The sequence below is a fragment of the Marmota flaviventris genome, chromosome 4 (genome assembly GCF_047511675.1).
Source record: "Marmota flaviventris isolate mMarFla1 chromosome 4, mMarFla1.hap1, whole genome shotgun sequence".
NCBI lineage: Eukaryota > Metazoa > Chordata > Mammalia > Rodentia > Sciuridae > Marmota > Marmota flaviventris.
This window is the reverse complement of record NC_092501.1, coordinates 97,888,103-97,951,324: the sequence shown is the minus strand read 5'-3', so window position 1 is coordinate 97,951,324 and position 63,222 is coordinate 97,888,103. Positions and strand designations below refer to the sequence as shown.

General features: G+C 35.5%; 1 protein-coding gene across 1 annotated transcript; it reads right to left on the bottom strand.

The window, feature by feature from the left end:
- Nucleotides 1–9,527: 9,527 nt before the first annotated feature.
- LOC139705507 (actin-binding protein WASF3-like) lies at nucleotides 9,528–32,526 on the bottom strand. Its single transcript, XM_071611736.1, has 9 exons — nucleotides 32,451–32,526; nucleotides 30,235–30,279; nucleotides 28,397–28,531; nucleotides 25,696–25,849; nucleotides 21,686–21,803; nucleotides 16,503–16,678; nucleotides 11,802–12,068; nucleotides 10,133–10,500; nucleotides 9,528–9,685 (listed from the first exon to the last, which is right to left on the bottom strand). The coding sequence occupies exons 1-9, from the start codon at nucleotides 32,524–32,526 to the stop codon at nucleotides 9,528–9,530; spliced, it is 1,497 nt and encodes a 498-aa protein (XP_071467837.1).
- Nucleotides 32,527–63,222: the final 30,696 nt, after the last annotated feature.

Here is a 63,222-nt window from a genome sequence, read left to right as displayed (position 1 = left end):
CGGGGGGAGTGGGGATGCTGGACCAGCCCCAAGTGCATGTGGCACCATCAGTCATCTGACCCACATCTCAGGTCACCACTGGTGGCACCCTTGGGCTCCTATTATTGAACAGCAGAGTCTCTTGAACTTCAGAGCACCTAATAAGTATCACTCTGGGGTACTGGACACAATGTGACTGCCAGGGTCCCATGTGCAAGGTTTTGACTAATAATTTTGAGATGGGGCTCAGAATTCTGCATTTTAACCCATATCCCAGGTAATTTTGATGTAGGGGTTGTGGAAACCAGCCTTGGAGAAAACTAAAGTTTCAGCTTAGCATCAAAGAGGACCTGGCTCCTTCCCTGGTATTCAGCAGCATCTCAGCTCAAACACAACATTATAACCACTTCAGGGAAGGTTTGGTCCTTTAGCTATTTTCTATAGTTTTTGTACCCCCAAAGTTGCACCAGAATAGAAATAGAAGGCTTGGGAGGAGAGAATATGGAGCCACACGCTGATAACTCAGGAGAGTTGAAGGATGGCAGGAGCCATGGTGATGTGCAGAGACCATAAGGACCACTGGCCAGAGTGAGGATGGAGCCTGCATAATGAGCGATGTGCAGGTGGAGGGAGGCTTATAGAGTGACATGGTGAGCCATTCAGAAATGGGGAAAAGAAGGACACAGGGTTGCTAGAGCTGTGACCTCATTCAAATGCAACACAGTGAACTGCATTGATACAGAATGGTTGCCAACAACATGGGTGCCCCCAGATGGGGAACAATCCAAGGGCCCTTGATGGCAAATTGTCTAGGGTGATTCACTGTGCTACTTTCTGACCTAGACCTGGCACACATCTCACTAAAACTAAATTGCACCAAATCAATGCCCAAGTCTTTGAAATGAGCTGAGGGTGAATGATCAAGATCCTCTTATATGGATTTTCAAAGGGTTGAAGGTGCATTTTGAGCCACTGTCACATACATCACAAATGGCACTGTCTTGTAATGCCAAAGGCATTCACACTTTTAGGACATGTATGCAACATATGCTTAAACTGTTTGGCTTCTATTTGAATTGGTTTTAGGCCAGCACAGCTGAAGCACATATTAGAATATTAAATACTTTAAATGTCACTTTGTGGTAAGTACCACTCTCAACCGGTGTATTTTCTTAATTTTTCCTCAGGGTAAATCATCTATCAACCTACCACCCCTAGCTAATCATAGTGCTATATTTGAAGCTAATTATCCAAATCCCAGGTGCACAGGGTAAATGCAGTGGGGAACTTAAAAGGCTACATATGCAAATATTCACAGGACAGCCCTATTGTGTTTGGCAAATATATGTTACAAGTGTCAGCTATGGGGCAGGGGGAGTGGGAGAAGAGTATGCTTTGAAGGAAAATCTCTTTAGCACTGAAGTCCCTATTGGGATCCCTCTACAAGTTACCCATACACTCCAAATTAAATATAGCATCTCAAGCTTTGACACACCTGTTAGCACTCTTTTCAGAATACAAAGTTATATAGTATGAGGTGCTGTAACCATGTGAATTCTTTCTATTCTAAAGCTAAAAGAATCATGTAGCAAGGACATCACATAGTGCTTTTCAAGCTTTTAGGTAGTGGAACCCTTTTTGCAAATTAACCCTAATAAGAAAATTTAAGTATTTTAGGGGTGAGAGTAGTGTAGCTCAGTGTTACAGCACCTACCTAACATGCATGGTTCTGAGTTCCATCCCCTAACAGTTTCGAAAGAAAAGAAAAAGAAAAAAAGGGAAGTATTTTATTTGTATAACTTATGTTCCTGAATCTAAATTTATAGCACTCAGTGAAAATATTAATGATTATTCGGTGAACATAAAAATTGAGACTGGAGTTAAAGCAGACACTTTTAAAAAATGTCTCAACTCTCTAATTATTAACATACATGGTTTTACTTGCATGTATCAGAAAACATTCTGATTCACAGAAATAAGGAGATACAAACAGCAAGTGTTTCACAGTACACCATGCTACCCTTGGATACCATTTAATAAAGATCTTATAAGCTTTATTTGGGGTCCTTGCAGAAACAAGATCACCTGGCAGAAAAATTAAACTGCTAGTTATCTTTTATGATTTGTATTCAATACCAACCTGCATTTTAAAATTTACATTTAAAAGTAAACATTGCATACAGTATATATGAAATGAGCTTTCTGGGACTGAGGTCTAATCTATTCCAAACCAACTCTCTACAGTTATAAACTGAACAAAATATACTTCATAACTATTGGTGGTATTAAATAGAAGTAAAAATAGACACTAGAAGGGAGTTGATGCTTGGAAGAAGGAAAATCTTTGGGTGTGTTTCCAGATTTGGGTTGCTTTTTGACTGAAGGCAAATCTCATTCTGCCAAGCAAGATGGCTAAGCTTGAATAGAAAATCTTCAGTCTTTCTGGCTTAATCCACATTTTGCTGGCTTAAACACTAACAACAAAACAAACAACCAAAAATAAACAAGACCAAGTTTGGAGGGATTAGAGCAGATATAAAGTGATAGAGGACCTCAGAAAAGAGAACCATATGGGGGGATCCAAAAGTTCTGTGTACAACTCTTCCAAGGCCAAATCCTAGCAGCTTAAGACTAAAAGTACTTGAAAACTTTCTGCTGCTATCCCTATCAGAGTGTATAAGGACAAAGAGGTCAGTGCTTAATTCTGGCCATGTTAACTGACTTCCTTAAAGAAAAATGAGCATGTTTCAAAGGAATATAACAGAATCCAGAGTCTCAAAAATGCATCTAAATTCTAAATATAGCCCCAAACTACTAGGCATGCACTTAAGAGAAGAACCAATAAACATATTGAACCTAAAAATGACCAAATGTTGGAATTATCAGGCAATAATTTTAAAAGAGCTAGCCTGTGCTGAAAGATGTAAAGGAAAATAAGTTTATAATAAATGAACAAGTAGGAAATCTCAGCAGAGAACTATTAAAAAAAAGAATAACCAATAAGAAATCCTAGAGTAGAAAAAGAACAATGTTTGAAATAACAAATTTACTAGATGTGCTTAAGATCAAATTGTAGGGCTAGAGATATAGTTCAGTTGGTGGAGAGCTTGCCCTGCATGCACAAGGCCCTGGGTTCAATCCCCAGCACCATTAAAAAAAAGGACTAAATTGTAGATAATAGTCAGTGAGCCTAAAGAAATATTAATAAAAATTACCCAATCTGCAGAACAGAGAGAAAACAATTAAATTGAAAGTGCCTCAAGTACTTGAGCCAATATCAAAAGGTTTAACAAACATGAAACAGGAATATAAGGAGAGGACAGAAAGAATGGGACACAAATTTGAATTAAAAATGTCCAAATATTTCCTAAATTTTATCTAAGACACACTAATTTACAGATTACAGTTCAGTGAACCTCAAGCAGACCCGCCCCCCTCCCCCCAAACACACAAACCACATTTATAGATGTGGAGCAACACTGCTAGTATATAGCAGGGGAAAAAAATCTAGTCGTTATAAAACTCAACATAACACCCAACACAACAAGCAATTTCACTGTTAGTACTGTATTTCACATCATAATCATTACCACTGCATTAACATGTATTTATAAGTATTCTTTGTATCCTAATCTTGCACCAAAAATTGTGAAGTAATAAATCATTTTAAAGTAATTCTAGCACAATTTTTTTTTGAAAGCTTCACATAATGGTCACATTTCACTTTTTTGGGAAAAAAGTGACAATTACATGGTATAATATATTTATCCAAGATATATGATGGGGAGGTCCAGAAAAGACTTATATAAATCTTACCCAAGAGAACAGATAAACCCATTGTGTTCCTACACTAGAACATGACTAAGTGATAAAAATTATAACTATTTATACAAGTAAAACATGAATATCAAAACATTATCATTCAAAGCATCCAAATGCAAAAGAGTACATGCCACTTTTTCCTCTATATGAAAATCTAAAGCAGGCTAAATTAATCTACAGTAAAAAACTTCAGTCGGTTGTCCTGACACCGGAGATGGAGAACCAGCTTCAAAAGGGTATGAAGGAGTTTGCTGAGGCCACAGTAATACTGTGCATCTCAATTTGCATTATGTAACTATGCACTGCTAACATTCACTGAATGGTATATATGAAGATGTGTTCATTTTACTCTGAAGTATGTTTTACTAAAACATATTAAATAAAAACATTAAACCCTAATATAATGATATGTACACTGAAGTGTTCAGGAGCAAACTGTAAGTTACCTTGAAATGCATAAAAAATGAGATGAATAGGGCTGGGGATATAGCTCAGTTGGTAGAGTGCTTGCCTCACATGCACAAGGTCCTGAGTTCAATCCCAAGCACCCCCCCCCCCAAAAAAATGAGATGAATAGATATGAACAGATGGAAGTTTATTGAACATCTTTCTAGTAGGTTTCAATTTTTGCACAATAAAATGTTGGATAAAGAAGAATGTTAAGTAATTCTTGAAGGCCCACTGTGAAACAGGAGGACCAGTTTGAAAATATAAGAGTTAAGAGACTGAAGAGCTTTGAGCAACTAGCAACGCAAGCAATGGCCTTTTCCCATCTTTAATATGAGGCAGCCGGACTAGCACTAAGATGTCTTCTAAATATATGAACACAATATACCTAAGGTCCTTTCTATATATGAGTATTGTCTAAAGCATCAAGATATTGAGATTAATGAAAAGTCAACAGGCTATAAATAGATTTTCTATACATTTCAGTTATGGTAGACATATTATTGTGGCAGCATTCATTGGCTTATCTAAGGGGCAGGAGAGGTTCCCACCATCTCATTTCTGTCCCTCTTGTGGTACCTTCTTCCTCTGGGTCCTTCCATCTCACTCATATTTTAATATTTTTGCATGATCACCATACATTGTCCTTTCCTCCTTAAGGAAAGTAAATGCCATCCCTCTATTGAGAAACTCCTTTCCCTTCTCTTTGCCCCTAACTTCTGCTCATTCTTAAATCTTAGCTTCCATTGGTCCACAGACTCGACTTCGTCCATTTTCTACCTCACTCCCAATTAGAGTACATGTAAAGTGATCTACATTATTTATTTGGCAATATGGAATGTCCTTATGATATACTTCAACTTAAGATTTTTTTATTTAACCTTATGTTGGTGCAAAATCAATCCTCATTAAGTAGAAATCATCGTTCAAAATTTGTATTTGGATTTTTTCCCAGGCTAGTAATATGTAGTCCAATTCCCTCTCTTGATGCTGGCCATGGCAGTGACTGCAGCTTCTGGGCTGCCTTGCAATCACAGCAGGCAAGAACTGATAGCCTATAGTATGCTGTGTTGCTAAACTGGGATGTGCAGTAGTTTGGATGTATTAATGCATTTTCAACTTAAGACATTTTCAATTTATGACGGGTTTACCGGCATATAACCTCACTGTAAGTCAGGGAGCATTCACAATTTTGTGACTATGCTTCTCATGAGACAAGAAGCTCCACAAAGGCAGGGACTGGCCTGCTCACTCTTCCCCAGCAAGGGACCTGCAGATGATAGTAACAGCTCACATTCACTGAGTGTGCTAGATGTCAGGCACTCTTCTGAGTGCTTTTACAGATTCATGCATTTCAACTCCTATTAGTCCCTCAAATATTTGTTGAAGCCTTTGATTTTGTTCTAGAAATGACAATTACTCAAAAAAATATTTTGTTAATATTGAATGCCAGGCACTGCATGCAATAAACAGAACAGAGTAAATCGGAGTTCTCTGCCTTCTTCACCGAGCTCAGTCTGATGGGCCATACACCCAAATAAAGAGAAAGTCATGTCAAATAACAAGTCCCAATACAGAGAGGATATGCGAGGTATGTGGTAAAATTTGCACACAATTTACCTTTTGTTTAAAAAGTAACTTGGAAATCCATCCATTATCTTATCACTTAACTAGTTAACTGGGCACTGTGCTGGGGCTCTCAGATGCAAGACAAGTAAGGATGACACAAAGCACACAGTCTGGTGGGAGGTTACACAAAGAACTAACAATATCATGTGACGTGTGTTAGGGCAAACATATCTACTGCTTACATCAGCAGTACAAGGCAGTTGTTACAGAGTTAAGTTCCAGTCTGTCTTTCCTAACAAGACCAAACATACCTACCCAATCTGGATTCTCATTACTCCCAACATGAAATTCCTTCCCCAGGTTGAGTTTCATATCATGCATGGTCCCCTAGTTTTCGCATATGTGAAATAGAATGCCCATCTTAAAAGATTTTAAAGGGTAAGCAATGAATATTCACAAGCAATGGATACTACAGAGTACTAGTCATTATTATTATCAGACCAAATGTGGCCAAGACCCTCGTTGCCCCAGCCTTTAACTTCTGAACATGTTGCTTCTGTTCCCAGGATGGCTTCTCCTAACTATACTAGTGCTTCCTTGTGGCACTCACAGAATTCAATCTGGACTTACAGTCACACAAAAATTATGCAGAAATTTAAGTGGAATCATTGTAGAATCTTCTGTTATCTGATAATGAACATGCTATTTTATACAACTTCCAACTTCCTCCTAAGAGTCAAACATACAACAGAACCTTGTAGGGTTAAAAGTGTAATTTTATTTAGATGTTACTTGTACATAATCTATAGTAAGATATACAAACAGATAAAAATTGTTTGACAGGATCTTTTTAATACCACTTTAAATTCAATTTATAACAGCATTGGTAATACTGCAAGATGACAGATATTCTGCTTCATAAAACAAAAATGACTTGCTACTCTGGCTGATACATTCCCACTAGTCTGTAATGGATTAAAATGTATCATGTATTTTAGTTGCAAATCATTACAAAACTTTTACAACCTAGCCACTTGGTGCTCATAAAAGATTTCGATGTGCTAAAAATTTACTGAAATGAAAACATTAATTTTCTAATAGGATCCTATGTAAAGAAAATCATAAGTGTACCAAATCTTATGGTTTGGGGCTAACAATGCAAAAATCATTTGCCTGCTGTTCAGCCACATCATGCTTGTGCAGTGACATGTGGATTCGGGCATCTTTCCAGCCTGTCTGCCTGAGTCTGTGCCATGAGGAAAATGCTTATGAGATATTCAACTTAACACACATGGAGAAATACAACTGGGGAGAATTTAAAATAATCTTAAAATTATAACTATAATTTAAAATGTAAAATTTATAGAAATAAAATATACTGTTAAATGAATTTCTCCATTTGTTTTGGTAAATACTTTTTAAAAATGGAAATGGAAAATTCAAACTCTTCACTTTGTTCTTTGTAGGGAATACCATATTAGAAGATTTAAATTTAGACCAAACCAGATTTGTTGAAGATACTCTAAAATAATCTAGACTGGATTTTAGTCATTTTCCATTCTCTTATAGGTAATAGAACACAAGAGGGCAAAAGCTTTCTCACTAGTCATAAAAACAAATTAAAAATAACTTTTTTATTTAAACTACAGGAAGACAACTAGTAATTAATAGGCTCATGAATATTTATGAATAAAGTGCCATTAATTTTATTGTAGTAGGATATAAATAGAAGAAATTCTGAAGTGAATAGTAGCTGACAGTGCTCCCTCCATCCAGAGAAGAGAATGGCCAGAAAATAAAGAAGCATTGCTAAATCCAGGTTTCTGATTATACAGAATACTCCTAACCCAACAGTAACAATGAAGGCAAACTATTACAATAAAGACAGAATAAGACTAAAACTGGTAAAAGTACCAAGAGTAATGCCAACACAGTAGGTCTCTGCATTGGAAAAAAGAGAAATTTAGAAATTCACTAATAGTTACTAATATTAAAAAAAAATCACAGTGACAGCCAAGTAGGGCCTGCTCAGGAGGCACACACCAAGCAGCTGTGCAGCAGAGAGGACTTGAATGCACAGTCAAAGGAGGGCCTTGGAAAGTGGGTATAGACACGAGACTTTGAAGTTTCAAAATCTATGTGACCAAAACCCAATGTGCAGGCAGGCATCATACAACAGCTGCCCCAAGTTAAGAGGTATCCACACAGAGACACAGGGTGATGTAGGCAGCTGGCTGATTTCCCCAAAATTCATGAACAAAAATCATTTGTTACAACATTCTCCCATCAACTCACACATCTCAGCCGCAGCTCAAGATTCTTTCCTTTGTTGGAGCTGAGAGTTCCTAGCACCTGCAACCTATTGGAAGTACTGCAGATAGCCACAAACTCCAGAGCAAGTGAGGACCTTAGCATATTTTTCCTATCTACAACCCAAGCCTGGGACAATTATTTATTCTAAACAAACATTTGTCTTTATCTAGAATTACAAAGTAGAAGCTGTCATTCTTGAGTTTCCCCGGTAGAATGCCTGAGCCAGGTCTATGGGATCACCATGTGGAAAGGGGAATAGGGTGAGTGGAGGTGAAAGCAAGGTGCTTTGCCACCACTAGGGATCAAATCAAGGTAATCTTGTGAGGTACATTTTTTAAAATTTAATGTGCTAACAACAATATGAAAGAAGAGAACTGTGTGCTTCTAGAACAGGGCAAAGGCCCTGCATGAGGCTAACCCCCAATCTGCCACAGCACCTTGAGAAGTAAGTAAATAGCTGTCACTATTTTTCACTTAAATGTAAGCTTTTAAAATTCTGACCAAATGGAATGGGTTGCCTTTGCACGCAGGGCCACATGAGGTAGCTCTGTCTAGCTGGGGGCTATACTCCTAGATGGCTCACAGCTGTTCTGGCTGCCTGATGCCCAAGCCATCAGGGCTAGCCAATATTTTAAGTGTGAACCCAATGGTCCCCCAAAGGGAAAAGGACCTTGTGTTCATTTGCATTACTACTGAGCTGCTGAAACTTCATACAAAAATAACCAACAAGCATTTATTAAGTGAATATCCACAGGAAACCTGCCTGAAAAGGGCCCTTCCAATTTCACATTTGACAAGTGCATGAAAAGTCAATGAAATTATTCAGTAGAACATTTGAATTCACTCAGTAGCTACCAAATCAAGAAACTGAATGCAGAAACATTTAATTCTTCTGTTGTTAGACCTTTCCCTCTACAACCAACTTCTTCTGAAACACATAGTAAAAATTAAAAAAAAAAAAGGCAAAACAGTGTCACTTACTGATTGGAAGACATCACTCTTGACACAGTCATTAATCTTGCCAAGACCTAACACCAGGCAGCTCACAGACACACAGCAAGTCTACAGAATCTTAATGATCAATAAGGGTAAAGTAAATACTTTCATGGCTAAGAGGGAAGCAAGATGCTGTTTTCAGAACAATGCAATAGTTACAGCATATCTCCTTGTGTGCAGCACGATGTGCTATATTTAGTGGCACTTAAGTATTACACAGTAAATACTGAAAAAAAACAGAAATTTTGGATGTGCAGAAGCAATATCACATTATTAATACAAAAGATGCTAAGCTACAGGATTATAATACCACTATTCGGGTGCTGAAACCATCTGAAATCCCCAGTGAACTTCCACACACACTGTACTGGTGGTCCACCTGCCACCGTCCCTGTATGGCCTCAGTCAGACCAGTCGTTCTTGTCAAACTCAGAGTCGTCATCGGAGTCGCTGTACTCTACAGCAATGCATCTGGACAGGATTGTGGCCACGTCGTTTCCAACAGGCTCCCGCTTGGCCTCTTGCTCACGTTGCTCCTGCACCTTTTTCAGCTGAATTCCTAGAGACACGACATAGGGGTGAGAATTAAAATGTTCTGATTGCTCCAAAAGGAAAGAAGACTGAACAGGACTACTGTACTTGGTTTTTCTAAGTTTAAGGACAAAAGGTTTTAGAAATTTGAGGGGAGAAAAGAGTGTGCAAAGTCCATTTTAAGAAGATTAGTTGTGACTAAGGTGCACATGAACACCTCAATGGAAAGTTCTAGAGCCACACTGTTCCATATGCCTGCCACTAGTCTCTTCTCAATTCTTTATCATGATATGCATACCTGACAACTACAAAAAAACTCCTAATATTAAAAAAAATCAAACAAGCATCCTTTGACTCCAAAAAATCATTTAATGTGTAGAGCTATAATTTGAAGGCAGCAAGGTTGAAGTTTGCTAGAGACCTAAAGAAATCTCTCTATAAGGAAGGCTGTATATATGTGGGGTGCTCCACTTACCCATCCTGATGGCAGCAAGGAGGTCACTTCGAGCATCACTTATCGGGGGCTGTGCAGGCTCAGGACGTTTTGCCTCAGCTACAGGGGGGGCATGCATTGGGGAGGATGAAAGAGAAGAGCCAGGGCCAGGAGTGCCTGGTGGGGGAAGTGGTGGACCTGGAGGCGGTGGTGCTGTGATGAGGAGCCCAGCTGAGGGCGGATGAGGAGGAGCTGCATATGTGGAACCAGCTGATGCAGGAAAGGGGGGCTGCATGGGGATCTGGAGAGGGCTGACAAAAGCAGTTTGTGCTGAAGGAATCATGGGTGGAGGTGGAGGAGGAGGTGGTCCTGAAGGATTGTAATACTCAATTATCTGTGCCGGGAGCATCCTAATAAAGAGATGAAACAGAGTCACCAATGTAACAATAAAGGGCCATGTCCCCAAGTTCTAATATGCCTAATCAAAGAAGTTCCCCCAGACACAATGCCCCCTACCAGCCAGACTTCAGTCACTGCAGGATGCACATGCCCACTCTGTGGTTCTGTCATTTTACAGTCCTACATTATTCATTATGATGAATGCAAGACTTATTGAAACACACACACATACACACACAAACACACAATCATTGAAGAGGAAAGCACCTTCTGTTAATACTAAAATAATGTAGTTGCTGCAGAAGAGCAATAGCATCCTTCATCCTGGGCATCTCAAAGGGCTTAGAAACTTGTCTCCTGAGGGCTGCATGGCCAACCAGATGAGGAAAATCCTATATTCTCCAGCCCAGTTCCATGGAAGCCCTGGGACCACAGCACCCAGTAGCATGTCAAAGGCTTTGAAAAGTTCTAAGCCAAGAAATCAGCTGATTTCTGCTCAGTCAAGGGTTTTCCCAGTCAACTGGACCACAGGCCCTCTCTGTGCCTGAAAGCAGCACTCTGGGATTCCTGGTTCCACCAGGGCACAAAAAGAATAGCCAAGTCTGTGTGGTCTCCCCTTTGAGGTCTGAGAACGTACATTTAGAAAATGACACCAGTGCTCTGGGTAAAGAACACACATTACAGAAGCATATATTCAACTTCTCTGGGTATTGACCCAGAGGGTTAAGACAAAAACAGAGCTAAAGAAACCCTATTAAAGTCAAGGAGGGAGCTTGATTTGATGAACATGTGAAAAGGAAGGTCTTTTTAAAGAGGTATTAGCATTCTAACCCAGATAGAAAAAGAGAGGGCCTGGAGGAAGAACAATCTAAGGGCCCAGAGGTCAAGAAAGTTTATAGAGCCAAGTGTGAGAAGTGATGTTACAGGATTCAGTCATCTGTGATAAGCATTCTCTATGGTTCACCCAGGACGTGTAGAGAAATTTGAGAATTTGAACAGTTTCACAAAACAGCATGTCATCCTTTATCAATGCCTGATTTAAAGATCCTTTCAAACACTTGTAAGTATGTATGTAAAGAGAACACATATAGAGGAACACAGCTGTCAACCTGGAATTTAGCTGTAATAAGGTAGGGTAAGTAGCACACCTACTTTATTTAACATAGAGTAGGACACCACTGAAGTGTCTACATCCAATTAGTCTTGACTATATTCTGGTATCTAAGATATCGAGGTTAAACTTCTTCCACAATACATTAAGATTCAAATGCAAAAACAAGTAGCAACTAAAGTACAAGGAATACTGATTTACCCATAATCTGCTGGAGCCATTGGTGCAGAGGCCTGGGACCCCTCTGGGGTCTGGGGTGGTGGTGGTGGTGGCAGGTGCTGAGGTCTGTTTAGGGCCATGTGCCTCACTGAGGCAGAGGGGGGCCGGTACTCGTGTTCAGGGGCCTGGTTTGCAGCCCCATGTGGTGGTGCATCACCAGCAGTGTAGGAAGGGGTGACCGGCTGGGGATGCAGAGAATGGTTGGGTGTAGCCGGATAAGAGTAATCTGTAACATCTGATGCATGGGATCTGACATTGGAGAAAAAGGAATGAAAGAAATTTAAATTGTTTAAAAAATTTCCCTTATCAGGCAAAAGCATATATATGAATAACAACATTGCCAAGGCACAGAAATCAGAAATTTATTTCTTTAACTATCAACTAGGCCTAGTCCCATGAGAGCTTCCAAGCAAAACATAATTACTATCTTAGCGGCAAGCCCCAGTGTTGCATGGATTCATATTCACAGCTTTGAAGTGAATAAGTCAGACAGACCAGCAAGCAGGAACCAGCAGAGCCTCATTTTCACAGTATTTCATGTACTTCTTTTCTAAGAGACAAGACTACAAGATGAATCTCATTTCATTTAGAAACAGCATCTCAGACAGGATTTCGGTGGCAATGAAACTGACAGTATATAATTAGAAAATACAAAATGGCAGGTGAACTGGGTAAATATTAACAATAAGAACAGAAAGAGAAATGCAGAATGTATAACAGAGTGAACAATGTTTTTCATAACAGAAGCAATTATTTAACCCAAAGAGAAAGAAGCAATGTGGTACACTATGGAAAGGCCTTCTTGCTTTCTTTGAACACATAGTCAAGTGTAAAACTCTGAAAACGGAAATCACATATTAGTGAGAAGAGTTCAGAAAGGTGCCAGATGCTGGACGCTGGCTAAGCCCCAGAAGGAGAGGATGGACTTGCATGTATGGCAGCAGCTTGGCCACAGGCATTAGTAACAGTCACACACTCCTGGCCTGGGTTACTGGACACGTGTGAGTAGGGACTGCACATCCTCTCATGACACTGAAGCAGGGGGTGACCTGGAACTGGGAATCCAAAGAAAGAAAATGACAAACCCTCTGGGCTTCCTGTCCTCTTTCGTGCTCCCTGCCTATTCCAGTTTCCTTGCGTCACTCATAAATTCAATGCCCATTTTCCTTCTCTCCCACTCTTCTTTTCTTGTTCTGACTTTTCTCACATGTGTTTGCTGGTTCCTGTTAGGATTCAGCTTGTGTTTCTCTCTCTGAAGGAAACAGGCAAACACATTGGGAATGTGAAGGAAAAAGGGAAGACGATACAAGCTGAATTTCCATCTCTAGGATTTTAGACAGAAGCTTCTGCTAACTGGAATTCTGTGTGGCATAGAAAAGTTGCTAAATTAAAAAGTCTGCCCCAGCTTTCCTTCCCTAATTGTGGTATAATAATAACCAACAACTCATTTTCCTTCCTTAATTGCAGTATGAATTCTAGATTATGGTGTGCACGTGAGGATGTCTTCTGAACTCTGGAAACTTCAAGCAAATGCATTAAAATATTTTTAATGGGAGAGGAATCTGGCCTATATTTAGAAGACTTAGTACATTTAAAAAAAACATAAATACCAAAAATTCTGGGATCGTTGATGATTCATGCTAAGGAACTGTGTCAGTGACTATGTGCACCATTTTTTTTTTAAAGGAAATAGTCATCCAGAAAAAAAAAAATGGAGTGTGAGTGCTTCTTATGAGATGCATGGCAAGAAATTGTAAATGTTGTGGCATAATTGAAAGTGCTATTCTGGTAAAGTTGTTTTGCAATGTAGAGCCAAATGAAGACAAGAAAAAAGGGGTTTACCAGATGGACAGACATAAAAGCAGAAGAAACAATGTTTGAAGGAGAAATGAGAGCACAAGATTTCTACAGGGCAGGACTTCGGTGAAGAATGGCCACTGCAAGGACAGGATGAGAGGAACAGAAGGGATTGGTCAGCTGAAGAGTGAAAGATCAGGGAACAGGGAGATGACAGTAGCCTGGAGGAATAGGAGACTAACTCAGGTGGGAAGGTGGAAGTCAGCTAGGAGCTATGATGTCAATGTGGAGGTGAGTCGGGTGGTCCTGAAGCTCTCTGATCATCAGTAACCATCTGCTGCAGAAAAGAAAACAGATGGGTGAAGACAATAAAGAAACAGGAAGAAGTCAGTCCAGCATGGTGGGAAAATCCAATACATTTCCAGGGTTTTTAAGGTACACAGGGTCAGAGCACCAATAACAGGGCCCAGAATTGATGAGAGAAAACAAGGATGTTACACATGGAGGTGTAATGCTTCCTGAGTACACTGAAAGAAAGGAAAGAAAGCTGGTTATCAGGAGTGCAAGCATTTCATCAATGCTCAGATCTTAAATTTATACTTAGAAATAAAACATGTCTGACATTGTTCAGAGAGAGGGCAAAAACTTAAGATCAGCTTATGTGAACTAGGCTAAAGTATATTAGTTACATTAATGGCTCATACACATCATGAAACTTGATATTAAATTTTCTTCAATATCTTAAATACATTGATGAGGATACAACAATTAAAAAGTCATGTTTCTAAATAACACCTAAGACATAAAATATCATTTTTTAAAAGTTAAAAAATGGTGATTCCAATTTTGTAAAAGAAAAAAAAAAATGCACCAGGACAAAAGAAGACTAAGGAGAGACACACCAAAATGGAAACAGTGTTTTTTCTGGCTGATGGAATTATGGTTATTTATAATTTTAATATCTTTTCCATAATTTCCAGGTATAATTAGTGTATCTCATTTCATAATAAGGAAAAAGTTTAACACTCAGTAAAATAAAAATATAAAACTTTTAAAATTAATTTAAGAGATATATTCCAAGTTCAATGATGAATTATATAACTTATTTATCTCTTAGTAAATAATGTATACAAAAAGTGAGAGGCCATGGGAAACAGTATGAGCCAAAATGAAATTCTGAAGAAACAAAATGAACAATTCTATTTGCTTTTTGAAAAATAAGAGAAATGAAGACTTATCTAAGCAACACAAATACAAAGGCAGATACTAAATAATTCAAATAACCATCAGCTTTGTGCCCAACAAAGAATAATAATCTTTGGAATAATCTCATCTCAGATGCTAGAATGAGTATCAATCGTTCAACTGAGGATTTTAAAAAAGTTCATCAGTTTTCTATTTGCATCTGTTAAAAAAAGATTATATGTGGGAAAAAACAAAGTATTAATTCTTCATGAATAAATAATAACAACTGTATTATTTGGGAAAAGAAAAATGCAAACTGGCATCAATAGGAGATATTAAATTCACATATTCTTCCCTACCCCAAAGAACTAGAAGCAAGAACTATAGCATCATTTAACTTTTGACAGAAATAAACACATAAATATTTAAATATAGGGCTAGAAGTCAGTGAAAGCTCCAACAATTCTCTAATATTTAATAGATGTCAGCTGTAAAAGCTACATGCCTTTAATCCCCAAAGACTTAGGAAGCTGAGGCAGGAGCATCTCAAGTTCAAAGCCAGACTCAGCAACTTAGTGTGCGCTTAAGCAACTTCATGTCTCAAAATAAAATATATAAAAAAGGGCTCGTCTAAATGATTTGGTCCTGGGTTTAATTCCCAGGACCAAAAACAGGGGGGAGAGAGAGAGGGAGAGGGAGGGGGAGGGGGAGGGAAGGGGGGGACCTCAATCTTTCCTCACATCCTACCAATGAAACATAGATCTACTTCAGTAGGAATATTTACGCCACTCTATCTACCAAATAAATCTCGGCAGCAAATATTCAGTTAGCACCTTCTACATGTTAAAGTCTGCTAAGACAAGCCACAAAGGTAAAAAGAAGAAGAAAAAGGACACAGATAAAACACAATATCCAGGTCACTGCTGTTTTTGATATATTCTTGAATCACATAAGAATTCTCTATTCAAAACTTTAAATGTTGATGACTTTGCGAGTCTATGCAAATAGAAAACTACAACTTAACAAAACCAGAAGGAGGAAATTAAGTCAGAAGGCTAAAATTGGCTAATCAGTTTTTATCATCTCTTCCAATGTCTCCCTTTTGTGACAAATGTGACCTACTAATTCACACCTGAAAGAAACATTTGTTCTTAATCACTAAAATTTTAAAATAAACTCCACCAGAAATTTTCTCCTGAAATTAGAATATACAAAATTAGTTATCTAAAGTAAGAAATCATTTTTTCTTCATCATTCTTCCAGAGGATTATCAAAATGTTCAAGAAGGTATTCCTGAGTCACAGTAATTACCACTTGCTGATGAGTTTTAGATAACAAGTTACCAATGGAAATTCAAAACTCAAAGCCAAAAATAAAGGACTAAGTAATTATTAAAGTAAAATTGAAGTCATTGGCAGTTACTCCAAATTTTGAATTAATGTTAACTATCTCTAGATTAACTGAAGAGTAAGTTTAAATCAAAGAGATTTTTTTAAAAATCAGATAAAGCAACCCAATTTAAATTAATACTGCCTTAAGGTAATAATAATCAAAATATACATAAGTAAGTTTTAAGGAGAGTTTTGAAACATATTGTGGGTCACATAAACCCCAAACTGCTGATATATTTCCAATTGTAACAAAACCAGGTAGCATACAGTGGCCCCAAGCATGGGGTAGGGGGCTGTGACACACACACACCTAGTGTCTGGGGACAGAGATCCCTCGGAAGATGCTCCGTGGTGCACACTCTGAGACAACCTGTTGTCGGGTCTAAGCTCTTTGTCATATGCCATCATATTCCACTCCTGCCGCCTGTTTCTGGCTTTTCTAACCTTTTTCACCTCACGGGTTGTGCCCTCTATACGCTCTTGCTCCTGACGTCCAGGAAAAGAAAGAAAGCATGCCAAGACAGAAGGGAAAGGAAAACAGCAGGTTAAATGCAGTTACAATACATAGGAAACAAGCTTGGCACACACACAAAAGACATTCACATTTTGATTACCCTACTGTTAAGAAAATTCTAAAGCATCATACTTGTTCCCAACAGACTCAACAGAAAGTAACTGAGACTTAGTTTTTTAATCTAAATTAAAAAAAAATGTTACTGTGCTACAACTGCTAGAGTTGCTTACTATGATTTTTGGTAAAGAATGTGCACTTCACTAGGCTGGTAGCCTGTTTTAAATGTACCACACACATAAAATACTGGCAACACCCTTCAGAAAAATCACTTCCCACAACTAAACAAGTTCGCTTAGATTGTTAACATGCAATTATCTTTCAAAGAAAACAATTCAGAATTTTCTATTCCCAATTCCTAAAGGTTAATATAGAATATTTAACACTGAAACTAGCTTAACACAAAAACTTACCTGCCCATAGAGTCATTCTTGCTCAATCCCTACCTGACAGCAAAATGTACTGAATAAACACTTAAGTCCTATGCAGGTCCTTCTTTAAGTGGTGAGGACAGTTACTTCTATGTATATATGTATGAGTTCCTGCTGCTTCCCTCATAAGATTATATGATCTTTAAGGACAAGAACTATGTGCTCTTACCTCCTATGCTTCCCTCTTAGGGACCTCAACATATGAGTACACACTCAATAAATACTGGCTAAATGATCAAATCCATGCTTTAAGAATGAGCTTCTAGAGCTTACTGCATCCCAGGCACTGTGCCAGGCTCTACTGACACAAATGGCAAAGAAAGAAAGAACAATAAGGGTCTCTGCTCTCAAGGAGCTTGAAGTCCAGCAAGAAAGTCTACAAGATGACACAAATAAATGTATCATTATAAAATATGATAAAATATTAATGTATGTATATTTTTAAAATGTATTTTATATAAAATGCATATTATATATACATATTTTATATTTACATACTTATATTTTGATATATACAGGTATTTATATGTTTAAATATATGTACATATATCTCTAACACCTTCTAGTCTGAAAGACAGGAGGTGTCCTGCAGGGACTTAGGGATCAGATTTGCAGCATGAGTAGACATTAATTCTACAGACATCATGGGCCACTGCACAGCAAAAGAAGCCACTGAGGAGGAGCAAGAGCACTGCATTAGGAGAAAAAAAAAAGAAGCTAAACTGAAATCTCCAAAAAACGAGAAGGCAGGGGCTGACTTGAGGAGGCTTTTGAAAAGACCTCTATATTGTGGAGAACAGATTAAAAAGAAATACAGGAGCATGGGTTAGAAAGCTACTAAGGTGGCTGAAGTTAGATGATGGCAGGTGGCTCAAGTTAGATAACTGGGTTATTTTTAGTGTTATTCAAGGATCCTAAGTTCAAAGCCAGCCTCAGCAACTTAGTGAGATCCTGTCTCAAAACAAAAAGTAAAAAGGGCTAGAGGTGTGGCTCAGTGGTTGAGCACCCCTGAGTTCAATCCCTGGGAGGAGGTTGGGGGGGAACCAAAAAACTTTGGCAATGTAGTATCATAGTATATACACATGAATTTCACAGAAGATACAGAAATGTCAAATAAGAATATGAAAAGATGTATACTATAGGTGATAGGGAATGGGCGCTCATTCAACAAATAGTATTTGGGACTGGGGACCTATTAGTACAAACTAGTTCTTCTGTCTTTTAAGGGTCAGGGGCAATACAATAGCATCTTTCAAATCTCAAAACTAACATTCTTTTCATTAACATCAATTTGACTTCTACAAATTTAAAGAAATACCTGCACATGAATACTGGATTACTCACTGCAGTATTTTTAAATTAAAGCAACAATTTAGAAACTTTTTATATTTGTTAATATAGTAATGAGTCAATAACTGATAGAGCATTTATATTTCAGAATACTACACAACTATTGAGAATAAAGTACATTTTTAACAATGTCAGTGGTGTGTACAAATCATGTAGCACAATTTTATGTATACAGAATACTATTAAATGTGTATGCATGTATTTATATGTGCTTACAAGATTTGAAAAATGCACACCAAACAGTAAACAGTACTTATCTCCTCTCAGGGAAGGAAATGCCTTTATTTCCTTCAGTGCTAATTGAGTATTTTTTAGCCAGCATATATTGTCTACATATTAAAAAACAAGTATGTATGTTTGGGGGTTTCAATGTTATTCCAATGAGGAACCACTGTGTTAAAATACTTAATAACTATTACTCTTATTTTTTAAGAGATGTATGCTGAAATATTCAGGAATTAAGTGTGTTACTTTCTTCAAATGTCTTAAATTCTACCTAAGATGCATGCAAGATTGACACACACAAACATACACACACACACACACAAGAATCAACCACAAATATTAACAACACTGGCCTACAATAAAATCCTGTTCCCTACTCCAGGATACTCTTATTTCTGCCTAGCAGGTCCCTTGATTCTAAAATACACTGGCCTCATCTGCCCTCTGCCCCTCCATACTATCTATGCCTCACCCATACCCTTACTCTGCAAAGCTATCTATCCTTTAGACCTCAGCTTGAGTAACACTTCCTTACAAAGGTCTTCCTTGACACTCCTCTGCATATGTGCTGCCACCTTACTTGTCATCTCACCCACAAAACTCTGTACTTTATAATACTTGGCAGCAGTGTAACTATGTACAGATATGGTGGCCCATACTTGTAATCCCAGTAGCTCTGAAGCCTGAGGCAGGAGGATCCAAAATACAAAACCAGACTCAGCAACTTAGTGAGACCCTCTCTCAAAACAAAAAATAAAAAGGGCTGGGGATGTGGCTTGGTAGTTAAGCACCCCTGAGTTCAATCCCTGGTATAAACAAACAAACAAACAAACAAATAAAACAACTTCATATTTGGCCAGGAATGGTGGTGCATGCCTGTAATCCCAACAATCTGAGAGGCTGAGACAGGAGGATCACAAGTTAAAAGACAGCTTCAACAATTTAACAAGAATCTGTCTCAAAATAAAAAATTAAAACAAATTTAAAAAGGGGGCTGGGGGTGTATTAATGCCCCTCTGGGTTTAATCCCTGGTACCCTCAAAACAAAACAAAACAAAACACTTCATATTTATTTACAGAATTTTTTAGGATTTAGAAGTATCAAAAAATAGAGGAAACTTGAAATACAGAATAAATGGATTGTTTTATTCCCAAATTTTCTAAATTAGTTTCTTCCTTCAAGTTTGTCAAAAGAAAATAGAACATGACTTGGTGTCTAAAGTCCTTGGAAATGAAGGCTACCATGCTTCATTTTCTTTTTATTCCACTGTGAAGCACTTTGGCATTGACACTGTTGAACTTCTCTCTCTGTATGAGCTCCAGGCTCATGATAGCATAAGGCCAGGGATCCTCGCTGTGTTGTAAACCAGGTGTGTGACAGTCTTGTTTTCTCCATCACTGCTTACCCAGCATTTAACAAAAATTATTACATAAATGAATGAATCAGAAATTTTTATCAGAATTGTATGTGTTTGAGGAATATAAAATGAGAAAAAATAACTAATGAAATGACAAATGATTTTGAAGACACAATAATCATACATAAAAGATGATTTTCCCTTCAAAATAAAAAGGTCACAAAATTAAATATTCTTCCCCAAAGAATCATTGAGAAGGTAAACTGTCTTTTAAAAGGACAGAAAGTTTTAAAAGAAGGTACTCTCAAAAGTCCTAGGGTTTTGCCCAGTTACTGTCAAAAAGTATAGGGATTGAGATAAACATATACTTGTTTCTTTTCCATTTATTCTTTGGTTGAATACTTTGAAGAACTTTAGCAGTTCTTTCAAAATTCCAAATTAAATCTTTCTAAGCCATGAACAAAATTTACTGAAATTGAGTATTCAAATAATCCACAGCTTTTGAATCTTTTTCCAGAGTCCAGTTTCTTTCCTTTCCTCCTTTTCCCCCTGCTCTCTCCCTCTGTTCTTTTGTAGTACTGGGGCTGGTACCCAAGACCTCCACATGCTAGGCAAGCACTCTACCACTGAACTACATCCTCAGCAACATATCTTCTCTTTTTAAAATCCTGTTTTAAAACTTCAAATTCTTCTTTCTCCAACTGAACAAATATACCTAAATGTGCCAAAACCTAAAGGCCAATCCATAGAATGCTGAATGTTTCTCCTAAATAATGCACTGTAATATTTGTCAACAAAACTGGGTGGTCACTTTTTTTAATTGATTAAAAAAATAAATGACAGTGAAATGCTTTACAATTCTTATTATACATCACTTTTAAACACAGGTTACATATAAAAATATTAGCAAAATCTTGTCCTCAAAGAAGTACTCTTCTAGGTGGCTTAGTCTGAGTTCTGGGCCCCAGAGGGGTAATTTTCAAAGCAGAAGTTCCTTAACTTGAGCAAGCAGAATTATGCTTGCATGACTGCCTGTAAGGCAGGTGTTTCTCATCAGTCTGACTTGCAATTCTCTTGCCTATGGCTACCCACAAACAGAAGCTCATTTTCAGTAAATACCATCCCTGAACCCAGATTACACATGCTTCCCAATCCACTATGCACATTTCACCAAGGTGTCACATTTATGACACCAAAAAAGTTAAATAGACAGAAGTACATACTTGTATCTGATATGGAAGGCTGATCGCTTTATGAAAAACTGAGGGATCAGAAGGAGAGAAGCTATAAAACATGGTTACCAAGAAAACTGAAATTTTAGTCACTACTATTATTAAAGCAAAGCCAGTGCTGGAGAATAAATAGTATGACTAGTATGAAAAATAGTATGACTGTGTTACATTGAATTGTCAGGATCTTTTTTACCCTCTATAAAAACCTTGAGTACTAAATCAAACAACTCAACCATTTAAATAAAGCACTTAGTGATTTACTTACTTCTAAAAAAGAATCCCAAATCCACAGTGATATGCAGCATTCCCACAGTGGGATTACTTACCTTTTGACGCTGTTTCTCTTTCCTTTTGTCTTCTGTATCCTGTAGCATTTTTTCTTTCCATAGGCCAAAGAAATAGAAAGGATTAGTATAGAACTTCAGCCCATCCTTCTTATCATCTCTATGAATCAATGTATTATAAGTAAGGGGGAATAGATTGTTAGATACTTTCATATGCATGTTAATGTGAATTTAATTTTAACTCATGGCATTGTAACATTTGAAGAGGACATCTTAACTATCCTATACTTTATTAATTCTCTAAATTTCCTTTTGAAAAAATGTGGAAAAATGTACAAACAGCAACTTGTTCCAGAATAACGAAAGTATTCTTGCACACTCAGAATTAAGAATAGAAAATTGCTCTGTAAAAATCACAATGAAGCTCATGAATACTGAGTGTTTATATTTCAGGAAATATTTTGTTTATTCCAACAGGGAGGTATACACAGGGATGAATGGACTCTTATACAGATACATTTACTTCTACTCTGAGCTTCAATATTATTAGAATAAAAACTATAAAGTGCTGTCTCTTCTTCTCAACCAGGTTGCCCAATATCTGTAAATTCAATCACCAAAGAAAATTTTCATGGGATGTAATTGTAACTAGGAAAAAAAGCAATAAACTATATATTTTCAAAGCAAGATCATTCACTTGTGGTCATTTTAGTGTCAAGTACTTCTTCAAATACTGTGGTCTTAGGAATATTTCAAAGGCCTCATAAAAATTACTCACTTATCATGCAACCAAGAACAATGTAGCCAATATGAATCCAAAGTGTAATATAAATCAATAGGAATGTGCAAAAAAATCATGATGCAAAGTAAACTCTCTATAATACTAACGTTTTTAAAAAGCATGTGGCCTGTAGACTTCCCAAGAAGAAGCAGTACATTCATACTTCATACTAATATTTCAGCAAGTCATTTAAGGTACTGAGATGCAAAATCAGTTAAATGAGTATAGACAGGAAAGAGCTTATGCCCAAGAAAAGAAAACTTACACAGGAAGAAAAAAGGGAAAAAGGTCTATCCTTAAAGTTCCTGCTATGTCATCTCTTGCAGGCTTCTCACTATAAAATGCTATGGCCCATATTCCTACCATGGCTATTCTAGTCACTGTGTCTGAAGATCACTGACAAACCAGTGCAACTCTTTCTATATATACTTTAACCTTGGATTATTTAACATCCTTCCTTTCTTCTAGTTTCCCAATTTGTAAGCAGCTTGCATGATAGAGATTTTATTAGTAACATAATTGTGAAAAAGCAAATTTGGTTCCCTAAGACACTAAGGCCTTGAATATAGAATTATAGGAAAACTGAGGAACTTCCTGAAAAGTTAAAGATGTCTAAAATGCACATTCTTGCTTTTAAAAATGCAGTTAATACTCTAATGAAGATAGAAGCTCAATGAATTAAACAAATGCCAATCATGACTTAAGACTAAAAGCAGATATGTCTAATGTTTATCATCATCTAACCACTTTTCATCATGTCACAGTGACACATTTAAGTTCAAATGCATAATTTTATGTTTTATGTATCTCAATTATTGTTTTATGAATGAAAAGTAGATTTGGGCTGCCATTGCTAATCTTAAAACACATTATTAAAAAACCAAAGACATGCTTTATTTTCCAAAAGAATGAATATGTACACATTATATATATTATGTACATTATAATAATATATAAAATCATTTTATGCAATTAAAATTTAAATCACTACAAATATTTAATCATGATCTTGATTAGTCAAAATACATGTGGTTAATTGGATATTCTGGATTATTTCCTTTAACACAGAATTTTTAGTGAGCTTCCTTAATAATATCCAGTAGGAGAATTCTAATAAGCAAGCCCTCACATTACAGTGTTTATAGTGCAGCTGCCAGCGCTAAAAAAAACTGAAATTGTCCTCGAAAAACATTTATCAAATGAAAGCAGTCACAAGGGGCTGGGGTTATAGCTCAGTGGAAGAGAACTTGCCTAGCATGTGTGAGGCACTGGGTTTGATATTTAGCACCACATAAAAATAAACAAATAAAGGCATTCTGCCCATCTTAACTACAAAAAATAATTTAAAAAATGAAAGCAGTCACAAAAATACCAGGTGTGATGGTTTAGATATCAGGTGTCCCCCAAAAGCTCCTGTGTGAAACAATGAAAGAATGTTTAGGGTTATGGGAGACATAACCTAATCGTGGATTAATCCATTGGCATGGATTAACTAGGCAGTAACTGTAGGCAAGTAGGGTGTGACTGGAAGACATAGGTCACTGGGAGTGTACCTTTGGGGTTTATATTTTGTCCTTGGTGAGTACAGTTCTCTCTCTTTCCTGGTTTCCATGTCCCTCCACCATGCCATTATGCCATGATATTCTGCTTCATCTTGGGCCCAGAGCTATGCAGTTGGCTTACCATGGATTAAACCTCAGAAACCATGAGCCAAAGTAAACGTTTCCTCCACTTAAGTTTTTCCTGTCCAGTCTTTTGGTCACAGGAATGCAAAAATTGACCAATACAACAGGATTACCATGCTTTTATTCATGTGTATCATATATTTTTAAAATTTGTGCCCTATAACCTCCAGCAAGCATACTTGTTCCATTTTTATACAAACTTCTTAGGGGGGAATCCTGCTCATCTCCCATCAGTTTATAGGGAGCTCTTACATTTGTTTTGAGAGAATCTTTTCTGTCTATATAGGAAAAAAGGGACTCAGTTTCAACTGCCCTTTCCTGATAGAGTTGTGATAAAAGGTATCTCCAAGCCTTGTTGATCCCAGAAAGGATGGAAAATGAGACTGGGGAAACTCTAAGCTCTCCCTGAGGAGGGCCCTGCAGGCAGGAATGTCAAGGCAGTGACACATACAAAGAACACACAGTATTCACCAAGGCCCTTGTGGAAGCATCAGCTGGCAGCACTGACTCTAGGGCCACTGATTTCCACAATCTGTGCTGGGCAGAGGCGAAATAAGTGGCCTCCAAAGAGGAGAGTGTTGTAGTTTGAATCCAGAATGTCCCCCAGTGTCTTGTGTTTCCAATATAGCAGTATTCAGAGGTGGGGTTTTTGAGGAGTGACTGGATCATGAGGGGTCTGACCACATAGGTGGACTAATCCACTGATGGTTAAATGAACTTTTGGGAGGTGGTACCTAGCTGGGGGAAGCAGGTCATTGTGGGTGTGCCCTAAAAGGTTTTATCTTCCCCCCAGTCCCTTCCTTTCTCCCTTTGCTTCCTGATATCCATGAACTGAGCAGTATTCCTCTGCCATGCCCTTCCACCACAATCCTCTGCCTCACTTCAGGTCCAACGAAATGAAAGGCTGATCATGGGCTCAAACCTCTGAAACCATGAGCCGAAATAAATCTTTCCTCCTCTAACTTGTTCTTATCAAGTATTTTGGTCACTACAACAAAAATCTGACTAATACAGGGAAAAAAGATGGACAGAGGAAGAAGCCTTTAAAATTTTCTGTCCTTTTTCTTAGAAATTTGGTCCTTATAATGTATTTTACCATTTTAACAATAGCAGAAAGTTAATTTTGTGACTCTATTTTCACCCTTAAAAACCCTGTAGCATACATTTTTCTGAATTAATAATAAATGTCTCTGCAGTGCTAAAGAGCTAAGACAGATATTTTGCTGCATTATAAATAAACTGTGCTGCTCCTTTTGAACTGTCTTTGAACATAAGTAACAACAAGATAATCACACATAAAGCCATTATATAAAATGCCCACTTCCACTTAAAAGATCCAAGTCTAAGAGTTAAAATCAGAGTTCAAACTTCTCCTGGTAAGTGATATGTATCCTGAAATACCAGAACTTTAGTAAACCAGCGCCAGGGACTAATTTCAAGAGCATTATTGTTTTGAAAGTTTGAAAGAATTCTTTTAACCCAAAGGAGCTATCCAGGATACATCCAGTACATAAGTGTGTTTCCAACAGTGTCTAACTCTCCATCCACAATGACTAAAAACACTTTGAGGATGTGGGAAGCCATACCTGTAAGGTGTCAGGATGTTCAGAGGTGGAGGTTTATCACTCTGGTTGTAAATGTCAGCAACAGGATTAGGAATGCTGTTCTTTGAAACCACCTGCTGATCTTGAACTGTGGAACTTTTGAAAGCTTTTTTCATGTTGATGTCCTGTAGTGACACTGTTTAGAGAAAAGTCCCCCAAGTTAAATTATATACGAATATATATATATATATATATATATATATATATATATATATATAGATAGATAGATAGATAGATAGATATAGATAGATATAGAATTTTTAACCATTTAGGAATAAGTATCAATTGACCCACTATAGTAAACATCTCCTGTAATAACCAAATGATGTTTTTTTTAATTGTTCATTTAAAACCATGCTTAAAGAAAATGATCATCCCTCCTTGCTTAGAGATAACAGTTTTCTCTAAAATATAGTCAAATTATGGCTTTTCTTCCTCTGTAGAGATCAAAGTTTTCATTGGACCTAAGTAGTAGAGCTTCAGATTCTTTAAACAGTCCTTCTCAGAAACCACATGGGAATATAGTTATGAGTATAAAAGGCATGTAAATACATAGATTTCAGCATCCTAGAGGAAAACCTCAGTTAATAGTAGTTTAAATATTATACCTTATACTTGTGCAAAAATCGCACAAGTGTAAATAACACATTAAGCTTTTACAACACTGACATTAAGGAAAGACAACACAAGTTTCTTAACATAAAGTCCTAGAAATTGAGTAGCTTGACTTATGAAACAAAACTATACAAAGGAGCCAAAATATCAGTGCTAGATATATTTCTTTCTTGTGTCTGTACAGCATTTACATTTTATTTGTTCACTCAACTGACCTTCATATAAACTTTTTATGGAGAGTACACTGGTCCTATTAACCCACCAGCTTGGCCACTGAAACTAATACAGGTTGTTATGTGACACTTACAATATCTTCCAGCCTTCACCCCCCGAGGGGAAAAAAAAAAAAGGTGAGCTATATTTCAGTCAAATATTTCTTCCATTCTCATATCCATATCAAGGAAAATAATAAGGTAAAATCTTAATTGAAAAGGGATTGTAAAGACATTACACATACTATAAAATGTCATAAAATTTCATCTAGAGATTAACCTTTTCCAGCATAAAGTTTATCATGATCATTTCAATTCAAAAAGCCAACATAAAAACCTAGTAAAGTTGAATATGAAAAATCACCTGTGCTGGGCTAGAGCTCAGTGGTAGAATACTGCCTGGCATGTGTTAGGCCCTGGGTTCAATCCTCAGCACCACATAAAGATTAATAAATGAAATAAAGGTATTGTGTCTGTCTAAAGCTAATTTAAAAAAAAACAATAACCTGTGCTATCAATTTTAAAACTGAATAATAGATTTAAGATGTTATGAATTCCTTATCTCAACTGACAAAATTGCCATTTAAATTTTTATTTTTTTTTAAATATTTTTATTAGTTTTGATAGACCTTTATTTTATTTACTTATTTATATGTGGTGCTGAGAATTGAACCCAGTGCCTCACACATGCTAGGCAAGCACTCTCCCACTGAGCCATAACCGCAGCCCTAAATTTTTATTTTTAACTAGAAAATAAAATTCAAAAATCTGATTTAAAAGAGCATGTTTTTAGCTTCCTATTGTTGGAAAAGTCAGAACATTCATAATGGATATTGATACTAATTTAATTTTATCTTTGAGCACGAACAAATATACTTTTTAAAATAATGAGGGATAAATTTCACAAATAAACTCTGTTTTTTAACTTACAGCTTATTTTTATTGATACTACTATAAATAGGTATAATACAAAAATCAAATGCTGGGATCATTTTAAAACAATGAGAGAAATTCTAAAATAATTTAGAAATTCTAAAAATAATTCATAATTTGAATGTTTTTCTCAAAGCAAATATGAATGGTGTATCTTGCAATTTTTTAGCAAATTTATTCCAGTCTAATATCAGTCTTTCATTTAAAAAATACTGAAAAAGAAATTTTTAAAATGGAATTACTGATGGTCTAAATTTTATTGCAACTGCCACAATTTTAGGGAATATAATCAAAATGATTTTCACTTAACTTACATAGTGTTTAGTTAATGTTATTTTAAAACCTGAGCTTAAAGGCCTTTGGTAACTGCTATTTCTGAGATTAATAACAGTTTTTAAATTGGCAGAATCACCAAGATTATTCGTAAGCATGAACCCTAACAATTAGGCTAAAGGTTTTGCTCTTTGGCATGATACACCTATGACCCTCCCTCTTGGTTGGACTATCTCTTTGGATGGTTCTGTTTTAGGCAAGAGTGTATTTTCAAAATAACTACCATTAACCTATATTAGGACTTCTACTACTGAATATATTTGAAGAAGCCTTTAGAACAAATACTATGTTTATATGTAATTGCAGTATTTATATATAAATATATATAAATATATATATATATATATATATATATATATATATATATATATATATATCAAATACATTGTGTATGAGATAAACAAGATATGAATCTTTTCATCACTAATTAACCCAATGTTGTATAGGGTTTTCCTCACTATTCTTCTAGGAAACGATGAGATGAAATGTCAACATAATCCTCCAAGGAAAAAGTAGTAATTACACTGCAATTAATTACTACGGTCTTGTCAACATCACTTCTAGCTCACTGCTTTCATGCAATTACCTACCCTCTTCGACTGTGGAATCCAGCTGGGTAACTTTGACAGCAAGGTGATCAATTCTGTCTTGAAGAGAATTTGCTCTGATATAGAAGTTGTTAGCCTCATTAAACAACTCACCAAATATGTCTTCAGCATGTTTGCCTGTAGAGGAGAAGAAATGGAGAAAGCCATCTGCTAAGGAGCTGTTGAACTGCCCCCGCACAGCCACACCAGTGCTTATTAGTGTCAACACCCAGGGTCCTGTGCAAATGAGTGTAAAAATGAAGTATCACAGTCCACGGCCTTAGAACTTTTGGAATTTATTAGATATTTATATAACTGAAAAGTTGATGAAAAGTGGCAGAATTCTAAAATAGATAATACAGAATCTTCATCACTGCATGAGTGATCACTCAAGTTGTGTCCTGCTAAATGTGACTTCTTTAAGGAAGAAAAAAATTCTCATTTTGTATGTTTTAAGTATAAATACAATTTCAGGAACAAAACTTCCCTTTTACCCCTCAAAATAATTCAGTAAATCATATCTGACCTTAAATTTACCTCATTCATAATGAGAAACATTAGATATTTGGTCCTGTTGTTTTTTTTAAATATTTTTAGTTTTAGATGGACACAATGCCTTTATTTTATTTTTTATGTGGTACGTGCTGGGACCAAACTCAGTGACTCTCACATGCTAGGCAGAGTTGCACTACTAAGCTATAACCCCAGCCCTGGTTGGCTCTTTACAATGGCATTAAGTTCTTCTAATTTATATTTGTAAATCTAGAGACAGTGATGTGTGATTTTGCACTCTCTAAAAATCAGTATTTTTAATTTTGAGTTAATTTTTTTTTCTGTATGGTCACCTCTGTGTTCCTTTGAGTGCTAGATATAACTCCCAACTTTTCTTAAAATGGATTTACTATTTCTGAAGATTTAACAAAGAGACATAAAACTTAGATCTACTTACACTGAATTTCCAAATCCCAATACCTTCCTTTACACATTCAACAAATATTTAATATCTGCCTATTTCATGTAAGGACTTAACTTCTATGACAGAGATGCCTATCATTTCTTTTTATTTTCTTTTTCCATCAATTTATTGCTCAAATAAAACCCCAAATATTCCAGAAGAAAACTTCAATGGAGCAAGCATAACACTAATATTTTCTTGGTGATTTACAGTTTACTGAGCACTCTCATAGCCAGTTTCTGTTCTCAGTGCTAAAATCCATCAGACTGTGAACTTCCAAAGAGCAAGAATCTTGTCTGTCTGCTCAATGTTGCAGCCCCAGTCCTAGAGCAAGGCTTCCCACACACATACCCCTTCAACAAGTAAATGAGTGAGGCTCAGAGGCTATCAGGGAATTACTGTTTTTCATTTTCCAGGTAATTAAATTGAGGATCAGAAAAGTGATCTTTCTAAATCTCCTGACTGGCAAGTGGCAAAAGCAGATGAAACAAAACATGGTCTACTAACTTTTAGATCTATGCTTTTATCATTTACTTCACTGAATCTCCTTGGCCACAAAATACAGAAGAGTATGGCATATCCTCAAAACATTAAACATAGAATACCAGTATGATCCAGCAATTTCAATTCTGGGTACATGTCCAAAACAAGTGAAAACAGGGACTTCAGAAATACTTGTACACTTAGGTTCATTGAAGTGTTGGTCACAACAACCAAGAGGTGGAAGCAACCCATATGACCATCAACAGGTGAAAGGATAAACAAATGACATATTCAGCATTCAAAAGGTAGAAATTCTGACACATGATACAACACGGATGAGCCTTGATAACAAGGGAAATAGTCACAAAAAGATAAATACTGTGATTTTACTCAGATAAAGTACTTAGAGAAGTTAAATTCTTACAAACAGAAAGTAGAATGGTACTTGCTAGGGGTTGGGGGAAGAAGGGAATGAGAGTTGTTTAATGGGTGCAGAGTTCAGTTCTTCCACAAGATAAAATAGTTCTCAAGATCTACTGCACAATTTGAATATTCCCACAGTATTGAAGTGTACACCTAAAAATGATTAAGATGGTAAATTTTGAGTTATGCGTATTTTATCACTATTAAAAATGAAAATTTGGGCTGAGTTTGTGGCTCAGTGGTAGAGCACTTGCCTAGCATGTGTGAGGCCCTGGGTTTGATTCTCAGCACCGCATATAAATAAATAAACTAAAGGTCCATGACAACTAAAAATTTTTTTTAGATGAAAATTTTAAAAGTTTCAGAAGAAAATCATAAAAATTAAGGATTCTACACTGAAACAAACCTCTCTTCCCCTCTTTACTCTGAACTGTTAACAGCCTCTTTCTCTATTTCTTCTTCAGTAAAGATTCCAAATAACAACCCAAACATTATTTTTTTTATTTCTTTTTTTTATGTGGTGCTGAGGATCAAAGACAATGCCTCTCACGTGCTAGGCAAGCACTTCACCAATGAGCTACAACCCCAGCTCTTGTTTATTTAGTTTGATAGTAGGGTATAAGGTGGTAAGAGAGATTTCAGTTATTTTTAAGATGACTAAAATCACAACAGATTTGTAAGAAAAGAAAAAGCAGGTAAAGTGCTTAGATTTTGGGCTGCCACTGCATGCATTGTAATGCTAGTGATTAGTTTAAGAAAGAGAGTGAAGGTAGTTGACAAGGGGCTTGCACAAAAGGCACAGATATGGCGGGAGGAAGCAAATGGGTTTAGGGACTGCAAGAACAATGTTGTATTGATAGAACAAATATCAAGCAGAAATTTGGTCATAGGACTTGCCAGATGATACTGAGTGGCTTATGTTCTACCCAAGTTCCTTTCCCCATTCTTCCTGGCATTTTTTCCCTATCACTCTATGAAACAGTTCTCCTGCCTCAGAAGACCACTTCCTTTTTAAGTCAAGGGCCAACTCTGGGCTTTATCTGGTCCATGGTTGCCATGTCCCCCTTTACCAAGTCTGCTCACTTGCCTACCTCACACCTAAATCCTATCTGTTGGCTCCTCCTCAGCTTCCTCCCCTGCTCAGACTAGAAACTTCTTCATATAAACCCAGGGTTCAGGGTCTTGGGGTTTTACTTTTAGTTAATAGAAGATCTTTTTGCTATTTGGCAAAAGAAAAAAAGCTATTTGTGCTTAAGCCTAGTGTTTCAATATTTCCAAGAACTTTGCTCTTAAAAACTAGCGACAGGGGCTGGGGCTATAGCTCAGTGGCAGAGAGCTTGACTAGCATGCATGAGGCACTAGGTTTGATCCTCAGCACCACATAAAAATAAACAAATAAAATAAAGGCATTATGTCCATCGACAACTACCAAAAAATATGGAAAAAAAACTACTGACAAAAATAGATCTCCATGTCAAATATTTCAATCTCATCCCTTTCCTGTCAACATTCCCTTGGGCATCTAATCCAGTCTAATGGCTTCAAATACTCTCTCAGTGCTTATAACTTCTCACTTTTATTTCAGGGTGCCCTCTGCCTGAAAGGCACACTCATATATTACACTTCTTCTGAACAATATCACCTGGGTGTCTAATGAACAATCCAAACTCATGTTCCAGAACAGAATTCCTCATTTTGCTTCCCAAGCCTGCTCCTTTCACCATCTTCTATGCTTGAAAAGTGACAACTGCATCCTTCTTGTTACTCATGCCACATCCTTAGGGGTCATCCTTGACTCATCTTGTTCTCTCCCATCTGTTGACTCTCCAGCAAACCCTCCCCAAGCATACTTTTGCAGAATAGACCCAGAACCTGACCATCCTGCACCACCTCCCTGAATCCTGCCCTGATCCAAGTCACACTCACTTTTCCCCTGGATATCCCTTACTGCCAAGGAATTCACTTCCCATTATTCACCCAGACACATGCCCCCTTCAGATCACTTCTTATAGAGCAGAAGAGTCATCTTATCAACTTTAAGTTAGATCCTGGTTCTTTTCTGCATTCTTAAGTTCCTTCTGTTCCTTGCCATCTCACTTAGACTAGAAGCCAAAGACCAGGAAATGACATACAGTTCTCCATGATCTGGCTCCACTTACTCTCCTGGCCTCATCTCTCATACCCCTTTGCACGCACATTCCATTCCCATACACTGGCTTCCTCGCTGCTTCTCAGACATGCCAGTGTACTCCTTCTCCCCAGTCTTTTGCATTTCCTATTCCTTCTGCCCAGGTCATTTCTGTTTAGCTCTCTCACTTCATCCAGCTCTATGTTCAAATGTCACCTTCTAAGTGAGACTTTTTAGCAACCCTAGCTAACTGTATCACCTCATCCCATACATCATCACACACACCCTCCCTTATCTCCTCACTGCTGGAGTTTTCTCTTTAGTTCTTATTACCATGCAATCAAATATGGTACTTTTATGTGTTCTCACAATTTATCATCTGTCTTTCCCACTAAAACATATGATCCATGAAGACAAGAATTCTCCTCAGTTTTATGCACTGCTCTATCAATCCCCTGTGGCTACAGCACAATTGATTATAGGTTTTCAGAAAATATTTTGGAATATGTGAATAAAAATGCATTGACTGAGTCATCACCCGGTTAATTTAAAACTGACCCTTCAGGATGCAGACTAGGGTCTGTAAGAATAGATGTCTTCTCTGTGCTCCCACAATCCTACCTCAATCCCATGAGTTTCATAACTCTAGTCTTTATTTCCCTAAGCTCTTTGAGGGCATTAGTTAAGTTTTTGACCTCTATATTGCTTTCGCTGAGCAAAAACTCTCTGTCACAGAGCAAAAACAGTGATCTAAACCAGTGTCTTCTTGTTAACAAGTACACTGCCAGCTAATGTTCTCTGCTTGAAGTTTGGAAAATGCTGAGCTAAACAGATTAAACATGTTCCTATCCCTTAGGGCATCTCAAAATCTTTAACAGGCTAATATGTGTATGTGCTGGGAATCTCCAAGAGGATTCTAGCATATCATGCTTTCAAAGTGAACTGGCTTAGAAACACCTAGTCACATCTTTCAGAACTGCTGTTTTATAACACTTTCTTGGTAAATTCTGGGTGCCTTGCAGATGAGCACATGTTCCAAATGCTTTTGTATCCAGTGGTTAGTTCTTTATTTCTAAATATTTGACATAGTCAGGTGAAACTAATTTTTGTTTTCCTACTTGACAATTCATAATTCATTACATATTTTATATAAATATATACATATATATTCCAGTGCAACCTCACAATCTCCTATCCTTTCCCCTTTAGCTACACAGAAGACTAATTTAGAGGGAGAACATAGATCTCCAAAAAGATGGGAGTGTATGCCACAGCCTCTTGCAAAAGTTATAACAGCATTTGCAAAGCATTGTGACTATTATTGAGAAAAACTCTCTGTACTCTCTGCTAGATGCTATATAAGCAGAAAAGGATAAGTAACATGTGCCCTCTCCTATCAATGCATAGCTCTATTTGAAAAGCAAGCAATTGATACTATAGTTCCACTTGGAAGCTCTTGCTTTATAGAGAAACACAGAAATTAAACACTTGTATAATTAATATTTTGCCAGCTGCTGAAAGCTGACAAGTGACTAAGAGGAAGGAAATGGAAGGAGTTGCATTTTTTGATGAACAAGAATAAAGTGTTGCAATTATAGTCTTAAGTTTTGCAAACAGCGACAGATTTTAAAAGCAGGATCCTAACTCACTCTTTCAATGGCAAGTCCATTAATAGTTAAACTAAAATAATTCTGGATTGAATTAGCAACCATACTGAGGGAAATGTAATTTACTCATTCATTACTGGCAAAGGTTACAATTCTGGACTTATTCATACCATATGAACTTGTTTCCAGTTTGAGAAATCTATGTTCAAATTATCCCCACATAAAAATGTTGCATGGATTTCAACAATATTCTTTCTAAGCATTTTATAAGAAGTTAATGAACACTGGTTATTAAACATACTCAGTTATTCAACAAACATTCATCAAGCACACAGTATGTGAGAGGCATTATATCAGTGGACTGAAGAAACACAGCAGTGAACACAGTCAAAGTCTCATGAAGCACATATTACGGTTGGGGGAAACAGACAATTAAACAGATAATGTGACAGCTGATAACAAACACCCTGAAGAAAACAGTAGGAGACTAGAGAGTGGTAGAAGATATTCTATAAGAGTATACAGGGGAAGAATCTTCCAGGCAGAAGACAGAAACATGCTTATGTGTGAGCAATATCAAGGAGGCCCATGTGGCTGGAAGCCAGTGAGTGGTGGAGAAGAAAAATAAATGTCCTCCCCTTTGAGGGGTGGGTGACTACAGTGGGAGTAAAGAGACCATCTGGGAGGATCCTGACTAGCAGGTGAGAGGTGATGGTGATTTAGACTAGAATAGTAGCAGTGAGACAGGCAGCAGGTGTACAGATTGGCAAATATTTTGAATATAACTAACCTCATTTGCTATTGGATTGGATATCTGTTATAAGAGACAGAAGAGACAATCCAAAAGCAACTGGTAGAGTGCTCATTTGCTAAGACAGAGGGGTTGGGGAAAAGGAAAGGAAAAGAATGATAAATTTAGTTTTAGACAAGTTGAATCTGAAATGCCCATTAGAAATCCAAGATGCTATCAAACGAGTAGCTGTATATGTGAGTTTTAAGTCTAGAGGAGAGATCAGAAATGAACACGTACATTTGGAAGTCATAGCATAAAGATGGTATTTCAATCCATGACACTGGAAGAGCTTGCCTAGTTGAATGGGAACAGACAGAGAGGAATTTCCATGACTGACCTCTGGAGCACACCAAATTACAGGGGTTGGGAAGATCAACAAAGGAAAGTAATATCAAATAGCTGTAAGGCACAAAGAACACCAAAGTGAGGTAGTCCAGAAGCCAGATGAAAAAAGTCTCTTCAAAGGCAGGAAGTTATCAATAGTCCAATGCTACTAACAGATTAAGTTATAGGACTGCAATTGATCGCTAGAGTCAGCAACTTAGAAGGCACTGATAATGTTGACAAGCACAGTTTCAAAAGAGTGGGAAGGATAAACTTTAACTGGGACAATGACAATAACGAAAGCAGAGATATTGGAGAAATAAATAGTTCTTTGAAGGACTATTGCTGTGAAAGGAAGTAAGAAATAGGACAACAGGGAGAGGAAAATTTGCGGTTTAAGCTGGGAGATTCCCCTACATGTTATATTTAAATTTGCGGTTTAAGCTGGGAGATTCCCCTACATGTTATATTTAATTAGAGAAATGCAAATCAAAACTACTTTAAAATTTCATTTCACTCCAGTCAGAATGGCAGCTATTATGAATACAAACAACAATAAGTGTTGGCGAGGATGTGGGGGGAAAAGGTACATTCATACACTGCTGGTGGGACTGCAAATTGGTACAGTCATTATGGAAATCAGCAATGAGATTCCTTAGAAAATTGGACATGGAATCACTAACCCAGATGTCCCTCTACTCAGTATACACACAAAAGACTTAAAAACAGCATATTTTATTTATTTATTTTTATGTGGTCTATCAACAACTAAATAAATATTTTAAAAAACAGCATATTACAGGGACACAGCCACATCAATGTTTATAGCAGCACAATTCACAATAGCTAAAAATGTGGAACCAAGAAAGATGCCCCTCAATGGATGAATGAATAAAAATGTTGGTATTTATACACAATGAAATATTACTCAGCAATAAAAGAGAATAAAATCGTGGCATTTGCAGGTAAATGGATGGAGTTCGAGGAGATAATGCTAAGTGAAGTTAGCTAATCCTAAAACAACAAATGCCGAATGTTTTCTCTGATATAAGGAGACTGATTCATAGTTGGGTAGGGAGGGGGAACATGGGAGGAATAGACAAACTCCAGATAGGGCAGAGGGGTGAGAGGGGAAGGGAGGAGGCATGGGGTTAGAAATGATGGGGTATGTGATGGTCATCATTATCCAAAGTACATGTATGAAGACATGAATTGGTGTTAATATACTTTGTATACAACCAGAGACATAAAAAATTGTGCTCTATATGTGTAATATGAATTGTAATCCATTCCGCTGTGATATATAAATTTAAAAAATTAATAATTAAAAAAAGACTGGGCACCCTGGGATCTTTTAAATCTCACATTTGTCCTAAGTCTCCAACAACTCAGCAATCACAGTACAGGCTTTTCAGCCTGGAATGGTCCTCCTTTGCTTCTATGTGTGAGTTTCTGCCTGATTCTCTGTATCTGCATCTGGCTGATTTGGGGCATCAGTTTGTCCTTCGACCATAGTTCTCTGATGATCTAAGAAAGGTGGTTTTTATTTTGTTCATTTTTTCCTCTTATTGGATGATGGAGTGACTTTCAAGTCCCTTTAAAGCTAGATCAGAAACTGAAAGTTCCTTCAATATATTTTTCAAAGGCAAATATGTATATATATATATATATATATATATATATATATGAAACATTATATATAAAATACATGTATATATTGCATATATGTCATATAACACTTTTAAAATTTTAATATTTATATATGTTTATATCCTTTTATTTATTTTTATATTTTTTTGGTATCAGGGACTGAACCCAGAGGTGCATAACCCACTCAGCCAAGTAGCTAGCCATTTTTATTTTATTTAGAGACAGGAACTCCATAAGTTGCTTAGAGATGGCTTTGAACTTGCAATCCTCCTGCCTCAGCCTCCCATGCTGCGGAGATTACAGGCATGTACCTTGCTCAGAAAAGCTAAATATTTTAAAGTACAGATCAGTTAATTCCAAAAATTGGGTAATCTTTGATTTCTGCTTCTTTTTCTCTTTCTCTTTCCCATATTTCTCCCTTTCTGTGTGTCTCTCACTCTCTTTTGCTGGACAAACGATGAAGTACAGAATATGAAAGATAAAGTAGAGAATGGTTATTCCCATAAAAGTGCATCCATTAAGGAAAAAATATTAGTTTAGGATGCTCATAATTACAATATTATATCTGATGACAGTGGCTATGGTAAATTTTTTTTTAAAAAGTAAACCTTGAAAATCTTTCCTCAAAGTTTTTAGGTGATATGCTTTGATAAGAGTAAATCAAACCAATTAGAGAACTTCCATAAATGATGCCACACATGAAAAAGTCCACAGTTGACTTCAAGTGATGGGTCATAATTGAAGGGTAAATGTACTAAAAATACCTGTATAAACATACCTGCAGGTGATGTATATATGAAACATAAATGAAATTCCTGTTTAGACTTAGTCCTATCGCCAAGGTTACCTCATTATGGATAGGCAAATATTAAAAAAAATCTGAAATCTGAAATACTTCTGAATTCCCAAGGAAAACTTAACCTATAGTCTCCTAAATATATGTATATCCTCCTTCCCTTCAATAACCTTCTACCTTATTCATGAGAAACACCAACACTTATTTAAGCCTTGAAGCATTAGATGTTCAAAAATTCTTTAAGATTTATAGGGACAGAAGAAGACACAGAGATACAAACCAAAAGAACAAACAATATTTTTAATGATATAATATCAGAAAATTTCCCAAATCTGAATAATGAAATGGAAAATCAACCACAAGAGACTTACATGACCCCAAATGTACAAAATTATAACAGATCCACACCAAGGCATATTATAATGAGAACTGAATCAGGAGGGCATATACAAATTAAACAGATCAATTTCAAGCAATGAGATTGAAGATGCCATCAAAAGCCTACCAATAAAGAAAAGCCAAGGACCAGATGGATTCACAGCCGAGTTCTATAAGACCTTCAAAGAAGAATTAACACCAATGCTCCTCAAATCATTTCATGAAATAGAAAAGTAGGGAACTCTTTCAAACTCATTCCATTAGGCTAGTATCACCCTGATACCAAAACCAGACAAACAGTATCAAGGAAACAAAACTTCAGACCAATATGCCTGATGTATATAAATGCACAAATTCTCAATAAAATTCTGGAAAATTGTATTCAAAAACATTCTAAAAAGATAGTGTACCACAATCAAGTGGGGTTCATCCCAGGGATGGAAGTTTGATTCAACATATGAAAATCATTAACATAATTTATCACATCTATAGACTTACAGAAAAGAATTATATCTCAATAGATTCAGAGAAAGCATTTGACAAAATACAGCACCCCTTCATGTTCAAAACACTAGAAAGACTAGGGATAGTAGGAACACATCTCAACATTGTAAAAGCTATCTATACTAAGCTCAAAGTCAACATCATTCCACATGGAAAAAAACTGAAAGCATTCCCTCTAAAAACTGGAACAAGATAGGGATGCCCACTTTCACCATTTTTAATCAATATAGTCCTTTAAATTCTAGCCAGAGCAATTAGACAGATGAAAAAAATTAAAAGGGATACAAATAGGAAAAGAACAATTCAAACTATCACTATTTGCTGATGACAATTCTATATTTAGAAGATCCAAAAAATTCCACCAGAAAACTTCTAAAACAAATAAATGAATTCAGCAAAGTATCAGAATATAAAATCAATGCCCAAAGTGCATTTCTATACATCAGTGGTTTCATCACTAAAAGAGGTGAAAGACTTTTAAAATGAAAACTACAAAACACTAAAGAAAGAAATTGAAGAAGACTTTAGAAGATGGAAAGATCTCCCATGTTCTTGACTAGGAAGAATTAATATTGTCAAAATGGCCATACTACCACAAACATTATACAGATTTACTGCAATTACAATTAAAATCCCAATAACATTCCCCATAGAAATAGAAAAAGCAATCATGAAATTAATTTGAAAAAATAAGAGACCCAGAATAGCCAAAGTAATCCCTGGCAAGAAGAGTGAAACAAGAGGCATCAGAATACCAGACCCTAAACTAAACTACAGAGATATAGTAATAAAAATGACATGGTATTGGCACCAAAAGAGACATATAGACCAATGGTACAGAATACACAACACAGAGACAAGCCCACATAAATACCATTATCTCGTACTAGACAAAGGTGCCGGAAACATACCTTGGCAAAAAGATCACCTCTGCCACAAATGGTGCTGGGAAAACTGGAAACCCATACTCAGCAAAATGAAATTATATCATTAACTCTTACCCTGCACAACACTCAACTCAAAGTGGGTCAAGGTCCTAGGAATGAGACCAGAGACCCCTGCACCTAATACAAGAAAAAGTAGGCCCAAATCTTCATAATGTCGGATTGGGTCCTGATTTCCTTAATCAGACTCCTAAAGCACAAGAAATAAAATCAAGCATTAATGAATTAGCAAAAGAAACAATGAATAATGTGAAGAGACAGCCCACAGAGTGGGAGAAAATCTTTACTACATGCACATCAGATAGAGCACTAATTTACAGAATATATAAAGAACTCAAAAAATTTAACACCCAAAAGTAAATAACCCAATCAATAAATGGGCTAAAGAACTGAACACACACTTCTCAGAAGAAGATATACAATTGATCAACAAATATATGAAAAAATGTTCAATTTATCTAGCAATCAGAAAAATGAAAATCAAAACTACTCAAAGATTTCATCTCACTCCTGTCAGAATGGCAATTATCAAGAATGCAAGCAATAATAAGTGTTGTCGAGGATATGGGGGAAAAGGTACACTCATACATTGATGTTGGGACTACAAATTGGTACAACCACTCTGGAAAACAGTACAGAAATTCCTTAGAAAACTTAGAATGGAACCACCATTTGACCAAGCTATCCCAGCCTTTGGTCTTTACACAAATGACTTAAAATCAGCATACTACAGTGATGTGGCCTCATCAATGTTCATAGCAGCTCAATTCATAATAGCTAAACTATGGAACCAACCTAGATGCCCTTCAATAGATGAATGGATAAAGCAACTGTGGTATATATATATACACAATGGAATATTACTCAGCCTTAAGACTACTGAAATTATGGCATTTGCAGGTAAATGTATGGAGCTGGAGAATATCATGGTAAGCAAAATAAGCCAACCCCCCAAAAAAACAAAGGCTGAATGTTTTCTCTGATAAGTGGATACTGAACCATAACGGGGATGGAGCAGGTAGGGAAGAATGGAGGAACTCTGGATAGGGCAGAGGGGAGTGAGCAGAGGGTAGGGGGCCTGTGGGTGGAAAAAATAGTGAAATGTGATGGACATTATTACCCTTTATATAGGTATGATTATAGGAGTGGTGTGACTCTGCACCATGTACAGCCAGAGGAATGGGAAGTTGTGTTCCATTTGTGTACAATGTGTCAAAGTGCATTCTACTGTCATATATAAGTAATTAGAAGAATTTTTAAAAACCTTCATAAATTCTTGTTGTGCTTCTTACATCAACTTCTGTGCCAATATATCAATATCTTAACTTACCCTTACCCTTAGCTTTAACCTACACAAAAAAACACTTGTGATCTTTAACCTTTATAAAGTGTGTTTTATCCTTTTCCTCCCCCCACAAAAATCCTGTTTGGATAAAAACATCTAAGAAATCTATAAATTGAATGCTTCAAAATATTAAACCTCTATTCTCAGTAGTACTGCAATTAGAGGAATTAGCACAGGTCCAAATTTCAGATCCAAAAACAGAGCAAATGCATGAGAGTGCAAGCCTATGAAATCAAAGTACAAACCTTTAAGAAATAAGAGTGTGAGCCCTTAAGAAAGAATATTTATGTCAATTCAGCATTCAGTTTGATATGAAATATATTGTGTACCTCCAGGAGAATTAATAAAAACAATCACTTTTTAAAGTGTATGAAAAGAAAATAGATTCCTTTCTCATTTATATAATTACAAAAAACATGGAAATTAGGGAAAAATTGATTTTGTAATGATTACAAAAAAGAGAGGCAAATTTAAAATGAATAGACTTATAGAACTTTAGGCAATTTTTGGAGATTCTTTTTGTTCATTATGAGAAGTCTGTATTATTAAGATACAAGACAAGTATATTTAAACATCATAAACAACCAATACATATGTAGCTATTTTGTACAATAATTTATAAGTGCCCCTGCCCCTGACAAAGAAATAACTTCTACGTTCAAGAGTAGAAAAAAAGACTAAATCATAAAGAATGACTTCATGTCATTTGTTAGTAAATGGATGAAACTGGAGATTATCATGCCAAGTGAATTAAGCCAGTCCCAAAAGTCAAAGGTCAAATGTTTTCTCTGATAAGCAGGAGTTAATCCAACATAAAAAGGGAGGCATAAAAAAAGAGAAGAGAATACCAGTTGAGCAGACAAAGGGGAATGAAGGAAAGGGAGGAGGGATGGACAGGGAAACAAGGTGAAATGAATCTGACCTAACATTCCTATTTATATATTTGAGTATACTGCAATGAATCTAACCAGCATATACATCCACTATACACAAATTACAAAAAAAAAAAAAAAAAAAAAAATCAGATTCCACAAAGTTACATCAAATTCCTATTCTATTAAAAAACTGAACCAAGTAAAAACCCACAAGTGACAAAAGCAGAATACTATTCTATGATATGATGCAAATGCAAAATAAATATTCTCATAAAATTGTTTTCAAAAACAAACAAATTAAAAAACCCCAAAATATCAACAATAGGGATTTTAGGTTAGAGGGATTATGAACTATTAGTAGGCTTTTCTGTTTGTTCTCTGTGATTTTATATCTTAAAAAAACAATAACAACATCATGCGTTTGGTTTATAAAATGACTGCAATACACTTCATTTGTAATCAAGAAAAACAGACAAAAATGTCTAAATAATATGGAATATCAATATAATAATCTCCAGTTATTAAAAACTGTGTCTTAAAAGAATCAATAAAAATATATATATACTATTTAGTAATTATCGGCTACAATGCAATTTCTTCCGTGATACCATTTTTATAAAGATAAATGTATGAGTGTGTGCATATATAATACACACCGATAAAACATTATCTATGATTAATGCAATTTATTCATCTTTTCCTTTGCATATTTTTATGTTAAATTTTCTGTATCACCTTAATAATATCATCAAATATAACCAATCACTTTGTGTGGAGAAGGGACATGCTAATTCTTACTCCTTTCTTGTTTTGTTTTTGGTACCAGGGACTGTATCCAGAGGTACTTTACCAATGACCCATAGCCAGCCCTTTCTTATATAATTTATTTTGAGACAGGACCTCACTAACTTGCTTTGGGCCTTGCTAAATTGCTGAAGCTGGCTTTGAACATTTGATCCTCCTGCCTCAGAGGAGCAGGAGGGAGGAGCCACTGGGATTTACAGGTGTGTGTGGCTCTTACTGCTTTCTTTGTGATATCATATTAAGAGGAGAAAGGGGAAGATAGCTATTATCTCAAGAACAAAGAAAAGTAATAAAAACCAACTTATGAGGTATAAAAATAATTTGTGTCATCCTTGGCACAAATGTTGTATCTTCTGATCACCTTTTCAATATAAAGTATATTAAAATTACATTAGAATATCTGTAAGAATTTGATTGCAATATACTATAATTTTAATTGAGCAACTAGCTGACAGGAGTAAGAGCACTCAGATTATTAATCAAGGAAATGACGAAAAAGCAATCCTGATTTAGTGTTAATTGCTGCACTAAACTGTCATTACTTGAAGAAAAAATATCAATGTCCCCTAGATGGAAACCAAATGACACACTATTAATCAAAATTACCAAAAATATAATTCAAAATAAAAAGCAAGTGGCTTTTCTCCACTATGCCATTTCTCTGATCTTTCATATTTGATAGTTTGAAATAATGAGAAAAATCTGAAAGCCAATAAAGACTAATTTTTTTTAATTTTACTGGATGAAGCTCTGAAAGCCTATGATCCTTTAACTATAAGGCTGCTCAGGTTACAAATTTCCTCTCTTTCATTTCTACAACTGTCCCTAAACTCAATACCAATAATCAGTATATTCTCATTGAAAAGATTTCAATTTTCTACAAAACCTGTTAAGAATCCAATGCTGCCAAATTACTGAGCCTTGAAGTCAGGTGTTTGATTTGGATGTAATGGGAACATTGCAATATGTTTTTTTAGCAGTCTTATTTTCTCACAAATCCATTTCAATATGCATCTTGATATGTGAGTCTATGACTAATTATAAAAAAACAAGGGGAAATATTTCTTTTGCAGTTTGATGATAGGTATGACAAGTATCAGGGTAAGTCACTAAAGTCTCAGAGATAATAAGTTGAACAATGGAGACTAGGAGAAATTTCTGTGCTCATTCTATTATATCCTATGCTCTTCATTGAGTGAACTATAACATAAGTAATAAGAGAAATAGCACCACATTATATCTACTTATTTCAAGATTCAAACTAATTAGTGATTATATTGCAAAATTTGGCAAATTTTGCTAGTTCAAAAGCCTTATTTGTTTTCTGTAATATGGATACAAAAGATTGAATCACCATATGATATGAAAATATTAAATAAAATATAACAACTCAATTGCTATAAGGTTATAGAAAGGATAACAGCATAATCAAAACCAGCATACTTAAAAATCATGCCAAATCATCATTCAAGTGACCTCAACTTAGCCCATCTAATGATTCCCTGACTTGACTCATATATAATTTCCCAGTGATGGTGACGAGTGTCTTGTGTTTATGTAACTTTCTTTCAGAGGAGGTCAGAACTCTTTAGACTCAATTAAGTCACTCATAAGAACACATATTTACATATGCTCTAATATAGCAGGTGGCTTATCTAAAATAATATCAATTACTACAGCCCTTACTCTTCTACCAGCTCTGACACATCTGGTAGACAAGCTGTGATTCACAGCTATAGATATGGTGTTCTTGTTATGTCACTGTTTCTTTTTGTAATTTGGGCAAAACTACTTTTGGAGAGGAAAGCATGAGTCTCGCAAAATTGTATGAATTGTGACAGTTTGCAAAAAATTGTTATCAAAGTTGTAGTTATTAAAGTTTACAGGTCATCTATTCTTGAGCCCAGATACTTTGTAACTAACTAATAGAAAAGCCAATAAAAAAGCTTAGATTCCAATTCTCTTCAAGAATCATAAAACCACATTACATTCTGATACACATGCAGTGTAAAGGATATTTTTTTAACAACATACTGTGGTTACACAGTATACTATGAGCTCTTAGGAGAAACTGTGGTAAAATTTTGATAGCAACATATTATTAATGTGATTATTGTACTTATTCTGAAGTCCTTAAGTAGAAGATTGAATAAAACACATCTGATGGAAAATTTAGCACTCTAGCAATTTTACTGGAACACTGAGGTCCCTTTACAAAGGACCTTAAAAATGGAACTTATAAAAAGATGAGTTCAAGGAAATGTCATTCCTTCAAAATACATTTCCTTAAGTTGCCATTCTGTAAGTAAATTAGTTTTACTCACTTGCTCTTTCTCCTTCAATTTTTACATTAAGTACTGTAAACCTGTACGCTAATGATCACCAGTTATATAAATTATAAAATAAGTGAAAGGCCAATGGAAATAATATTAAAGAAGAAAACAAATTTAAAGAATGCCTAGTGCCTCACTTGATTAAAAAAAATATCTGGAGTAGTACACTAATATAAAGGAACTATATAGAAATTATGTGCCAAGTTTTCATCCTATAGGGTTTTCTTGCAACTGCATATGAAAAGAATCTAGCTTACATAGATTCTAGATTAAAAAGTTGAATGAATTATTAATAATATCTTTATTAGCAATTAAGTGTTCTGTATATTAGCTGAAGATAGCTAGGTGATTATTAAAAACCTGAAAATATCAAGGTGATACATAAGTGATTTAGCATTTTTAGTTTGATATTTTAATTTGTTTAAAAGCTTTTATTAAATAACTTGATATATTTCTGTGATGAGAACAGTGCAGGATAGAAAGAGGATATTAAGAGAAAATTATCTGAAGGAGGAAACATTGACAATCTTTGAAGAACCAGAAATATCATCTCAAAAAAGAAGAAAAAGAATGTCAGTGAGATTAGAATTACTTATCCCTAAATGAAAATATTGCAGTTGACCCATAGATTCCTATTGGCAAAGAAAGTTTTCTTACAAAGATGTACAAAATAAATCTAAAACTACTACTTGGATAAATGTTAAGTGGTCAGGTATGTGCAAAAATATACAGTAGTAACAATATTATCAGAACAGAATAAATGTAAAGAGTACTTGCTCATAAGCAATTTAGTAAAAACTGTGTGTTAGTCAGCCTTTCATCCCTGTGACCAAAATACCTGACAAAAACAACATAGAGGAAGAAAATTTTATTTGGGCTCACAGTTTCAGAAGTCTCAGTCCATGATGATGTGACTCCCTTGCTCCAGGCCTGAGTCAAGGAAAAATAATGGAGGAAATACATAGTGGAGAAAAGCAACTCAGCTTATGACAACTGGGAAACAGTGAGAAAAAGAGAGAGAAAGAGGTGCCAGAGACAAGATACAGTAAATGGCCACACCCCAGTGACTTACATCTTCCAAACACAAACCACCTACCCCAAACTGCCACCCATAGTCCATTTAAATTGTTAACCCACTACATAGAGTAATCTACTGATGAGGTTACAGTGTTCATAATTTCTGCATTAACAAATGAGATTTTAGGGGACATTTCTGCCCCAGTCCCCAAAGGCTTTGTATCAAAATGTAAGATACATTCAGTTCACCTGAAAGAGTCACCATAGTCTTAACAGTTCCATCATTGCCCAATGTTCAAGTCCAAAGGCTCCTTTAAGGCAAACTCTTGGTTACATGCCCATGTAAAGGATCAAAATCAATTTACATACAGCCAATATACAATAGTACAATACATTTCTATTCTGAAAAGGAGAAATAGAGCCATAGAGGAAAACAAGACCAAAACTCAGCCAGGCAAACATTATGCCCTGTAATTCCACATCCAGCATCTGAGGAATATGGTAGTGACATGTGAGATCCAAAGGGCTTGACAGTCCAGTTCATCCCTATTTCATATTTCATAATCTAGGAAGTATACTTTAATTTTATATTTCTTAGATGAAAAATGTACACTTTGCTCTGAAGAATTATACATAGGTGGGTGGACAATTACATATTTTAAATTAGGCATCTTTAAAATATTTGGAAATTAAATTATACATATAAAGACATAATATGTACCATAAGTATGGACACACACATATTCAGGAAAATTTTTAAAATAAGTATTTCTTTGTAATTATCATCATTTTGAATCATAAACAAAACTGAGAGAAATATTTATTTTTTAATTCATCAAAAAAGATGTAAGGTTCTCATTTTAATCAATTTTATTTTGTATTTTGCCCGTTTCACAACATTAGAGGTGTTTATATGCTTCTACCATTTTATATTTCTGTAATTGTTAAAAAAGAAATGATTGTAATACATTCATCTTCATATTTATACTTACTTTCCCTTAATTAATATAAGATAATAGTAATTAATATGAGGTAGTAATAATTAATATTACTGTGATGAACGTCCACCAAGATATCAAGTAAAATCAGCATTCATCTAGATTCTTTCAGTACTCTGGTTATAAATCAAAGTCAAGAAATTATGATCTCCCAGGCTGACTAAGGATGGCTACCACTCTTCTCATTCCTCCTTAAAATTACTGATTTTGCCACAGAATTAACTTATGATTTTGTTATACTTTCAATAAATGGCAACCTCCTGTTTAAGATGTATAGCCTTGAGCAAAGATCAGAAGCTTCCATAATGCTGGAGTAATATAGGATTCTGTTAGGCAGATCTGTCTCTTGCCTTATAGCAGGAACCAAAAAAATCCCAATTTTTAAGGAACTTTCTAGCAGTGACTTGACTAAGTCCTGTACTAAACATAACAAAAACAGAAGCAGCAACAATGACAGGTCAAAAAACCCTGATGTCCAAGCAATGAGTGGAATTGGAATGACCATATGAATTCAGCAGAAATATGTAAGAACTCAGGGTCAATTCAATGTACTAGGTTGGAACGGGTCAATCAGTACAAGGAAATGGATGATCTATTTTGTTGATGATGCCTATAATAAGATAGGCATTCTCAACCCACTCAGTGTTGTTTGAGTAAAGTGAAAAGAGGCAGAAAACAGAAAATAGAAAGTGGAAAAAGCCTTGTGAACAAAACTGACAGTACAGCCAATGGTGGAAGCCTTGAAGAGACAGTGCGGGAACGTTTATCAGAACAGATTGAAGTAGCATCTTTGAAACTACATAGATATCAGTGATAAATGGGAATTACAAATGAAAACAAACATACTTTGGTAAGCAGATAAAAAAGTAGCCAGCGAAAAGAAACTGAAGAAAGAAAAATTTATAGTCTACATGGGGACAAAAAGATCACAATTACTCCTTAATTCATGACCTGAGTTAAGTGTTACTGAGAACAGAAGACCACAGAGAGTTCTGCTCTGTGGACAGGTGAATCCTGATGTTCACACATGGATATCCAGAGGATAAAATTGCTCTGCGTTTGTCTAAAATTTAGAATCACCTGAAAATCCTCTAAAAATTATGTATTCCAATTTCAGAGATTCTGATTTAATCAGACTGGTAGTTCCCTGAGGTTTTCAATACAGTTAGAGTAAGAACAAGTGGGCTAAACCATTTCATCTTCTCTACTATAGATTTAAATACGTCCCTACAATCACTACAACAGCATGTTATGATAAGCTAAAATGGAAAATGTAGAATTCTTGGGTACATTTTTAAGAAGACATCTATTAAAATATTTAAATGTATGCAGGGTATTTCCCTCTTCCAATTTTTTTTTCAATGACAGATTTTTGGATAACTAGCTTTATTGTAATTTATATGATATTTGCATATATTATTTATATTCATCTAGCTATTCTGTCTTTAGTTTCATCATTTTACTTATGGATTGGAAAAGTTCGAAAAATCCTTATTTAAAAGTAAGTATTAAGATGAAGTAAAATTTAACTTGAATGTAAAGTTTCCATGTCATTTTTTCTTTGAAGTTTTTAGATACTCATTTCCTATATTATCATTAACTCTCTTCATTTTCCTTTTAAATAACCTTTTATTTTAAAAATCTTTATATTCACAAAGGTAGCAAGAATAGAGTTATCATATACTCCAGAGCGTCCCTATAATTAACATCTTATATTAATTTATATATTGGTCACAATTAGAAAAAATCAATAATTATTAACTGAAGTCAACACATTATTTAGTCTTACCTAATTTTTACTCAATAATCTATTTTCTGTTTCAGGGTTCCAATTAGTATCCCACACTACATCTAGTTTTTGTGGCTCTCTAATTTCCCCTTGGCAGTGATGTTTGTCAGATTTTCCATGTGTTTTTGAACCACTGGTCAGTTATCTTACAAAATGTTTCTTATAGAGATACGTCTGCTATGTTTTCTTTCTTCCTTCCTTCCTTCCTTCCTTCCTTCCTTCCTTCCTTCCTTCCTTTCTTTCTTTCTTTTTTTACAATTCAATTTATGTTATGGATTTTTTGGAGAAAAAACAGAGAGATAAAGTGCCACTCTTTTCATATCATATCAAAGGTATATAGTATAAACTCGAACTTACCACTGTTGATATTAACCTTGTGTTTTAGTCAAGGTTTTCACTGCTGTAACCAAAAGACCTAACAATAACAATTTTAGAAGGGGAAAAGTGTATTTTGAGGCTCACAGTTTCAGACGTCTCAGTCCATAGATAGCCAGCTTTGTTCCTTGGGGGTTGCGGTGAGGCAGAACATCATGGCAAGAGAGTGTGGTAGAGGAAAATGGCTCAAGACATCACATCAGGAAGCAGAGAAAGAGCTCTCCTCACCAGGACAAAATCCAAATCCCAAAGGCACACCCCAATAGACCCACTTTACCAAGTCACACACTACCTGCCTATAGTCACCACTCAGTTAATCCCCCTAATCAGGGGATTAACACGCTGAGTGTGTTATAGCTCTCATAACTCACTCATTTCACCTCTAAGCCTTCTTGCATTGTTTCACACATGAGCTTTTGAGGGATACCTCACATTTAAACCATAACACCTTGCTTTCTGACTGAGGTAGTTACCAACTTTCTCCATTTTAAAGTCACTGTTTCATCCAGTCCATTTTCTATACTATACCCTTTGGAAGGCATTTAAATAAACTAAAAACAAAAGTACAAACAAAACAATGGGGAAATGTCAAAAAGAATAGGACTTATTTGCAGAAACCCTTACTGGCCAAATCTAGAATAACTTAAAGAAAGAAAAATAAATAAATAAGTTAATATTGGATTATAACAAAATAAAAAACAAGTATTGGTGAGTACATGCTGATATAAATGATTGGATAAGTAAATTAAAAGCAGGATAATAGGCAAATATGCTACAGAGAATAATTCTGAGGGAATTATGAAGACACATTATTCTTAAGGAGATGAGGCATAAATCCATGCTATGTTCGTGTGGGCTGCATATGATTATTTTTAAAACCCCATTGAAGGGCAAAATTTAAAAAAAATATTCATAGCTTAATAGTTTATGCATATAGTTCCATCACTGAAATCTAATTTTAAATACATTATTAATTCAGATGTTCATAATTTTTTTAAAGTAAATTAATATGTCTGGAAGTACCAGTTAAATACTCATAAAAAAAATGTTAGTCTCTATAGTAATGTCACCTTTATGAAAACAGAATTGAAATCCTCAAGGCTTTTAAAATATTTATCAAACATATAAAAAGTCCAATATGTCGATATACTTTTGAACACACATCAAAGATAATAAAATTTTGTTTACTTGGGAGTTTTTCATTGTAGAACTATATTCATGATAAAACATTTAAATAAAATGTGACTTAAATGAATAAATTTGATTTCTTATCTAAATTATTTGGCTACCATTAATTAGTATAACTAAACTCTTTCAAACACTAGCAAATAAGCATATTCCATGGAAAATAGCACATCATTTCAGTCTCCTGATCTAATTAATGTCCTTTTATTTCATTTCAAATAATGTTTTCATTTTAAAATTCACATTATATAATAAGATGCTTATATTACAGTTATTTCCCTAGAAATATAAAAACAAATATTTATATCTAATTTTTTCCTACAATTTTAATTGTATTTAAGCACTTGATTGAATGAATTTTATAGAAGGATGGAAACAGAAAGCTAAAAATTGTTTTGCATTAATAATTAAATATATTCTGTTGACCTACTTTCACCACTGGGCAATAAAATCTCAGGCAATTTTTATAACTGGTTTAGTCACTTTCAGATAACAAATGACTAAGTTACTTTTCACATATAAAGTATTCCAAGCTAGTATAATATATCAAAGTTCCAAAGTTTCATACAGTTCATTTTCCCCCTCCCTCAGATTCAGCTAAGAAACCTATACTGGGGAAGTAACATGGTTACTTTCTTCTCTCATTTTCATTCAGTTACTCCTGTGACACTCTAGATAGTGTTTTAGGTACCCACATATTTGAAGCAGGGAGAATCTGGAGAGGTAAATAAAAGTAACATTTAGCTCATTTAATATAAATTTAATTTAGCGATTATGTCCACTGTGCACATAATGTTATCCATTTTCTTATGGGGGCTTCTGTAGGCTTTTAGGATTTCCTTATTCTTTGAGAACCTTCAAAAACAGGAGAAAATCCCTAGGATTTAAAGATATCTCTCCTTAGTCCCTGTTTCTGATGTTGGTTTTTCTGTTGAGATCACCCAAGCTCTCAGAAAAGCCTCTTACACATTGCCCCTCTCAAGGCAATGCCATCCAGCACCCTTCTTCGATGCTTAACACTGGCCAAGAGTGCCTCACAGATCCTTTGGTCACCAAACTGCACTTAACCTGTCATTTTGGAAGCAGTCACTTCCCACCCCATTGTCCAAACTGACCTGTCACATTGTCTCAAATTTAGACTCTTTGAACAGGAATCAGTCTGGTTTGTGAAACCCCCAAAAACAGAAGATTGAAGACATGGTCTTGAGTGTCCATTTTCAAGCCCTCCTCATGTACCAGAAAAAACAGGTAGCCTTGTGGTGGGAGATGCAGAATGCCCAGCATATAAGCAACTCTCTCTGAGCCAGGAGGTAGGTGAAGAACTACTACTGGCAGTCTACTATTCAGCTTATGACTGTGTAAATCCTGCAGAAGTGATCTTGGGCATTGCTTTGGGAAATGAAGTGTCACCGAATGTTTTCAGTTACATCAACATCTTGTTCTTACACAGGTAGGGAAACATACATATGTGCATATTACATTATTGCTGATGTTCCATAGAGTTGCACATATATTTTATACAATAGTACCATCCACATATAATAATGTATTAAACACAATGTACTAACAGGAGAATATAATTTTTTATAGAAAACGTGATTTTACAAACTAAAAACAATGTCTAGATGTTACTGCGATAAACTCTGCTAAGGATGAGTCTAATGTAGATCAATGAAATGATAATGATAGTGAGTGAGGCATTTATTTTGACCACCTTTAAAGTTGACATGAATCACCCCATGTTATTTGATCACTCATTTTGTTATTTGGTAATATCTTACATGAATGCATATGTTTCTGAGTGTGTGAATGTGTGAATAGGAAAATATTTACAAAGGAATGCTCACAAAAGCTCTTCCTCTGTCCATTATATAAAGTGTGGGTTTTACTGCTCAAGTTCCCCGGTGTTTGCAGTTTATAATAAGGGTAATTAAACTAAGCAGAAAGAATGAGAGAAACCAGGCCACTTTGATCTTTACTGAAGCATAGAGTTATTGGTGGAAAAGATTCTAAAGTCAAAAAGGGAAAGACAAGAAAGTGTCAGCACTGAGTTAGCATGTAAAGGAAGTTTTGTAAAGTTTGGGTTGACATTAAAAACTTGGAGTATCTGTTATGATAATGAGATGTTACAAGGAAGAAAAGAGATAAAAGAAAATTGTAGCCGGGCTCGGTGGCACATGCCTATAATCCCAGCAATTTGGGAGGCTGAGATAGGAGAATCACGAGTTTAAATCCAGGCTTAGCAATGGCAAGGTGCTAAGCAACTCAGTGAGACCCTGTATCTAAATAAATACAAAATAGGTATGGGGATGTAGCTCAGTGTTTGAATGCCCCTGAGTTCAATCCCAATCCCCCGTAGCCCCCCAGAAATAAAATTGTTAAGTTTTGTTTGTGTTGTGTAGGGAATCACATTAGGCATTTCTAGGATGAATCTTAAAGACTTAAATTGACTGTATAACATAGAAGTTTTTGTTGTGTATTTTTTTTTTTACTACTCCTGTGCCAGAATAGCCACATAGAAGCTAAATTGAAGATAGGTTATATTTTATATCTATCCTCTTCTTATCTTTTCCTTCTATTTTTATATTGTTTCTATTTTGAAGGACATTAATTTATAGAAAATATGCAGGTAGGTGGGTAGATGAGCACATAAATGTTTTCATCTCTATAAACATTTCATATTTATTTGATCCAATCATGATTTTTACAAGCACATCACCAGTTTTCCTAAATTAAAAATAAATTCTTATTTTTCTCTTTACTCTTTCACTAGGTAGAAATTTTTAAAGAAAACTTTGTGAAATCAACTGTCACTTAATGTCAGTTTTGCAAGTGTGTGAAAAATGACTACAAATCAGATTTTAGATTTCTCTATCACCCAATGTAATCAGTTGAAGAGGGAACTGATTTAACCTTTTTTTTTATAGGGGAAAAATAGCTGAGACTCCTACTTTCTAGATTTCAAAAAAGATAAATGGTGAAATAGAGTTATAAAAGTTTTCAGTTTTTTTCTTTCTCAAGTCATGTTATATCAGACTCCTCTTCAACTGATTGTAGAGCATCAATGAAAAAGTGTACCAATTTTAAAGTTTTTTCCTATCTTTTAAAGATTCTCTGTGAGCCAGCTGCTATTTATATTCAAACCATAATCAGGAGTTAAGTAAGTTATTATCTTAGACTGATTTTTGTTGTGTTATCTTTCAGTACTGATTATCAACTACATATTTTTTGATTCAGAGCACCATTATTTTCAACCTATTTATAATATATAATAAACATAATATATATCCCATATTAAATAACATTATTCATTGTATGTTCCTAGATACAAATACATATATTTCCAAAATATTAACCACCTAATTAATGTTATAATGAAACTCATAAGATTTAAATTGTATAATACATTTTTGCATATCAAATATTAAGTTGTAGAAATTACACATTTCCTATGTTTCTAAATGCACACTACTTTTGATACATTGTATTGATACAATAACAGTTATATTCCATTATAAAGAATTTAAGATATTTCTAATAAATATATAGAAAATTTATTATTATTCTATTAAGGAAATACATAATAGGGAGTACCTTCTCCTCTATCTTATTCATATAAAACATTGTAAAGTGATCCTGATTTTCTCTCACATGTTTTATTATTCACAAGTTGTCTTAGATTACATTTATTTTTCTAATCAACCACTTTTTTTTAAACTACCTTTTATGGAAACCCTCCAGATACCCAAAGAATTATGAAATTACTAATAGAAGTTGTACAGTTTGAATTTAATTAGTTATGTTTACTCTGCATTATTATGTATTTCTTTGTATGTTTGCTCTACTTTCCCAACTATTTCAAAAAATAAATGCTCACTTTTATCCTTTGTATTTCATCTGTCCACTAAACTTAGGTAATTTCAAAGATACAGCCCCAGATTTTTTCAGCAATAACTTCTGAAAGATAAAAATAAGCATTTATATCTCAATGCTCACTACTATTTATTACTAAGGAATATAGTGAATGGAAATAAGAGAATGAGTCATTTACACTCACCAGAGAACTTGGTATATGCTTTACCCAGAAGCGGATCTCACTTTTATGTGATGATAAAATGCAGATATAATATCCCTGCATAGTTATTTTTTTAAAAAAACACTATTTGAATGTGGTCAGAAACTTAATGTGCCATTAAATGAGCCATTGCATTGAAACTTGTGCAAATAGTTTTTTTGTTAATGTAAAGGCATAATTAATGTCTCCAATTTGCAGTCACCAAATTTCTAAAAAAATACCTACACCAATGACCAATGTAAATTCTATAAGAACAGCTGAGTAATGCTGTTTGGTAGAAATTCAGAAAGCAGCCCTGATGACAAAGCAATAAATCATAAATGGCTTCTGTTATAGTTTGGATCACTGATATCCCCTGAAAAGCTCATATATTAGGCCATGTAGGAATGTTAAGAGGTGAAATGATTAGTTTATGAGCGCTGTAATCCCACCAGTAGATGAATCCATTTGATGAATTAACAATTTGAATGAAATGCTGGGTAGTATATGGAGTCAAGTGGGGTGTGGCTGAAGAAAGTAGGTCACTGAGGTTGTGGCATTGGGGCCTATTCCTCACCCACCCACCTCTTCCTCCCTTCCCCCACCCACCTCATCCTCCCTTCCCCCACCTACCTCTTCCTCCCTTCCTCCTGTTAGGCTTCCTGGCTGCTAGGAAGTGAGCAGCTTTTCTCTGCCACACCTTTCCACCATGATGTTCTGCCTCACCCAGGGCCCAGAGCAATGGAGGCAGCAGAGAGTGTGGCTTGAACCTCTGAAACCATGAGCTGATATAAACTCTTCTTCCTCTAGATGGTTGTTGTCAGCTATTTGGATTACACTGACAAAAAGCTAACACAGCTACCAGGAAGATGTCCCTCACATAAGAGTCTGGCTGATGAGGAAAGGATTGAGGGAACCTAGAAAAGAACTGTCTCCTTTGGATAGAGACTCAGTAAAAAAACTACATTTCTGTCATTTTTTAATTTGTGTACTTCATTACACTTCTTCAAACCTCTAAGAAATAAGTAATCCAGAGTTATATCTAAACCTATTTATTAGACACAGACCTTGTGACACTGGAAGCCTATAAAATTATTTAAAATAAATACATTTTTAAAAAATAAAATATAATTATCAAGTTTGGGAAACTAGAGATACATACAACAATCAATTATAAAAAATGTGATATTAGAATGTAAGTACTAGAGAAATATAAAAACAACTTAATCTAAGTGAGGTGATCTTAACTGATGTCTAGGAGAGGGTGATTCTTGAATGAGTATAGAAATGGATGCTAATTGTTTTAGTCAGCTTTTCCATCACTGTGACCAAAAGACCTGACAAAAATTATTTTAAAGGAGGAAACATTTGTTTGGCGGCTTATGTTTTCACAGATGTCAGTCCACAGATGGCAGGCTTCATTGCTCTGAGCCTGAGGTGAGGCAGAACATCATGTCAGAAGGGTGTGATAAAGGAAAGCAACTCAGAACAATACACCAGGAAGCAATGAGAGACACTCTGCTCACCAATGACCAAATATTTAGTCCAAAAACCTACTCCCAGTCACCCCTTGTTTCAGTCATACCCTGATGGCCTACAGTTTCCACCCAGTTAATACCTATCAGAGGATTAATTAGGTTAAGGATCTCATAATCAAATCCTTTAACATATGAGCTCTTTCTTGCATTGTCTCATACATTATCTGTTTGAGGATGCCTAGTACCTAAACCATAACACTAATAATTTATTAGTCTTTTCTGTGGGACAGCTGTTGTTTTAAATGCTTCGCATATATAACTTTTGAAATCAACACAACTACCCTATGAAATAGAATCATTGATTTCAATTTGCTAGTAAAGAAGTAAAGATCCACATAGGTCTTTAAAAAAAATCAAAGATTTTAAGGAAAGAATTCTAAATTTTAGTTAAAATTACACTTTTTATTAATAGTATATTTTATCTAATCTGATTGCTATGAATAAAGTTTACATGTAACTAACTTAAAATAAGTTTTAATAAATAGTAAAGTATTATTTAATAAGTATTATATATTTTCATGATCATTATAATTATTTTTATGTTCTTGATGTTTTGACTGGATTTAAACCGAGGATATTCATTTGTCAATGAGAACATTAATTGAATGAAAATGCATGGGGTGAAGAAAAGAGTCATTTAAGGGAGCACAGAATCAGTGATGTGAAATGCAGGTGAGTGAAAATATTTGAAGTGTCTAAAAGTTATGAAAATGTTTCAATTATTCCAATAGGATTTAGGGAACCAATTATGAGATTTAAATAAAATTGACATAATTACTGACTGCTTATAAACATAATTCCAATAATAATTTGGATAGTAACAATAATGGTATAGAAATTAAATGAGGATAAATTATTTCACAAATAATCAAAATAATTCACTTGCAAACCAAGTGTTTGAACTAGAAAGATATCATGAACATATAACAATAAAAAGTAGTAACAACAAAAAAGTAAACAATAACTCTGAAGTTTCTAGCTTGAGTCATGTTAATATCTTTAAATTTTAAAAGAAATAAAATAATGGAAACCCATTCTCAAGGGAGGAAAGGTTTGATTTAGATATACTTAGGTAACACCATAAAATTATCATGTGAAGGTTCTAAACAAGACTAGCAGAAGTAGAATATAGTTGAAGTTACTGTAGTAAATATAAGTGAATAAAAGCAGAAGAAAAACATAACATGAAAAAGAAGAGACTGATGAGGGGGAAGAGAAGTTAGAGATGAAAGACATTTATGTACACATGATAGAAACTTAAGTAAAATAGTTTCTGGTGATTTGGAAAATATTTCCTGGAGGATTGCAGATGCCCATTACATTTTCTGTTTCTTTTTATTTAAAATTTTAATTAGGTATATATAACAACAGAATGCATTTTGATTCATTGTGCACAATTGCAACACAACATTTTTATGGTTGTTTACAATGGAGCATCACACCATCTGTGCAGTCATACATGTACCTAGGGTAATGATGTGCATCTCATTCCATCATCTTTCCTACATCATTCTTCCTTCCCACCCCTACCTCACCTTTGCACCATCAAAGTTTCTCCATTTTTCTCATGTCTCCCCCATTATGGAACAGCATGTTCTCACTTATCAGAGAGAACATTTGTGTTTTGGGGGGATTGGCTTACTTTGTTTAGCATGATATTCTCCAACTCCATCAATTTACCTGAAAATGCCAAAATTTTATTCTCTTTTAATGCTGAGTAATATTCCATTGTGTATGTATACCACAGTTTCTTTATCCATTCATCTAATGAATGGCATCTAGTTGTTTCCACAGTTTAGCTACTGTGAATTGAGCTGCTGTGAAGATTGATGTGGCTTCATTAGTATAGTATGCTGATTTTATGTCCTTTAGGTATAAACCAAGGAGTGGGATAGCAGGGTCAAATGGTGGTTCCATTCCAAGTTTTCTAAGGAATCTCCATACTGCTTTCCATATTGGCTGCACCAATTTGCAATCCTACCAGCAATGAATGTGTGTGCCTTTTCTCCCACATTCTCACAAACATTTATTGTTGTCTGTATTCTTTTTTTTTTTTTTTTAGGTTTTTTTTTTTTTTTTTATTGGTTGTTCAAAACATTACACAGCTCATGACATATCATCTTCCATACATTTGATTCAAGTGGGTTATGAACTCCCATTTTTTACCCCAAATACAAGTTGCAGAATCACATCGGTTACACATCCACATTTTTACATAATACCATATTAGTGACTGTTGTATTCTGCTACCTTTCCTATCCCCTACTATCCCCCCTCCCCTTCCCTCTCGTCTTCCCTCTCTACCCCATCTGCTGTTGTTTAATTCTCTCCCTTGTTTTTTTTCCCCTTTCCCCTCACAAACTCTTATATGTAATTTTGTGTAACAATGAGGGTCTCCTTCCATTTCCATAGTTTCCCTTCTCTCTCCCTTTCTCTCCCCCCACTCGTCTCTGTTTAATGTTAATCTTTTCCTCATGCTCTTCTTCCCTGTTCTGATCTTAGTTGCTCTCTTTATATCAAAGAAGACATTTGGCATTTGTTTTTTAAGGATTGGCTAGCTTCACTTAGCATAATCTGCTCTAATGCCATCCATTTCCCTGCAAAATCCATGATTTTGTCATTTTTTAGTGCTGCGTAATACTCCATTGTGTATAAATGCCACAGTTTTTTAATCCATTCATCTATTGAAGGGCATCTGGGTTGATTCCAAAGTCTAGCTATTGTGAATTGTGCTGCCATGATCATTGATGTGGCAGTATCCCTATAGTATGCTCTTTTAAGGTCCTCAGGGAATAGACCGAGAAGGGCGATAGCTGGGTCAAATGGTGGTTCCATTCCCAGCTTTCCTAGGAATCTCCATACTGCTTTCCATATTGGCCGCACCAGTTTGCAGTTCCACCAGCAATGTACAAGTGTACCCTTTTCCCCACATCCTCGCCAGCACTTATTGTTGCTTGACTTCATAATGGCTGCCAAACTTACTGGAGTGAGATGGTATCTTAGGGTGGTTTTGATTTGCATTTCTCTGACTGCTAGAGATGGTGAGCATTTTTTCATGTACTTATTGATAGATTGTATGTCCTCCTCTGAGAAGTGTCTGTTCAGGTCCTTCGCCCATTTGTTGATAGGGTTGTTTGTTATCTTGTTGTTTAATTTTTTGAGTTCTTTGTATATTCTGGATATTAGGGCTCTATCTGAAGTGTGAGGAGTAAAGATTTGTTCGCAGGATGTAGGTTCCCTATTTACCTCTCTTATTGTTTCTCTTGCTGAGAAAAAACTTTTTAGTTTGAGTAAGTCCCATTTGTTGATTCTAGTTATTAACTTTTGTGCTATGGGCGTCCTATTAAGGAATTTGGAGCCCGACCCCACAATGTGTAGATTAAAGCCAACTTTTTCTTCTATCAGGTGCAGAGTCTCTGATTTGATATCTAGGTCCTTGATCCATTTTGAATTTACTTTTGTGCATGGCGAGAGAAAGGGGTTCAGCTTCATTTTGTTGCATATGGATTTCCAGTTTTCCCAGCACCATTTGTTGAAGATGCTATCCTTTCTCCATTGCATGCTTTTAGCGCCTTTATCAAATATAAGAAAGTTGTAATTTTGTGGATTGGTCTCTGTGTCCTCTATTCTGTACCATTGATCCACCTTCCTGTTTTGGTACCAGTACCATGCTGTTTTTGTTACTATTGCTCTGTAGTACAGTTTGAAATCTGGTATCGCTATACCTCCCGATTCACACTTCCTGCTTAGAATTGCTTTTGCTATTCTGGGTCTTTTGTTTTTCCATATGAATTTCATGATAGCTTTATCTATTTCTACCAGAAATGCCGTTGGGATTTTGATTGGCATTGCATTGAACCTGTAGAGAACTTTGGGTAATATCGCCATTTTGATGATGTTGGTTCTGCCTATCCATGAACAGGGTACATTTTTCCATCTTCTAAGATCTTCTTCTATCTCTCTCTTTAGGGTTCTGTAGTTTTCATTGTATAAATCTTTCACCTCTTTTGTTAGGTTGATTCCCAAGTATTTTATTTTTTTTGAGGATATTGTGAATGGGGTGGTTTTCCTCATTTCCATTTCAGAAGTTTTGTTACTGATATACAGGAATGCCTTTGATTTATGCGTGTTGATTTTATATCCTGCCACTTTGCTGAATTCATTTATCAGTTCTAGTAGTTTCTTTGTAGACCCTTTTGGGTCTTCTAAGTATAGGATCATATCGTCCGCAAATAGTGATATTTTAAGTTCTTCTTTTCCTATTTTTATGCCTTTAATTTCTCTTGTCTGTCTAATTGCTCTGGCTAGTATTTCAAGGACTAAATTAAATAGAAGTGGTGAGAGAGGGCATCCCTGTCTTGTTCCAGATTTTAGCAGGAATGCCTTCAGTTTTTCTCCATTTAGAATGATGCTAGCCTGAGGCTTAGCATAGATAGCTTTTACAATGTTGAGGTAAGTTCCTGTTATCCCCAGTTTTTCTAGTGTTTTGAACATAAAAGGATGCTGTACTTTGTCGAATGCTTTTTCTGCATCTATTGAGACGATCATATGGTTCTTATCTTTAAGTCTATTGATGTGGTGAATAATATTTATTGATTTCCGTATATTGAACCAACCTTGCATCCCAGGGATGAATCCTACTTGATCATGGTGCACAATTTTTTTGATATGCTTTTGTATTCGATTCGCCAGGATTTTATTGAGAATTTTTGCATCTATGTTCATTAGAGATATTGGTCTGTAGTTTTCTTTCTTTGAAGTGTCTTTGTCTGGTTTCGGGATCAGGGTGATGTTGGCCTCATAGAATGAATTTGGAAGAGCTCCTTCTTTTTCTATTTCTTGAAATAGCTTGAAAAGTATTGGTATTAATTCTTCTTTGAAGGTTTTGTAAAACTCCGCTGTATACCCATCTGGTCCAGGGCTTTTTTTGGTTGGTAGTCTTTTGATGGCTTCTTCTATTTCTTCCTTTGTTATTGGTCTGTTTAAATTGTGTGTGTCTTCCTGACTCAATCTGGGCAGCTCATATGACTTAAGAAATTTATCGATGTCTTCACTGTCTTCTATTTTATTAGAATATAGGGTTTCAAAATACTTTCTAATTATCTTCTGTATTTCTGTAGTGTCTGTTGTGATATTGCCTTTTTCATCCCGTATGTTAGTGATTTGAGTTTTCTCTCTTCTTCTCTTCGTTAGCATGGCTAAGGGTCTGTCGATCTTATTTATTTTTTCAAAGAACCAACTTTTAGTTTTATCAATTTTTTCAATGGTTTTTTTTGTTTCAATTTTGTTGATTTCCGCTCTGATTTTAATTATTTCTTGTCTTCTGCTATATTTGCTGTTGTTTTGCTCTTCCTTTTCTAGGGTTTTGAGATGTAGTGTGAGTTCGTTTATTTGTTGGTTTTTTCTTTTTTTGAGGAATGAACTCCAGGAAATGAATTTCCCTCTTAAAACTGCTTTCATTGTGTCCCATAGATTCCGGTATGTTGTGTCTGAATTGTCGTTTATCTCTAAGAATTTTTTGATTTCCTCCTTTATGTCTTCTGTAACCCATTGATCATTCAGTAACATATTGTTTATTTTCCATGTGATGCAGGATTTTTCCTTCCTTCTTTTTTCATTGATTTCCAGTTTCATTCCATTATGATCAGATATGGTGCATGGTATTATCTCCACTCCTTTATATTTACTAAGAGTTGCCCTATGGCATAATATATGATCTATCTTTGAGTACGATCCATGTGCTGCTGAGAAGAACGTGTATCCACTTGATGATGGTTGATATATTCTATATATGTCGGTTAAGTCTAGGTTATTGATTGTGTCATTGAGTTCTATAGTTTCTTTATTCAGCTTTTGTCTGGAGGATCTGTCTAATGGCGAGAGCGGTGTGTTGAAGTCACCCATAATTATTGTGTTGTGGTCAATTTGACTTTTGAACTTGAGGAGAGTTTGTTTTATGAATGTTGCTGCACCATTATTTGGTGCATATAAATTGATAATTGTTATGTCTTGTTGGTGAATAGTTCCTTTTAACAGGATATAGTGTCCTTCTTTATCCCTTTTGATTAACTTAGGTTTGAAGTTGAGTTTATTCGATATGAGTATGGCCACTCCTGCTTGCTTCCGAGGGCCATGTGAGTGGTATGATTTTTCCCAACCTTTCACCTTCAGCCTGTGTATGTCTTTTCCTATCATATGAGTCTCCTGAAGGCAGCATATTGTTGGATTTGTTTTTTTGATCCAGGTTACCAGCCTGTGTCTCTTGATTGGTGAGTTTAGTCCATTAACATTTAAGGTTACAATTGAAATATGATTTGTACTTCCAGTCATGTTTATTTATTTATTTATTTTAGTTTGGCTAGTTTTTACTTTTTGGTTGTTTTCCTCCCCCTTTACTGAGATACCTCCCGCTGTTGGTTTTGGGCACTGTTTTTCCATTCCTCTTCTTGTAGAATTTTGCCCAAAATGCTTTGCAGTGCTGGTTTTCTGGCTGCGAAATCTTTTAGCTTTTGTTTATCGTGAAAGATTTTAATTTCATTGTCAAATCTGAAGCTTAATTTTGCTGGATACAGTATTCTTGGTTGGAATCCATTATTTTTCAGCGTTTGAAATACATTGTTCCAGGATCTTCTCGCTTTCAAAGTCTGTGATGAAAAATCAGCCGTTAACCTAATTGGTTTACCCCTGAATGTAATCTGCCTCCTTTCCCTCGTAGCTTTTAATATTCTCTCCTTGTTCTGTATGTTGGCTATCTTCATAATTATATGTCTTGGAGTTGGCCTATTACAGTTTTGGATGTTTGGGGTCCTGTAGGCTTCCAGGATTTGGCAATCCATTCCATCTTTCATCTCTGGGAAGTTTTCTAGGATTATTTCATTCAATAGGTTGTCCATTCCTTTGGCTTGAATCTCTGTGCCTTCTTCTATCCCAATGACTCTCAAATTTGGTTTTTTGATGAAATCCCATATCTCTTGGATAGATTGCTCATGGGATTTAAGCATCTTTTCAGTATTGACTATATTCTTTTCAAGTTGATAAACTTTGTCTTCATTATCTGATGTTCTGACTTCTACTTGATCTAGTCTATTTGTAATATTTTCGTTAGCATTTTTAATCTGGTTTATGGTTTCTTGCATTTCTAAAATCACTGTTTGGTTTTTTTTAAGATCTCTATCTCCTGGTAAAGCTCGTTCTTTGCAGTTTGTATTTGTTTGTTTAGTTGGTTTTCAAAATATACTTTCAATTCTTGGATTTGCTGTCTCATGTCTTCTCTAAAATTCCGTTCCATCTGAGTTAGGTATGCCTTGATTTCTTTCCCTGTCCATGTTTCTGATGCTTCTAGGTCCTCCTGTAGATTTAAGTTGTCCTGCATTATCTGTACTCCTTTTTTCCCTGGTTTTTTCATGTTGTTCACGTTACTTTCCAGCTCTATTTGACTGCTTTGTAACTGCTTTCTCCTATACATTTGTTTTGGCTTTGTTTATATCTGTTGTTTCTCCTTTGTGGTGGGAGATTATGCCTATAGATGTTG

Excerpts from the sequence above, each read along its gene's own strand:
- LOC139705507 (XM_071611736.1), bottom strand. The coding sequence starts at position 32,526 with ATGCAAAAGACTGGGGAGAAGGAGTACACTGGCATGTCTGAGAAGCAG. Across the intron at positions 21,804-25,695 it reads AACATCCTGACACCTTACAG|AGATGATAAGAAGGATGGGC; the intron begins GTATGGCTTCCC and ends ATTGATTCATAG. Across the intron at positions 10,501-11,801 it reads ATGGCTCCAGCAGATTATGG|GATGCTCCCGGCACAGATAA; the intron begins GTAAATCAGTAT and ends TCTCTTTATTAG.